The 72,089-nt window shown below is 34.4% G+C and overlaps 2 protein-coding genes across 3 annotated transcripts; both read right to left on the reverse strand.

The window, feature by feature from the left end:
• Positions 1–8,586: 8,586 nt before the first annotated feature.
• LOC138704514 (serine-rich adhesin for platelets) lies at positions 8,587–30,855 on the reverse strand. Of its 2 annotated transcripts, none has more exons than XM_069832472.1 (6): positions 30,703–30,855; positions 30,192–30,616; positions 28,614–28,777; positions 22,827–23,125; positions 11,986–12,225; positions 8,587–10,633 (listed from the first exon to the last, which is right to left on the reverse strand). In XM_069832472.1, exons 3-6 carry the CDS (start codon positions 28,753–28,755, stop codon positions 8,858–8,860), a joined length of 2,457 nt encoding a protein of 818 aa, XP_069688573.1. In that variant the 5' UTR covers positions 28,756–28,777; positions 30,192–30,616; positions 30,703–30,855; the 3' UTR covers positions 8,587–8,857. The 2 variants fall into 2 exon arrangements, with proteins under 2 accessions (XP_069688573.1, XP_069688572.1); XM_069832471.1 differs by having other exon boundaries at positions 28,614–28,780.
• A 3,535-nt stretch (positions 30,856–34,390) lies between these two features.
• On the reverse strand, positions 34,391–43,068 carry LOC138704275 (uncharacterized). Its single transcript, XM_069832144.1, has 2 exons — positions 42,720–43,068; positions 34,391–35,235 (listed from the first exon to the last, which is right to left on the reverse strand). The coding sequence occupies exons 1-2, from the start codon at positions 42,895–42,897 to the stop codon at positions 34,634–34,636; spliced, it is 780 nt and encodes a 259-aa protein (XP_069688245.1). The 5' UTR covers positions 42,898–43,068; the 3' UTR covers positions 34,391–34,633.
• Between the last annotated feature and the right edge of the window lie 29,021 nt (positions 43,069–72,089).

Genomic DNA, 72,089 nt, shown 5'->3' on the forward strand with positions numbered 1-72,089 from the left:
GTCTTCAGGGAATTCCTTGAAAAATATACTCAACATACAATCCCGGATGAGTCAACACTTAGGAAGACGTATGCTCCATCCATCTACGATGAGACAATACAGAAGATAAGAGATGAAATTAAAGATAGTTCAATTTGGGTTTCCATTGATGAGACTCCCGACAAAGAAGGTAGACTTGTTGGTAATGTAGTTATCGGTTTGTTAAGTGAACAATATTCTGAACGAATTCTTTTACATTGTGATGTTCTAGAAAAGTGCAATAACAAAACTATAGTTAAACTGTTCAACGAAGCTATGGGTATCCTGTGGCCAAAGGGTATTATGTACGATAATGTGTTATTCTTTATTAGCGATGCTGCCCCTTATATGGTCAAAGCTGGACAAGCATTATCTGTTGTATATCCTAAATTGACTCATTTTACTTGTGTGGCGCATGCATTTCATCGTGTGGCAGAAGTGGTCAGAGACAATTTCCCTAAAGTAGATTTGTTGATTTCATCAGTGAAAAAAGTATTTCTCAAAGCTCCCAGTAGAGTTAACGTGTTGAAAGAAATGTACCCTGAAATTCCATTGCCACCAAAGCCAATTTTAACTAGATGGGGTACATGGCTAGAAGCAGTTGAATATTATGCCGAACATATAGACTCTATTAACAATGTTCTCCTTGCATTGGACTCTGAAGATGCAGTCTCAATTGATACTGCGAAAACAGTTACCTGTGACATAAGTGTGAAGAATGACTTAGCTCACATTCAGCATACATTTTCATGCATCATAAAAACGCTCAAAAGTCTCCAAAATAGGCACCTTTCACTATCTGAAAGTTTTGAAATTATAAATAGTACTGTGGAACAACTGAATCGTGGTAGAGGTAAAGTTGCAGATGCAGTAAGAGCTAAGGTGGACACTGTACTTTCAAAAAACCCTGGATATGAAGAACTACAAAAGGTTGTTGCTGTGATGAGTGGTGAATCAACAGTGAAGATTAACTTGGACTTATCCCCAGCAGACATTGTGAAATTGAATTATGTACCAGTTACTTCTTGTGACGTCGAACGCTCTTTTAGTCAGTATAAATCTATCCTCAGAGACAATAGAAGAAGATTCACTTTTCAGCACTTGAAAGAAATGTTTGTAACCTATTGTTATGGTAACAGACAATAAAAATTGTGTTTTGTTGAAACTACATTGGAAGATAAGGTACGTCCATTATATTTTTTGTTTAGTTTGATTAAAATGTACCAATATTTAACGTACATAGTCATTTTTTTATAATTTTAAGTCCATATTTAATTCCATATTTTGGTAAAAATCCATATTTAATTCCATATTTTGGTAAAAATAACTACATATATATTTACATATTTCATATATTTTTAGTCCATATAAATCCGTTCCCTGGTGATGACTATATATACTAGACTGTGATAGTACTACACATGTATCAGTAATAAATGAAATATGATAATAGTACATTATGCAACGAGCCTATAATGATAGTAATTAAGACACGAGTATGTTTGTTTATGAAACGAGTGCAAGCAAGTTTCATAATTTTCATACGAGCATTTTAATTACCATTATAGGCAAGTTTCATACGACTTTTTATGCTCGACCATATTTCTAACTTTAAATTATTCAGAAGTATACATTTTATTTGTATCTGACAGAAGATCGGAAGTGACCTTGTTCAAAGCTCTTGAATTGTGAGATGTGCGCAGACGCGAAAGTATTGACTTTTTTCCGAGGAACAATAATGTCATTGGCCTTGATGTAATGAAGAGAATGTATAACCTGGAAATTGATTTAGAATTGAAAAACGAGATGACAAATTGAATTTATTTGAATATTATTTACAATTAACACTAATTATTATAGTAACAGAACATAACCTTCTGCAACAGTATTGGATTTCCAGCCTCCATGATGTTTCCCTTCTTTCGATTGCATATCCGAGAATAATCGAAAACCTGAACTTCAATGAATAGGTGTACTTTAATGACATGCGTTAAAGGACTACTACCAGGTGTATAATTACATTTCGGCATGGTCGAGCATAAAATTACACTCGACTACTGTTGCTTGCTGCAATAGCAATACTTCAGTGATGAGTGAATCTTTTCTACAAATTTGCTGTCTTTGGAGATTAACTCAAATAATTCTGAGCATGAAACATTTCTGTAATGTCTTTAGGGTAAGTATTAACTTTGCAGTGCGCATTTCAAGACTATTCTTCTCCACAGTTCAAAGAGGGTTCATACACGAGAAAACCATCTCCATTGGAGCATTAAAAACTGACAATGCAAGACAAAAACCAGTAATTTCGATTTTTTTAATTCAGATAGTTTCTTCCTTAAATGAGGGATCATTTCGGTCCATATCTCAGTTATGATTTTGGTATAAATATTCCATTCATTCAGTTTTTTTTCACTTACATACATTTTAACATAGTTAAATACGGTAATTGAAAGTCATCTTTACAGATGTTAACTTTAAGATTTTTCTTCACCTCAGCAGTCCAACTGTGTGACGGAGACTTTAATTCGCTGAAATCCATTCCATTTCTGTAAATACATTGTCCGTTGCATCCATTCATCAATGTAGTCTCCTACTGTACAACATTTTGTCCCAAAGAGCTTACAAAATATACTTCAATCGTCTCTAAACACACACCTTCATCTCAAACAGCAGAAATAACTAAAATGCTTTCTCAATTAATATCACTCAATAAAAGAATAATTGTATTCCAATGGATACCATCCCATTGTGGAATCCTGGGAAACGAGAATGTGGATGCTTTAGCAAAGAAGGGCAGCACTGCTACTTACAGACCTGTTACTAAATCTACGTATTACTCTGTGAAGAGATTTATTAAATCTACATACTTAGACTTCAACAAACAAAATTTGATAACTCAATCCCAAGGGAAAAAATAGAACTCTCTGCATCAAAATCCACAGTTAATTCCCGATTTACCACGAAAATCGTCTGTAGCTGCATTTAGATTGGCAACAGGCCATGATTGTTTGGTAAACACCTGCATAGAATTGGAATATATCAGTCCCCTAACTGCCCATTGTGCAACTCAAACCAAGAAATGGATTCGGAACACCTCAAAATCTGTGCTTCATTGGCTGGTCATGATCATATCTTCGAAAAATATTGGAGTGCAAGAGGTCAAATGACTTTATTGTCAAACGCCTGGCATTAGAAAACAACATACTTGTGCTAGTCATGCTCGTGGAGAAAATCCACAAACTATTAAGGGAAAACACGGGAATTTTACTTGAAGCAAGTAATGGGATAAATTTGAAAATAAATCACGAAAAAAAAAAAAGTATATGATTATGTCTCGTTACCAGAACATAGTACGAAATGAAAATATAAAAATCGAAAATTTATCCTTTGTGAAGGTGGAAAAATGCAAATATTTTGAAACAACAGTAACAAATATAAATGACACTCGAGAGGATATTAAACACAGAATAAATTTGAGAAATGCCTGTTATTATTCGGTTGAGAAGCTTTTGTCATCCAGTCTGTTAAAAAAAAAAAAAAACTGAAAATCAAAATTTATAACACAGTTATATTACTGGAGCTAAATGACAGCTGTGAGCAGTATGGGATGAAGATAAATGCAAATAAGACGAAGAGCATGATCATAAGAAAAAAAAAATACAGAAAATAAACTTGAGAATTCTAAATGACGCAGTAGAGCAAGTGGACAGCTTTAAATACTTGGGGTGTACTATAAGCAGTAACATGAGCTGCTGCCAGGAAGTCAAAAGGAGGATAGCAATGGCCAAGGAGGTGTTTAATAAAAAAAAGGAGCATCTTCTGCGGACCTCTGGAAAAAGAACTAAGGAAGAGACTGGCGATTACTACTCAACATTACCAAGACAGAAGCTAAAATCTTCTCTTTAAGGCCTATTCATACTCCACCTCCTTTGGTTCTTCTAAATGAACAAGTTACATGGCTCTCTAGTCAAGAAGCTGTCAAATATTTGGGAATATTATTAGATACGAAACTTACATGGAATGCCCATATAACTCACATTGTTACACTAGCCTCTTCTAGAATTCGAAAATTATACCCCTCGGTTAATAGACGTTCACAAATTGGATTGGACTGTTCAATGCTACTCTACACCTCGCTTGTACGACCTCTTTTAACTTATGCAGCGCCAGTGTGGGGGACTGCAAATAAGACTAGCACACATCGCCGAAAAGTTCTTCAGACCAAGTTCCTGCGAACAGCAACAAATGCCCCCTGGTTTGTAAGAAATCAACAACTGCATCAAGAATTGGGAATGATTCCACTAGAATAATACAACCATACAATGTCAAAATCCTTCAACAAACTTCTTGGTGTTCCTGGAGCTGTAACATATAACATTGGAGCAACATCTTGTCAGCCATCTAGACTTAAAAGGAAACTACTTCAGGACATCTTTCTTAGCGATACTGATGACTCTTCATAAATTTAACACAGAAAATCATCATCATATTTTTATTCTCATAGTTCACAAAAATGATTAATTTAAAATAAATTTAATTAGAGGAGCCTTTACAGCCAACCTCAGCATGATATTCTTTATGGGATATTCCATAATTTAACAGTGGTCTGTATAGCAAGTTTGCTTGTCGACCAAAAATAAAATAAAAAAAAAAGGAAGAGACTAGTGAAGTGCTTTGTATGGAGTGTGGCATTGTATGGGGCAGAGACACGGACATTACGAAGCGAATAGAAGCATTTGAAATGTGGATATGGAGAAGAATGGAACATGTGAATTGGACAGACAGAATAAGAAATGAAGCTGTGTTGGAAAGCTGCTCTCTCTGTCTCACACTGCACTTTTTGTGAGCGTAAAAAAAATGTATAAAAAAAACTTCGCCACAGCAAGCTAGTGCCTTTCCTTAACTAGACAATGTTGCAGCAATCTCACAAGCAAACATTCTCATGGGGGCAGATGAAAAAGTTAATCTTTTCTCTTCCACCATGTTAATAATGTCTAAACAAATGCTTATACAAATTTTGGCCACTTTAGCGCAATTATGAGGGCTGTAAAAAAATAAGTTTCCCTAGGGCCGTTTACAGAAAGAGAACACAATTTAATGGAAAGAATGATTGGAACAGATACACCAATTGTTGAGCTACTTTTCAACACATTCCCCACTGGAATTGAGACATTTGTCATACCATGGGATCAACTTTTATATCCCTGTATCGTAGAAGTCAGCCACCTGGGATCGGAATTCAGACATTTGTCATACCATGGGATCAACTTATATCCCTGTATTGTAGAAGTCAGCTGCCTGGGATCGGAATTCAGACATTTGTCATACCATGGGATCAACTTTTATATCCCTGTATCGTAGAAGTCAGCCACCTGGGATCGGAATCGATTTTCTTGGGAATTTCTGCTGTGAGTCACCATGCATTCTGACTATGAGATCACTCACTACTGGTCTGTCACCTCGCACCACAGTTCAGCTGTCTTGTGTCTCCTGACGCACGCGATGTCATTAAAATTCGTTATCAGAGATCGGAAACAACCCTGTAGACACAGCCACTGACAAGCAAACATTCTCATGGGGGCAAATAAAAAAGTTATTATTATTTTTTCTTCCACCATGTTAATAATGTCATAACAAGTGCTTATACAAATGTTGGCCACTCGAACGCAATTACGAGGGCCGTAAAAAAAGTTTTTCTTGGGCCTTTTACCGTCTGCACCTCTCTGTTGATCCCATTGTATGACAAATGTCTCAATTATGGTGGGGAACAGGCGCGATTTCTCAGGGCATGCTATGCTTGCTGCACAAGGCCAATATTTTCGTAGAATGTGTATTTCTCAAAATGGGATTACGTACATTAAAATTTATTTTGATTTTTGGAATAATGTATAGGCGTAATACCATCCGCAGGTTGCACACCGCAAGTATCGCAACGCTTGCTTGTTTCTCAGAGCTACAGGAAAGATGTAGAAATAGCGAGAATATGATGCGCGCGCAAGTGTCTTCCTCCTTGGTCCGTCCTAGGCGCACATGCTTCTGTTATGTGTTGTTTGAAGCTCTGGTCCGAGAGCTACACCAACGACTATTTAACGTTACACAGAGCAGTATTGACAGCGGGAATGTGCTGTGATTTGCGAGTGCAATGTAATTGTATGAGCGGAATGCATATGTTAGCTGCTGCATGTATTATTAATTCTTAAACATTAATTTGAAGTATTGCAATGAGTTCGGAATTGTGTGTTATTGAAACATTATTATTAATTCCATTTTCCCAAAGGACTATTCAAGAAAAGACAGATATTATAGCAAATATGTGCGCTCGTTCAGTGCAGCTCAATACAACAATGTGCATTGGTTGGCAGGTTCGAAAAAAACTAATTAAACTGTTTTGTTGGCCATGTTTGTTATATCATATCGAACTTCTACATCTGATAAGCGAATATGATCCATGACTCATAATGATTTCATAATTATAAAATAAATTATTTATGTGGGTCTGATTATTTTTATTAATTATGAATTATTATATCTTCCGATCTTCCTCTATGAATAAAAGAGCAAGCCTAACTTTCGTGACTAGCATTCGCCCCTGGTGGGGAATATGTTTAAAAATAGCTCAACAATTGCTGTGTTTGTTTCAATAAATTTTTCCAATGTTTCTTTTTGTAAAAGGCCCAAGAAAAACGTTTTTTACGGCCCTCATAATTGCGTTCGAGTGGCCAACATTTGTATAAGCACTTCTTTTGACATTATTAACATGGTGGAAGAAAAAAATAATAATAACTTTTTTATTTGCCCCCATGAGAATGTTTGCTTGTCAGTGGCTGTGTCTACAGGGTTGTTTCTGATCTCTGATAACGAATTTTAATGACATCGTGTGCGTCAGGAGAGACACGACAGCTGAACTGGTCGTATTGAATGATCTCATAGTCAGAATGCATGGCGACTTACAGCAGAAATTCCAAAAAAATCGAGTTTTTTGGGAAGGGTTCATTATGACCCTTTCCAATAACAAGTACATTTAAGTGTAAATAAAAGAAGCCTACAATAAACGAAGTTTCGTTATTTTCAAGAAAAGCATCTTCAGTGTTCTTAATAAGATTGGTAAAACTCGAATGGTTTTATATCATCTCATGGGGTGCAGCGACTTGTGATGGGGAGTGGATTTGCTTGCTTTTTCCACTCTGGAATTAATCCCATCCGAGCTTTGCCAGTCTTATTACATACACACAAGATGCCTTTCTTGGAAATAACGGAACCACGTTTTTTGCAGGATCCTATGATTTTCACCTAACTGTACTTGGCATCGGAGTTATGTATCCCTCCCAAAAAGGTTCGAATTTCTTGGGCATTGCTACCGTGATACACCGTGCATTCTGATTATGAAATCACTCACTACTGGTCTGTCACCTCTCACAGCAATTCAACTGTTGGTGTGATCCCTGACTCACCTGACATCATTCAAATTCGGTATCAGAGATTGGAAACAACCCTCAGTAGTTACGCTTCACATTCATAATTGTTCAGTGTTCACCTTTACTTTTTAACTTCGCTCTAGAATAAAAGGAAGAGACTAGTCAGCCATCTAGACTTAAAAGGAAACTACCTCAGGACATCTTTCTTTAGCGATACTGATGACTCTTCATAAATTTAACACAGGCAGGGTTTGGAATTGAACAGGTTACATCAGCACTTCTTGTCTATGCAGATGACGTGAATATGTTAGGAGAAAATACACAAACGGTTACGGAAAACACGGAAATTTTACTTGAAGCAAGTAAAGCGATCGGTTTGGAAGTAAATCCCAAAAAGACAAAGTATATGATTATGTCTCGTAACCAGAATATTGTACGAAATGGAAATATAAAAATTGGAGATTTATCCTTCGAAGAGGTGGAAAAATTCAATATCTTGGAGCAACAGTAACAAATATAAATGACACTCGGGAGGAAATTAAACGCAGAATAAATATGGGAAATGCGTGTTATTATTCAGTTGAAAAGCTCTTATCATCCAGGCTGCTGTCCAAAAATCTGAAAGTTAGAATTTATAAAACAGTTATATTACCGGTTGTTCTGTATGGTTGTGAAACTTGGACTCTCACTCTGAGAGAGGAACATAGGTTAAGGGTGTTTGAGAATAAGGTGCTTAGGAAAATATTTGGGGCTAAGCGGGATGAAGTTACAGGAGAATGGAGAAAATTACACAACACAGAACTGCATGCATTGTATTCTTCACCTGACATAATTAGGAACTTAAAATCCAGACGTTTGAGATGGGCAGGGCATGTAGCACGTATGGGCGAATCCAGAAATGCATATAGAGTGTTAGTTGGGAGACCGGAGGGAAAAAGACCTTTAGGGAGGCCGAGACGTAGATGGGAGGATAATATTAAAATGGATTTAAGGGAGGTGGGGTATGATGATAGAGAATGGATTAATCTTGCACAGGATAGGGACCGATGGCGGGCTTATGTGAGGGCGGCAATGAACCTTCGGGTTCCTTAAAAGCCATTTGTAAGCAAGTAAGTTCACTTTAGTAAGGCATGCATAAACCTTAGTATCAATATTTTAAAATACAACGAATTTTTATTTATACTAAAAAGCAAGTTATACTGAGGAAAATTTTGGATAAGCATATGGAATCTATCTGAAGACAATTATAAAATTAAATACGTTCTGAACACACAACATCCAACTCAGAGTTGAAAGAATGGTTCAGTCCAACTTTTATTTGACTAAGCAAGAATTAAAAACACAGCAATATGTTATGTTCTGTAATTATTAAAGGCTATATTAACAAATTGGTTTAAAAACGTACATTGTAGCAAAAGATATACCTAATCAGTCTGTGATGTCAATGATTCATCACATGGAACAGATGGACTATCAATCTCCATGGCATCCATCTGAACTGCAGTGTTGTTGACCGCTACAGAATCAGGCTTTGTACATAAGGTGATTTCTTCAGTATCATCGACAAGCATTGGAGAAGAGTTATCTACTTTAACTGTAGATGATTTGGGGGATGATACATTTGTAACAGCCTCAGCAATTTCAGGAACATTACCAACCATATTAGTATCCTCAAATTTTGAGGTACCAGTAAAACCAGACACTGCAGTTTCAGTCATCTTTGTTTTGTTGGCTTTTACCAATTCTGACTGAAAAGCTGTTCTATCAGAAACACCCAATATAATATGAATATTTTCTGACTGGTTTGCAACGCTGATCATGTTCTGTTCAGCGCTCGAATTTGTCTGTTTCAGTGTTTGGATTCTACTATCTTTGGTATCCGAATCTGATTGAACTAAAGCAGTGGCACTATCAGAACTGTTCGTCACAGAGGGAAGAATGGTGCCATTTAAGAAGCGTTCTTTCCCTTTCATTGTTTGACTGCTATCATTGGCATTAGAATGTGACGTAGTTGAGGAAGTGATATTTTTTACATCATTATTGGTTTTTCTCGGTGTTGGAACAGTAATGTCTTTGGAATTACAATCAGATTCAGCTGAAGCAGTGGCACCATGCGAAATGTTTGTCACGGAGGTAAGACTGGTATTATCTAAGGATTGTTTCTTTTCAGTGTCTATTTCTTTTATTGTTTGCTTGCTATCAATAGCACCAGAATGTGACTTAGATGACGTGGTGACATCTGTTACAGAAATGAGATGAGTATGATCTAAGGGTTCTTTTTCAGCACCCATTTCTTTCCGTGTTTGGATACTGTTTTCTTTGGCATTAGAATCTGATTGAACTGAAGCAGTGACATCTTGAGAAATGTTTGTCTCGGGTGCCAAGCTGGTACCACATAAGGAGTGTTCTTTTCCAATATCCATCTCTTCCAAAGTTTGGCCATTCTCATAGGAATCAAAATGTGGTTCAGCTGATGTGGTGACATTTGATCCAGAAGTAAGATTGGTATCATCTGAGGATTGTTCTTTTTCAATGTCTATCTTTTTTAATGTTTCACTGCTTGACCCAGATGATGTGCTGACGTCTGTTACAGAAATGAGATGGGTATGATCTAAGGCTACTTTTTCAGCACCCATTTCTTTCAGTGTTTGGATACTACTTTCTTTGGCATTAGAATCTGGTTGAACTGAAGCAGTGACATCTTGAGAAATGTTTGTTTCGGAGGCCAAACTGGTACCACAAAAGGAGTGTTCTTTTCCAATATCCATTTCTCCCAATGTTTGGCCATTCTCACAGTAATCAGAATGTGGTTCAGCTGGGGTGGTGACATTTATTCCAGAAGTAAGATTGATATCATCTGAAGGTTGTTCTTTTTCAACATCCATTTCCTCCAGTATTTCCATATTACTGCAACTGGCATTAGAATGTGATTCATCAGCCACTACAGGATCATGAGACATATTTGTTATTGAACTTGGACTAGTTTGGACATTACCACTGTTGGCATTAGAATGTGACTCATTAGGCATTACAGGATCATGAGAGACATTTGGTACTGAGGTCAGGCTAGTATCACCTGAGGGTTGCTGTTCTTTCTTAGCATTTTCCATATCATGTTTTGCTTTCATTCTTGCCAGTCGCCTCTCTTCTGCCAATAATCGATTCTTCAGCATTCGCTCTCTCTGCTCTGCTGTTAGTTCCTGTATAATAAAGAAATAATATATTACAGCACAATGTCAGTTCTTTACGAAAAAAAAAAAAAGCTGAATTATTAGTGAATAAAACAAACAAAATGGATCGTATGCAGAGACTAAGAGGAAAGCAGAAAATAGGGAAGATTGGAGAATGTTGGGTTTGTAGTGAAAGACTGCTCTTGGGCTGAAAACTATGAATAAATGAATTAATAAATATAAACAAAGAAGTAAACAGATAAATAAGCAATAAAGTGAATAACAAATAAAAACAAATAAGCATGCAAATAAATTAATTAACGGACAGATAAATCAATATAATAAAATAACCAAAATTTTAATATAAAAAATAAACAAATAGGCCTAAATATTATAAGTGAATAAATCAATATAATAAACAAATCTGACTTTCAGAAATAGCTCCCTGTAAAGCTGACTTGAATAATTTCAAGGGGAAAATTGTTCCAGGGTCACGTATCGAAACCAGGACCTTTGGGTGAGCACACCAATGCTCTACCAACTGAGCTACCCTGGAACTCTACTAGATCTCGGCTCAATTATTTTCTTTTTTTTTCCTGGGTTCGATACCCGGCCCCGTAACAATTTTTCTCTTGAAATCATTCAATATAATAAAATAAACATTTTAATACGACACTTTTCATCTACTAGTATACCTGCATTTGCAATAACCTGCTCAATTGTGTACCATTTTCTAGCTGTGTACCTTAAAGTTACACAGACTTAATTGTATTGGCTGAGCACTGAATACCAAACAATGAAATAAATAAAATAAATAAATCAGACATTAATAAAATTGTACAGTTCCAAAATTGTCTGAACATTTCTTCACTATTTACTCAGTAATATCTGTATATTTTTATATAGTGGCACTACCGGTACTGAATTTTCATTTCAGCTAATTGAAAATACAAAATGGTAAAACTAAGATCGAGAAATTTCTCTGGCTAATGATAAAAAATTGTAATTTTGTAAGTTAGCAAGCAGCATCTAAGAAGAATTAAATTAAATTATAAGACCTTACAGAAATATTTCCGGAGTTTGCAATGAAATTCAACTCTAATTTTGTCCGATGTCAATTCTTTTTTTGGAGAGAACAATTATCAAATTTTTTACTTTCGATGATATCTCTATATTTCACAACTAGTTCTCTTAACTCACTTCTTTCTTCTTCTGTAAAATGCTTTCTCGAGATTTTGTATACATTTAGTTCCATAATACTGTACTTACTTCTGTATTTGTGTACGATAATATTATCGATTTAACAATTTGAACGAGCTGGAAAACAATTGAATGTACGAAAGCATTCACGTCTAGCCATGTTGCCATATCTCTGTACTTACAAATGACTGAATTGCTGCTGATGCCTGCTGTGGAAGTGGCGTGGTTGGCACTGGCAGTGTTGTTTGCATCTGGTTCTCTGTTCTGGTCTGAGACAACTGCTGACTCAGCAACTCATCAAAAGCATCTATCGGTGCTTCATCCTGAACCTCGTGTAAATTTTCAGGTTCATCCGCATCTTCATTCAGTATCATTGGTTCATCTATTGTTTCCATACCCATGCGGATCTTTTTCACATATACCTAAAATAAATGCCAATGAAATCGTTAAAAATTCTAATGGTATTAGTCAAAAGAAAAAGTGTGATTGTTTGAAATTGTATGCATGTAATTAAAATTCTCACATTACCAAAAACTCGCATTAGAATGGAGAAAAGAAAGATGGGCTAAATCACTGTATTTTAGGAACAGTAGATTTTCTGCCTCATCACCTGATAAAAACATTAACATAAATGTAATACAGTTTATCTGCTGTTATCCTCAGCGATCACTAGAGATGGTACATTTTAGCAAGTTAAAATTAAAAATATAGCACTTTAAAAATAAAATTTAGCATTTTATAGCATTGTTAATGTTACAATTCAGCACTTTGGGATGGAAGTTTTGTTTTATAACTTCAATGCCATCAATGTGTTAACAGAGAATTTTCTATATTTTCCCCAGAAAATTCTTGAAAGTAATAAATAAGTAAGAGAATACATAAAATTACAGTAATATTATGAACATTAAGTACCATGCCAAAAGACATGGGACTGCTAATCCAGAGATGTATTTAAAATCGGTATTCAAGACAATAAATCATTTCATTTCTTTCAAAGACACTCACTGAGAATTGCATTCAACATGATTCTACTTTAATTGAAGATCTGGAACACATTCTTCTATACTGTCCATCCACAAACCACAAAAGAAGTAAATTAAAATCATCAGTACCAGATGCAGAAGACACAGCCCTGCAGTATATATTGACTACACCCCACCTCTGGCTACTAGCAACAGGCATCTATAATGAACACCGATCAAAATACCCCTCATTTCTCGTGAAAAACAACAACTGAATAGACTACAGTGGACTTTATGTTGTCAGCAAACAGCTGGATACATTAAGAAGATTGATTGATGATTCTACTTTAATCTGTTTCGTCCATCTGTGAAAATTATATTGTTTCTCTAATACATTTTTTCTCACAAGTCAACATAATATTATTCAATTTGTACATCAAAATGTAAGAATCACTAACACAAAATGCTCACTTTTATAATCATTCGCTGGTTGCTTAACAGTGATTTTATTCCAATCTATCTTGTTAATCACAAACACGCACTATCACATAAAACTTATTTGAGAATGAACACTGGACCAAAAGAGATTTTATAATTGGTCACATTCCTGTGTTAAGGGGACACTCAACTTAAAAATTGGACAAAAAGTGTCATAGAAATGAAAAATTAAATTTCTACACTAATTTACGTGACAGAACTAAATCAATATGCAGAATTCTTCCCCTATTCATTGAGAAGCCACAGTCAAATGCACAAAGCCAAAAAATAAAAAATGATAATTAAAAGTGATATTTCAATTAATGATTGATTAAAAATTGAAATATTTTTTATTTTGAAAAGTATTGGATCTAATGAGCTGAGATTTTGCATGTTACTTTCCATGTGTTTATTAAACTTTTTCTCCAAATTTGAAAAAGATTGGTCAAATAGGAAAAAAGTTCCAAAATATAGTTGAGTGTCCCCTTAATTATACTGTAAAAACTAACATGAAGAGGTCACCAAACTATTCGAAAAAAATAAGGATCTCTGTGTGGAGGGACCATTAGATAGATCCTATTATTTTACAAAAAGAGAAAAATATCTCATAAAATGCAATTTCACTCTTATTTCGCAGAAACACATACATTTCGCATTTTGTACCCAATTTGGAATTTTATCGCGAATTTAAAAACCAAAATAATATACTTAGCATGCTATTAAATATGTTGTTGTGTTTTCTAATACCAGGCATTTAACAATAAAGTCATTTGACCTCTTGCATTCCAATATTTTTCAAAGATATTGTCATGGTTAGCCATTGAAGCACAGATTTTGAGATGTTCTGAATCCATTTCTTGGTTTGAGTTGCACAATGGACAGTTAGGAGACTGATATATTCCAATCCTATGCAGATGCTTGGCCAAACAGTCATGGCTTGTTGCCAATCTAAATGCAGCTACAGACGATTTGTATGGTAAATCGGGAATCAACTGTGGATTATGATACAGAGAGCTCCATTTTTTCCCTTGAGATTGTGTTATCATGCTTTTAAATATAAAATTACTTATTTTCACAGCATTTGGGCATATTTCGCATTTATCGTAATTGCGAAAATCTAAATCTCTAGCGATCACTAATCTGATATATATTGAAATCTATACTGCAATGAAATTTCTATTCCACTATAGGCCAAGTCATCATCTCACAAAATGTTTTCAATGTGTTGTCCACTGACTACAGTCTAAAAAGGTTTCTCTACTTTTTCATGACATGACAAATGATGTCTGAAGTCATATCACATCTACTTTCAGATGAGCTGGCTTTTGAATTTTCACTGCATAATATTCAGAGTCCTCAGTATCAGTCATTGATGGTCTACCCAATATTTATAAAATTAGATACCCAACCGCTTGTGGACCTGTTGATTGTAACATGATGGACACTATCCTGCTGAAATTAGGATTCAAAATGGCAGAGCATCACTAGATATCTCTCTCCAGTTACAGTTTGGTCAAAGAAGAATGGACCATACGCCAGCATTCTACTGTATATGCCATTCCAGATTGTAACACACTTAATACACTGTTCTTTGACACCTAAATCCAAAGAGAGTTCTCCGATAACCAGTAAAATTTGTTGTGCTTATTACATTCCAGTTGACAAAAATTGACTCCGCAACTGCTAGCAACAACAAACAGGAAATTGTGATCAATATCACGCTGTAGTAAGCTCATTCAAAAACTTCCGCTCTAACGAAACGATATTTCATGACCTGTCTGTGGTTCTTGACTTATGGGACACACTATGTGTGTGTTCATTCATGTGTTAAGGTCTGCTCACACCAACGTGGTACATGGGAGCGACTGTGAAACTTGTAATCCTGCAATCGCTGCGAAATTCATCCTTGTCTTCACACCAAAGTGGAATGCAGTCGTGAATATGGGTTTTTCTGATGAAGTGTTTCTTCATGAAGCAGGGACCAACAACGACCAGTTCTGAAGATGACCCAAAATAGGTCGAAACATGTTAACAAGGTACGTTAAAATTTAACACAAGAAAGTTCTTATCATACATATTCCGAAGTGATACAGTGTTAAAAGTTGTGTAATCAAGATGTACAAAAAATAAGCATTGAAGAAACTGCTTATAGTAATTTTAGCTAAATTAAGAAATCATGAAAGGTCATACACAAGTGAACAACCCACAACATAATTAAGAAGCTAGGTCTTCACAACACACAATGACATAGACCCCGTATCTGAAGATGACACACACCGAGTGTCGAAAACGTTCATATAAATCCAAATATTAAGATAAGCACAGGTGGAAAACAAAAATTGATATTATAATACAGTGAGCTTATCGGCATCTCCAAAATGAAACTAATTGAAGAAACTGTCATTACTTTATCTTAAATGACTGTGTATAATGAGTTCTTGAAAATGAGTTTATTTGTAATGAAAAAAAAAAACTTCTTGCAATGTAATATTGCACCAAATTAATTAGTTGAGCTTTATAGCACTCTTAAAATGAGCATAATAATAATAATAATAATAATAATAATAATAATAATAATAATAATAATAATAATAATGGTTTATTTTAACTGGCAGAGTTAAGGCCATTCGGCCTTCTCTTCCACTCAACCAGCATGATAGAAAATTACTACATTGCTATGAATGTAACATAATAATACAATACAATTCAAAATACTACAATACAAGGTTAGAAAAGCCAACATACTATGGTAGAAACGATCATGATTTTAAAATCAAACGTAGGAAACAGAAAACGGATGTAGGTAAATTCTCATTTTTAAATAGAACTATAAATGATTGGAATGACCTACCTGCAGCGGTCTTTGAGGGCTGTCCTTCCTTAAGGAGATTCAAGAATAATTAAAAAAGTTGTGTATAAGGTGCAAATTAAAATTAAGGCGACATTTAACATTTAATTTTTTAGGGTGACATGTATTTAATTAGCCTGACGAGTTACTTCCTTGGTTTGAATTGTAAATTATTTAAAAATAGCGTGTAAGTGGGTCTTAGACTAGAAATGTTTAGTTTAAATGTAGTTCTGTTTATATTTTTTTATTTTATTGGGTTATTTTACGACGCTGTATCAACATCTAGGTTATTTAGTGTCTGAATGATATGAAGGTGATAATGCCGGTGAAATGAGTCCGGGGTCCAGCACCGAAAGTTACCCAGCATTTGCTCGTATTGGGTTGAGGGAAAACCCCGGAAAAAACCTCAACCAGGTAACTTGCCCCGACCGGGATTCGAACCCGGGCCACCTGGTTTCGCAGCCAGACGTGCTGACCGTTACTCCACAGGTGTGGACTTCTGTTTATAAGTACAGTATGCATAAGGGTGTAATTATTTGACTTATTTGAACTGTTGTATCAGTGAAGCGAGGTGAGTCAGTGAAGTTATGGTTTTACAGTGCAGTGAATAGTTCCGATCAGTGATAATTTATAGCGTCAATGAAATGTGTTCTATAGTGTCAGTGAAATGTGTGCTAAAGTGTCAGTGAAATGCGTCATAGTGCCACTACAGTGAGTGAGATGAGAATAAAGTGAAAGACTATTGAAACTTATGTAGGGCCTGTACATAATAATGTAGGTTGTAATGTAAAATTAGGTATTTTATTTATGTTTTATTATTATTGTGTTAAATTATATTGTGTATTCTTATTGTATTGTGTATAAAATTGTAGGCCTATTGTGTATTGTATAATTGTATTGTGTATTGTAAATATTGTTTACCGTTTCTTTATTGTATATATTATTTTCATCAGAAGACAGAGAAGGAAATAAAACGAAGGATTTCTCTGTGGAAGGCATTCTGGAGTCTCAAGTTCATCATACTGGAGGGAACACTCAGCAAGAAACTCAGAGTAGAAATATTGGAGACCTGCGTAACTCCTGTACTGTTATATGGGTGCCAGACGTGGTCTCTTACTGCCAAACTTCGTAACAGTCTCCAAATATGCCAAAGAAAGATGCTGAGAAAGATACTAGGCTTATCACTGAGGGACAGAGTTCCAAACGAAGTGCTACAAAAGATGGCAGCAATTAAAGATCCAGCACTGCAAGCCACCAACACCAAATGGAAGTGGGGAGGCCATGTTGCACGACTTAGAGACGAAAGATGGACGCAGAAAGTCACACTATGGGATCCCCGCATTGGCAAGAGATCACCCGGAAGACCAAGACGAAGATAGGCCGACCTCTTCAGTGAACGAGTAGGAAGGCATTGGTTAAGCAGAGCAAGACATAGGGAAGACTGGAAAAACATAAGAAGACAAGTGAACAGCAACTAAAACCAGTGCGACAGAAACAAGCGAACAATACCAAAGTGTGCAGAATGTGAACCAAGTGAACAATTCCACTCTTACGCGGAGTAGCTCACCGCGTGAGACAAATAGAGCTCTCCCTCTATAGGAGGAGGCCTTTGTCCTTAACGGGACATTTTTTAGGCTAATCATTTCATATTGTTTATATTGTGTATACCACTGCCACCGGGTGCATGCCCACTTGCAGTGTAAATAAATACATACATAATACATAATTAATATAATACAATGACAATTCTTTTCATCTTCACAACACCAATAAAATAATTATATAATAATAATAATAATAATAATATGCTGTTTTAACGTAATTTTTGGTATCTATTTATTTGAATTTCTAAGTAAATATATGATCTACTATAATTCTATAAAAATTCAACATATACATTATTATTATTATTATTATTATTATTATTATTATTATTCAGTCAGTTTACAATGCATATTAACATCTCCTGACAGTCAAATCAGTAAATTTCTCGTACTGCAAGAAACCACTCTCCTGTATCCAACAATTTATTGTCCTTTTCTTAACAGTCTTCTCTCCATCACTTCCAGAATATCCCTTTTCCATGTTGTCATTGCTAGGTTCTAATCTGGTAAAATTATATAACATCACAATATACGATGTTACATGATGTATCCAATTGTTATGTTATATACTGCTGGACCCACCAAAATACGAACGCAATTTTGAGATTCAACTTCTGTACACACATGTCAAAACATAAACAGTTATAAAGCACTGATAAGCAGTTCTTTCCTAGTTCATCCTACAACTAATCTTTCTTCCTTACAGTCCTGTAATTGACACACCCTATTACCCATTCAGTCGCCATTGCCAAAATGAAGCGGGACGCGGGAAAACACTGCTTGCAGCGAACTGCGAGTAGTAAAGCTGCAGTTCCGCCATCTAGGCAGAATTCTGTCGCTGCAGTGTGAATGGATTCACATCCCGCTGTACTCATAATAATTCGCATAAGTTTCGCTTTTGCTCCCGCTCCCACATTTCGCATTAATGTAAGCAGACCTTTAATCAACTATATCCCGTGGCAAATGTCCTACATATGACATTCAGTGGTTTCAAGGTTCCCGTAAATCAGAGGAATACAGCACTGCCTTGACAAGAAGTATCGCTATCAGTAGCGGCTCGTGGGTATTGAATTAAGGGGGCTGCATACAAAAATAAACCAAGCAACTTACTTTATTTAAAGATTAGTTCCATGCGCCTTATCTTGTAAGTTGTGTTTAAATGAGACAGGCTCATGTTAGTAGATTTACTGGTATTTAAAAGAACCCTGCGGGACAAAATTCCGGCACACCGGTGACGCTGATATAACTCCTGCAGTTGGGAGTGTCGTCAAATAAACCATAATTTAATTTTTTATATGCAGATTTGAACCTTAGAAATATCTAACTGGCGATGTTGTAGTTGGTTGTATAATATATATATATACATGATACATCAATAAATGAAAAAAATAACTGAGCCAGAAATTGAATTCAGGATATTCAAGAGTACGCACCAGGGTGCTTACCTCATTTATTGTGATGTTATTAGATGTCTCAGATTCCATTATGGTTTGAAAACATTCTGGCAATGGCTCCTTTCTTCTCATGAACAACATTTACTGTTCTTATTTTAAATCCATCTTGTTGCCCCAGCTGATGGAACTGTCTTTCAAACACATTAATCTAATACAGATTGTGTGGAGATCGAGAGAAGAAAGCAGGGATACTGGATAAATTATCAAAAAATATGCGAGCCTTTGTATTTTATTTAGCGGCACTTTCCATTATGAGATTCAACTGATCGGCACTTAATTTCACATTTCTCCTGAATTGTTAAGGTACTGAACTGAATAGACTGTAAATATTGTACAGAATTAAACATTGTTGCACTTGTTATACTCACAACATTAAAGAAAATGTATTTAAAACTGCGCGCTACTAACAAACTGCTGCAAATTTTGCAGCGCCTGGAAACTCTGGATTCACGGCAAGGGGCAGCAGGGAGGAGGGGTAAAACTAACGCGCAAAGCATCCGAGACGAGACTGGCAGCTCCAAGGGAGGAAGTGGCTTCACCTTATAGTCCTTGTCTCTGACTTGCTCTGGCAGCACCAGGGGAGGAAGTGACTTCACTAACGATTGCGTGCATGTCATTGAGAGCGAAATTTTTTTAAAAATTCGAGCCGCTAAATAGAGACTGTATAATAAATGTTTTTCACAACATAAAACGAGACAAGAGCCACAAATGTCTGGGGGTGCTGCAGCTCTGTTTATCCTTGTGGTTATTGCACCTGATATGTGTCATTTTTGAAGTCTATAAACATTTGAAATAGTATCAATTGTATCCTTAACTCAGTTTCATTAAAAATGACTAGGGCTGTTTTTGTAATAACGTCTTCAATTATAGTATTATGGGATGGGGTTTTGCTTTTAGTACCTCCCTAATGCCAATAACACTGCTACAGAGAAGAATAGTAAAAATGTCTTAATAACTCTCTTGATTATCCCTCACAACTGTTGTATTCTGAATTCAAAGTATTTGATATCCATCAAATTTATAACAATGTCTTATTGAATTTCGTACATAAAAACCAAAATGCATTTAATTTGTATTCACATAAATATAAAACTAAAAGATCAGACAACATATGCTTGACAGAACCTAAATGTACCAAACTGTAGTAGGCTATATAATTACAGTAGCAACTTGGGACCAAGGCTCTATAATAAGATAACAGTTAAATTACCGAAATTCAATTTGCTAATACTACTTATTTTCAAAAAAATCAATTAAAAATTACTGTTTATGGAGAAAATATAAAATAGTTTCAATTACTGTAATTAATATCTGTGTTTATCTTTTTCTCTTTTTATTTTTTACTAGCTGTACCCGTGCGCTCCGCTGCACTTATTAGAAATAAATATAAAGTAATTACATAATTAAAATAGGACATTGGGTCCAGGGAACATTCGTGTTTGATTGAAGAATAAATCGTTTAATATGCTACTTAATTTAAATTGTATTTAAATAATTCAAATTCTATCATTTTGTTCCAGAGACCACTCATTTGGTGCAAATATAATTAGTTTAACATTTTTCTAAACTAGTCTTGAATGCATCCTTTAATAAATCACTCCAAATTAATAGAGTTGATTGAGTACGAAGATCATTTTTATGTTCATCTTACTGTGCATCTTTTTTTTTTTGTTACGTTTATTTTATTCACGCCTTAACATCTGTGGTCATGTTGCCGTTTTTACTCTTGTTGAGTTCCTGTTTCTATTGTGTGTTGTAGATGGCTTGTGTTCATGTAACCGATTATAGATTTTGATTAATGTTTTTGGTATTGGTAATTGAGGCGATGATGAATAATGGCATGTATCTTCCCAATCCGGCATTTGCCTTTATGACTAAGGGAAATCATGAAAAACCTCAGTCAGATTGATCGGCCATGGGGTTTGAACCCGGGATCTCCAAATGCGTGTCTCAAATGCTACCGCCTGAGCCAACTAGCTCGGTTGTATATCATTGTTTATGCAAATAAAAAAATGAGGTACCCTACATAAATATGATTTTAAGAAATACAGGAAACGAATATGGGTAAATTATGAACGCAAGAACGCAATTTCATGACACTTTTTAAAATACCTCAGCTCCAGTGATCTCTATGGTAAAATGAGTGTACAAAATTAGAGTATTTTATGTGGACCAAATAAAGTTGCAATAATCAAGTTATACAATATTTCGCAGAATATCAAGTTTTCTGTGCGTACAGATTTCTTTTCATCTTACCACAGTCCTCATTTGTAGCTTTACACCCATCTAGAGAAACTACAAATTTCGAATAGTGAAGGTTAATTAGCTTCTGAGATTACTTCATACAAACACACAAACTATTCCCTGTATATTAATATTGATAAACGTCAAGGCCGCCTTAAATAGACGAAGTCATTTGTTTTGATTTCATTGTAGCCATCGTTGTCGTTCCTGTAATAACTCCTATGTCACATACCGATTTTCAGATTTTTGCTCTATTAAATAACTTAAATAGTGATGCAGCAAATAATACAATCTACTACATATAACTTAATTATATTTCTTTCGAAAATGTAAGAATTCACGATCTCCTATGCACTACTGCCATAGAATGAATGAATTTGTTATTCTTCCTACTAAAAAATTCAATATTTTGCACATAGAAGTTACGGAACAACACTATAATCTGAGGCGGCGGTGAAATTGTATTGTATTGTTATTTTAAAACTCTTGTATATCCTTAAATATCAGTCCTATCAAAATTTTGCCTGGAATAAAACTTATCGGAAATCATTTTTAAAGAAACTTTTGTTATGTACCATTTTTCACAAAATCAATAATAAGCGAGATATTTCGGTTTATTTAATTCAGGCCCCCTTATAACCCCCCTTTTAAATAAAGTATTTTGAATGCTATATAGCCTAAAATATAAGTTACAAAGAACTTAATTTATATTCCAATTTTCATCGAAATCCGTTCAGCCATTATCGCGTGAAAAGGTACAAACATCCAGACAGACTTAAATATCAGTCCTATAAAAATTTTTCCCGGGACAAAACTTATCGGAAATCATTTTTAAAGAAACTTTTGTTATGTAACATTTTTCACAAAAATCAATAATAAGCGAGATATTTCGGTTTATTTAATTCAGGCCCTCTTATAACCCCCCTTTTAAATAATGTATTTTGAATGCCACATAGCCTAAAATCTAAGTTACAACGAACTTAATTTATGTTCCAATTTTCATCGGAATCCGTTCTGCCATTATCGCGTGAAAAGGTAACAAACATACAGACAAACAGACAGACAGACAGACAGACATACAAACAAAAATTTCAAAAAAGCGATTTTCGGTTTCAGGGTGGTTAATTATATATGTTAGGACCAATTATTTTTGGAAAATCGAAAATTACCAGAAAAATTTCGGCTACAGATTTATTATTAGTATAGATTGTGTTAATTAATAAAATGTCTTAAAATTTTGTGAAATGCCCTCTGAGCACGAGAATGTACTCATTCTGGGGGTGCTAGAGTGATTTTTATATGTGAAGAAAATACGTAACTTGTGCTAGAATGATTTTTATATGTAAAAAAAAATATGCAACTTATCTTTGTTCTAGCAATAAATTATTATTATTTAAAAAACTTAGCTACCTCTGACAAAGAGTGTTTACTCACCTGCATTGGTTTCTTCTGTCCCAATTTCTCGATTTTCTCCAGGCAGTCGTCAAATTGAAAGCGAGGAAACAGTCGATGTGCCCAATGTTCAAGTTGTTTCATAACTCTATTCAGATCTCCTTTTTCGTGACCTTTTCCGTGGAATTTAAAGTCTTCAAATGTTTTTTCTAACACAGCAATTCCACGAGGACCTTTCAAACGTTCTGGATTCAATTTTGGCTGAGGATTTCGGACAATTCGTTTCTTCTTAGGATCAACTCTGGTACCACTCGTTTCATTTTCGTTTTCAGCAGCATTTTCTTGAATAAAAAAATACAATGGCATGAAAGACGTTATGGCATTGGAAACTAACAGCAGCATAATATAATTTATGAAAAGAAAATCCACAAGTTATTATCAATTATCATTGCTAAAACTCCAACTGTAAACGAAATTCCTCCATGGAAATGGGTGATTCCAGAACATAGCATACAAATTCCAGGAAATCATTCCAAAAATGATCCTCCACACATTCTTAAGTTAGATTCCATGGAACTACTCTGCAGTACATATAAGGATCACCTTCAAATTTATACAGATGGATCTCTAAATCCTAATAATGGGACGTCAGGAGCAAGGTATTATATTCCAAAATATCAAGCAAGTTATTTCATACCATGTTCATCCTCCTCCAGTCTTGACACTGAATTGCTAGCTATTGATGCTGCTCTTCAGTGTGTTACTCAAATTTCTGAAAAATCTATTTGCATACTTACCGACTCCAAGGGGGCTATATTTAATATAATTAAATATGTACCAAACCTATACGCACATAGAATTATTCCACTTCAGAAACAACTAAGTAAACTAAAAGAACTCCAAAAGGAAATAACATTTCAATGGATACCTAGTCATTGTGGTATACCTGGAAACGAGAAAGTCGATAATATTGCAAAACAGACAACATATTTGCAACCAAGACCTCTTCAAGTGATATCTCTATCCAGTGCTTTTGCTTCAGTAAGTCTCATTTTACAAACCTATGGATCAACAATTGGCTCTCTTCTGACAAAGGAAAAATTTTACAGTCTGTACAAAAGAAACCAAATGACCTGGACATGTACAAAAATTTGCCCAGACATGTTCAAACATTTTTAACAAGAGCCAGAACAGGTCACAGTGTCACTCAATTGTACCTACACCGATTTCACATTTCTGATAACCCTACTTGTCTGTGGTGTAATAATATGATGAAGATCTGGAACACATTCTTCTATACTGTCCATCCATAAACCACAAAAGAAGTAAATTAAAATCATCAGTACCAGTTGCAGAAGACACAGCCCTGCAGTATATATTGACTACACCCCACCTCTGGCTACTAGCAACAGGCATCTATAATGAACACCGATCAAAATACCCCTCATTTCTCGTGAAAAACAACAACTGAATAGACTACAGTGGACTTTATGTTGTAAGCAAACAGCTGGATACATTAAGAAGATTGATTATCAATTAGTCTTGCCAACCCTCCTGGATCTCCTGTACTTGATCCCAATTTTAACAGTCTCCCAGTTCCGGTATTTTTCTTCTCTTCGATCATTATTCTTCTTAATTTTGCAAAATACAAAATCATTTACTTCAAACATATAAATTTTCTGCAAATGAAGATAATTTATATCATGGTATTTGTTCCAAAGATACATTAAGATGTGCACTTTTTGTAGAAGGTAATACATGCCAGAAATGGGTTTCAGTGCTTACCAGTTTAAAATCAAACAATGTTAAGGTTACAAACTTGGAAAAACTGGAGAGATTTGCTCTACATATATCACGTATATAGTAATGCCTATACAGTGTGAGTGTTTTCTCTCATGAACAGTAAGTGGCCAGACATTTGAAACAAGAGAGTGACGCATCTAAACAAATGAGAACTGCAAACTGCAGTCCGCTTCAACTAGGCCTACTCATGCACAGAATCTTTACAATATTTGATGAAAAACTATTATGCGAGACAAAATCTGCCTCAAAATAACCTTTATTTAAGTCTCCCCACTAAATAATTTGTCAATTTTCTTTAGTCTTCAGGATTTCCTAAAAAAAAAAAAATAAAAATAATAATAATAATAATAATAATAATAATAATAATAATAATAATAATAATAATAATAAAAATAAAAAAGAGTAGGCCCTACTGGTAATAAATATTTCTTTCATATAAACGTAATTTTTTACATAATACAATAGAACCTCGATTATCCATCATAATGAAGGGGATGGGAGGAACGGTTAACCGAAAAAGACAGATAATATATTCTGTTTGTTCTTATCTTATTTTTATGCTTTCTTAAAGAAGTGTGTGATATTTTCTGAATTTTCATTCCAACAATTTTCTTTCTTGATCTCCATTCAAACTTCTCCGAAGTAAAACAATGTCTGGGAATGAAGTGTTATTTTTGCACCAAAAACCTGATAAGGGTTTCTGCTTATTCAAGTGCAGTTTGCAGTGAAACATGCAATTAAGGCACCATCGGATAATCCAATGATTGGTTAATCGAGAGATGGATAATCGAAGTTCTACTGTACCAGCATATTCATAATGAAAAATCTATCAATATTTCAGGGGCAAATGCTAGTCCCGAAAGTTAGGCTTGCTGTTTTATTCATAGGGGAAGATGGGAGGATATAATAATTCATAATTAATAAAGATAATCAGACCCACATAAATAATTTACTTTATAATTATGAAATCATTATGAGTCATGAATCATATTCGCTTATCAGATGTAGAAGTTCGATATGATATAACAAACATGGCCAACAAAACAGTTTATTTAGTTTTTTCGACCCTGCCAACCAATGCACATTGTTGTATTGAGCTGCACTGAACAAGCGCACGTATTCTCTATAATGTCTGTCTTCTCTTGAATAGTCCTTCGGGAAAATGGATTTAATAATAAGGTTTCAATAAACACAATTCCGAACTCATTGCAATACTTCAAATTAATGTTTAAGAATTAATAATACATGCAGCAGCTAACACATGCATTCCGCTCATACAATTACATTGCACTCGCAAATCACAGCACATTCCCGCTGTCAATACTGCTCTGTGTAACGTTAAATAGTCGTTGGTGTAGCTCTCGGACCAGAGCTTCAAACAACACATAACAGAAGCATGTGCGCCTAGGACGGACTAAGGAGGAAGGCACTTGCGCGCACATCATATTCTCGCTATTTCTACATCTTTCCATTGCGATACTTGTGGTGTGCAACCTGCGGATGGTATTACGCCTATACAGTATTCCAAAAATCGAAATACATTTTAATGTACGTAATCCCATTTTGAGAAATACACATTCTACGAAAATATTGGGCTTGCGCAGCAAGCATAGCTTACCCTGAGAAATCGCCCCTGCAATGTTTGAAAAGCACATATGCAGAGTGAAAGGAAATAATTTTGCAGACTGAAGGGGATGATAGGGTACACTTAAATGAATAGAAAACCTATATTACGTTTTGTGATTAAATGCACGGTTAATTAGACAACTGAGTTTGAAGTTTCAACAGTCTGGCAACATCGCTGCTAACACACTGCTCTTTCTTCTAACACAGAAGTAAGAGGTCAAAGAACTCAGGACTCTCTCCCTAGGTGAACTACCTCCCACCTCCCTCTCTGACTACAATGTTGCAATCTGTTCACCTTGTTCAGTGGCTTCAATTTAGTTGTTTTTTAAATTAAATTTACACGAAAACTGTCAATGCGGTATTGAAATACAGGTTAGATTTTCAATCGATATGAACAAAAATCACGATCTTACTCGCAATAGTTACTGAATAAAAGGGTTTAAACATTTGGGAAAAATATATATATATATTTTTTTCCACCAATATGGTATAAAACACTTTATTGTTAGGGGAGACTGTTGTACCTTTAAACATTTTTCACATTTTATTTTATTTTTTTTTTAATTTTGGGAAATGAAATTTTTTAAATGAAAAAATGCTTGAAATAATTATTGAAGATTCCTTTACAACTTCCTGTATTATTTTCCTGTTTTACAGACCTATTAAGGATGGAAAAAATAAAATGAGGGGATATGTAATGTGTTCAAAGGTACAACAGGTTCATGTACCTTGGAACATAACCTGTTGTAAGTTGGAACACATGGAATATAGGTGGGAATATAGCTGTAAGAACTGACATTTATATTTGAAATATATTTGCCATCATAAACCAGAGCAGGCTTCTCTGATTGAGATTTTATTTCCTGGAGGAGCCATAACTGCTTCAACAGCTTTCTTCAAGGCATCTGGATCAACTGGGGGCCTCTGAACTCCAGACTTACTTTGTGACATGATCTTAAAATAAAAGAAAAACAAAAACTGATAGTATCATGTACTTTGGAACATGTTCCATGGTACAAGATGTTTTGTGTTCAAAGGTACAAGAGGGTGCACGTTTAAACAAATATGGCTCCCAAAATGTAAAATGTGCTATAAGAAAATTACGTCCCAAAAAATCTGCAGGACCAGACTAATCATCCCACAAAAATTCCCCAGTTTTCCAAATGTTACAGTTATACAATAAATTACATCCTCATCCGAATGTTGATATTTTCAATATGAATTTCTCTAGATACAGAATTATTTGTTATATTTTACAGAATATTGTTGTTAGTTAATTTGAAGCTACTTTCACAACTTATTTCAATTTCTCTTTTTTTCTTTCTCTTATTTCTAATTTTGTTTCAGTTTTTAATAAGTGTATATTTCCTTTTCCTTGTTTATGTTTTATAAATTAATTTGTTAGTCGTGAACATTGTAATTGGGCTTTGCCTGTTATGTTCAACAACAAATAAATAAATAAATAAAAATAAATAAATAAAACTAGAGATTCGAATAAATCATGGAAATTAAAATATGTTATTACTCATCAGATGATAGGGAACACACCGTACTTGAAAGATATTAACAAATACAATCTGGTTTTGTGTTAGAAAACATATAGCAATGAACGAAATGTTTACTTTTGGTACTAAAAAAACTGAAACTACGACCAGAGCTAGTTAGCGGCTTTCTCTACAATCTACTTCATTTTGAGTCCTCTAGGTGGCAGCAAAAATTTAAAAACAAAAAATGTTCAAAGGTACACTATGTTGAAGGTACAACAGTCTCCCCTACATACAACAAGAGTTATTCGCTCTGAAAATCTGCAGTGTTAGTCCACTGTTACCCTGTATACACCTATCATTAAAACTGTACAAGCTATTTTATATGTGGACATGAACCCAGACCAACCCATCTATATACTTTCGTATTTTTGTGCTGTTGTCGTACATACTATGTTTGGCAGCTACATATTGACTTCATTATCAGGGAGGGCAGGGAAAAGGTATTCTAATTAGGCTACTGTTGAATCTGTGCCAATACCAAGAACTATTTCTAAGGATTCCAAGCTCTTGGTAACAGAACCAACAGATAGCAGGGGCGTATACTGGTTAAAGGGTTTGGGCTACCGCTGACCCTATTATTACACAAAATATATCTAACAATTACTTTAATTTTAATTACTATGGTAAAACTAATAATACAAAATTATTACATTATGTTACATTATAAACTTTTTCTTTTGTAATTTCCTTGGGCTACCGCCGGTAGCCCCGGTAGCCCGCAAAATACGCCCCTGACAGATAGGTTTCTCTTTGAGTATTTCTGAACCTGTAACATAGTCTTTAATCATGCATGTACTGTATATTTTGAGTACTTCATAAAAACGAAACTACCAGTAACAGTTTTGAGAAGTACCATTGTTAGCATTATTTTCAGTTTCCTCTTCCTCTGCTTCTGCTAGTCCTCCTTCATACTGCTCTTCAGCTTGATTTTCTATAATCTCTTCCAAATCGTTTGGATCTCCAATGAGGTTGTCTTCGTACAGCTCTTCCAACATCTCCAAAAAATTTGATGTTTAACTACTGGTAACAAAAATTAAAAAATAAAAAGAAGCAGCTATCCTTGCTATGACATTGAATGTAACAGTAAAAAGCTCAGTATTCTAGACTGTCGTAAAATTTTAAGACAAATTGGTAAGGGACTGGTAATTCAGTTGATCCCTGCACATTGCAAAATAAGAGGGGTATTTCTACAGAAGAACTACACCAAAGGAGGCACCAATTTTCTTTAAAAATTGAGTATTTCGAATAGTGTAGAGTACTAAGCAAGTGATTTTACTTTCTGGCATTCAATATTTTCCACAGAATAACATGGAGCTATTCGCCTGTTGTACATAGTAAAGAATGGATGTATTGCCACCATAATGTCACGTTCTGATGAGACATGTAATTTAAAGTTTGCTCGAGAGTCCAGGTGCAAATTTCTGAGCAGAGCGTGTTTTGGGGCCTGGAAACCACCAGGAAGGAAGCATTTTTAGTGCCATGGAGATAGAGATTATTGTCGAAGTAGGTCGTATTTAGACATCATTAACAATGGTGTTTAAATAGTGATCCATTCGCTCGTGATGTGTGATGTGGACAATACGGCGGCAATACATCCATTCATAGTGATCTAACATGGAATGAGCCCGAAAATTTTCTCTTCAAGAGTAAAGAATAATTAGTTTGGTTTGTTAAAATAAGTTGCTAACTGCTTCGATTCATAAATAAGTTATTATTATTATTATTATTATTATTATTATTGCTACTATGTACTTACAAGAGAAAGACAGAATCTGCTATCTTGAAAACAAAAGTTTGGAAATAATAACATACCTTCCAAGTTCAATACAGAATGAAGAGAATACGATATCTAATAAGAGTAATTAAAATTAAAAGCCATTTTTAATTGGAGGCCTATCAACAAGTAAAGCCTGTTTTTCTATGTAGGTAGACTATTTTTTTTTAATTATCTCTTTATTAATTATATAATTTAGACTTGAGAGAATAAAGGAAGCAGAAGAAAAGAATTCGTAGGCCTATATCCATAATTAATTCAAAAAGAGTAGGAGTAAAGAGGAGTACAATTTTCATGGTACAAAATTAACAACCAAGCCCCTAAATATTGTTAATACTGATGTGAATTCACTATACATTTTGACACCCAAACAAACTAGCAGTTAGCGGTCAGCTTTTCGTTTCCAAGTGTCATCTTTGAAGTGCATAGTTTCGTTTAAAAGTAGGCCTAGTATTCTCTCTCAAATAAATGTCTCCCGTCAATTTGCAAGTTATAGTCTTAACTACTTGGTAAACTGTGCAGTTTTCTTTCAATTACTATATCTTTCGCGGATTCTAAAATGTGTTGGCCTGACCATATTTTAAACAACGGAAACTAGTTATTACACCAGGATGTGAATTAAATAAGAATAATAAGCACATAACAACTGCCACTCACCTGAAGTGCTGGTTTATTATACAAGTTTGCAACAAATACAGAGTATAAATTTCTACATTTCTTTTAACAAGACACCATGATATTAGGAAAAGACCGCCAAATGGATCTTCCACCAGATGTCAGGACGTAAGATCATAGATGATATCAATGTCACAAATGATTATAACCTCAAATGTTTATTTCTATTCGATGAAACAATTCTAAGGTGAAAAGTCATCTTCGGTAGTTTGATTCTCTGCTTCGTTTGTAGTTAAAAAGCGATCGAACTGCGATCCAGAATTCATCCTCTCCAGCAAGGAAGACAGAAGTTTCTTGTTTAAGCGGTCAGTCAATGTCAATTCACAGTCTTTACTTTCAACGTTTAGTGACCCTTCCGAAGACATCTCAGATGTCTCCTCATTTGGTTTTCCAGGCATCACTACTAACTGAAATAAAGAAAATAAACTCAAAACCACTCTATAATCTCAATAACTACGTCTAAAATACAATATTATTTATGTCAAACACGTACCACTTCCACACCGTTTCACTCGATCCAACTCTTCTACTACAATCTTTGGTTATCGCGAAGATTACAGTACATCGAAGTTCATTACATTGGGTTGAATCAGGTGGCGATGATGAATTACCGAACAAATATTTTCTTTCCACGGTTTCAAAAAGTGATACAACCAAAGACGTTTTATGGTTTATACAGATAAAAACTCTTATAATGCCTTTCTCCGTAAATCTATGAATAAAGTATCGCAGATTTACGCAAAGTAAAAGAATATTTTCTTGACAGTGGGTACAGTACCAGCAAAATTCTGCCGGCTAATTTCCGCCCTTTAGAAATTTGGAGGTAGGCCTATAAACAGTGACTGACTCCATAAACGGTACCAGATTATTTCAATCCGATTCTAAATATGTCTGGAAGACTACTTGGTGCAGATAATGAGTCTCGTCGAGTTCATAGGCTACTTCGTGTACCCTTCGTGGGCAGTGACGTCGCCAGGATCAGAGCAAGGGGGGGGGGTGCGGATAGGGTGCGAGATTTAAAAATGGGGTGCGAGCTGTAAAAATGTGGTACATAAAATACCCAAAATGTTCTCTCATGCACTTGCGCTCATACTATACATCTGTTTATTAATATTGCTATGTATTGTTATTACTATGTATTATTATTATTATTATTATTATTATTATTATTATTGTTCATCACATCCATAACGATACACTAAGGGACGTAATTTTTTCACATCCAAGAAATTGTTTGTTTGTTTTTGTTCTTCAAAATAACTTATGCCCAGTAATTTTTTTAATAAATTGTCCTTTAGGGCGCGGAAAGGGGTGCTCCGATTTTTTTTATGGGGTGCTTGCGCACCCTTTCGCTAGCGACGTCCCTGTTCGTGGGTACTGTTTCAGTATATCCCCCCCCCCTCCACCATCTTGTTAGAACGGTAATATAGATAACACTTCAGTGTACCACCAGCTCTTCTGGCACTACTATATAGCACGGCACATATAGCAAATACCTTGTATCTGATTTTAGTTGTAATCTGTCTTATCACTTCTCACACAAAAGTCATGGTGTGGTTATTCATCTACATTCGGCATCACTAGAATTCATTTAGATCTAAGCAGACTATATAGGCAGCTATCTAGAGCGGCAGATTTGAGGGGGCGGGTTTTAAGCTATTACTACTGTTAATTTTTTTATATATATTTTTTAAATTTTATTCATAACTCTCTAAGGGAGTACATGAACTTATGTAAACACATACTGAAAAGGATATGAATAACATTGGCAACAATTAGTTCAAATTTAATCAACGGTCTGTCAACGAAAAAAGGGCAGTTTCTCAATAATAGTGTCACAATGCGATCATAGTACTTTTTTCAATGTTATGCCCTCTCACCGTGCGAGTTTCACGTGATAACATTAAAGAACTTACTGGTATTATATTACGATACATTAGGAAGGCAAATCTCGTTGCTCGCAGTCATAAACTTTGTGATGAGAGACGCCGCTAACTCTGTAGTAGCCAGTATCAACACTCAATAATGTCCATTCAGACTTAAATTTAAAGAAAATACTGCCAGCAATTGAGAAAAAGTGCAAAAATAGATGTGCCATTTAAAAAAACAAACAGCCAGTTTGTTCCAGTTCGAGTCCAGATATATCAAAGTGTAATAATGCGGCGAACAGTAGGTACCGAAAATATGGAATGTGTGATTTATCTGAGTCAGGCGTTTCCGATATTAGAAACAGTAATAAAGACGCGGAATCAATTATTTCAGTTGTTCCAAATGACGTATATAGGTCGAAATAAAGGGCGGAAATATTTTTCTCTGCCTAGAGGCGCCAAGTAACTAGATTCGTCCCTGGAATTCATACGTCATGTTTTATTTCATAATGTATCTAATTTCTCTTTAATTAGTCATCTCATTATGTTACTGATAAGATTCAGTGATGATAGATACCATAACTATTTTATTCAGTGATTTGTGAGTTTTAATAAATAACAAATTGGTTATTGTGTTTTAACTAGAGAGAAATGTGGCTTGCCACAAGAGGTCAGTGCTATAAATTCATATTGTAAAACTCGCCTATAACTTAAAGCGCAAAGACGAGCGTCCATCGACTACAATGCATTGTATAAGCATTGTTAATTGTTGTCGTTGCTGGGAAATGGATGCCACATTTGCGATGTTACATTTCGGAAGTCTACTTGATTAGAAGTGAAAAGGATGCGCTTGGAAGTAAGTCGAAGTATAGCTTTTTATTTATTTATAGCCTCTTTAAAATGTAGATGATAATCATCTTCTTCATTCTGTAGGTCTAAGCCCTTTCAGTCTAGCCTCAGCTTTTCCCGGTCTTAAGCAATTGCTACCACTGAGCTTTTTATTTTTTACGAGTTTTTTTTTTCTTTATGAGTTCGATACATGTTTTCTCAAACCCTCGGTAAACAATTCAACAAAAGCGAATGCTTCAATTTTCTCTCTCCTCGTCATCCGTTTCCTCTCATTTTTTAACCATCTTGCTATCACTGAGATTGGATCCTGAGGGCGCCCTTGCTGATACATAATCAATCCATATACGAGTATGCCTGGATCTGCCTCTCCTCCTACCACTTTCTAATTTTCCTTCCATAATAATTTTAACAATTTTTTCTACATTCTTTGTACATGATCAATCCATTTTAACCTTCCTAATCTTATAAATGCTACAATATCTGGTACATTCCTAATTATTCCTGGAACAGATGCATTATAGGGGCCACTCATCACGCATTATACGCAAAAAAATAAGGTCAGCGGAAGTAATGTTTCGATTAGCGTTTCTAGTATTCGATATTCGATAAGCATTAAATGCTACCAAATTAAAAAAAAATAAATAAAAATAATTTAAAAAGTTTGTTACTACCGATGTGATTTTAGTCAGTTTGTGTTATATTTTTGGCCCAGACTATTACTGCCGTTATTTCCATTTTGAAGTAGGCTACAAGCCAACAATATAAAACTGACTGTTAATTTAGAAGTTGGCAACATATTTTATGTCGATTATAATCAACGAGCTAGATACAATACATATCGATAGTAACATTCATACTATTTTATTCAACCAATAAGGATATTGGCCCCTATAATGCACCTGTTCGTTATTCCTCATTTCATTATTTGTTTTGGTTCTCCAGGAATCCTTTTCGTATATTGGTCCATACATTCTTCTAAATATGGCAACATATTTTATGTCGATTATAATATAACAACAATACATATCGATAGTAACATTCATACTATTCTATTCAACTAATAAGGATATTGGCCCCTATAATGCATCTGTTCGTTATTCCTCATTTCATTATTTGTTTTGGCTCTCAGGGAATCATTTTCGTATATTGGTCCATACATTCTTCTAAATATTTTACTCTCGTAAATCGTAAGTAGTTTTTCTGCAGAGTAACGGCTAGTTGTAAATCTAAGGTGATTCATAAACACTGATGATTTAAACATAACACTTGTTTCCTATACATTTTATAAATTACACATTAAAATATGAAGACAGAAAACACTGAATTATTAAAAAAAAACACTGCACAATTTTTATTTTTTATTTTCAATATAATTAAAATAAAAATTCAGATTTGTGACAATTATAGTTTACAAACTGTTTACTTCACTTTCACAAACATGAGTTCTTGAATGAATATTCTCTTCAGAATACTAACAAAAAAACAAACAACTTATGCGCAAATGAAGGCATAAAATAAATGGAATAAAATAAAACATTGGATTGAGATTGTCAGAAAAACTGTTCTTACACCAGTTATGTGACATGGAACTAAGCAGGACTCCAAATTCGTTTTAAGGGTTCAAATGTGGTGACAGAGGATGCAAATACCCCGGTATTGTATTGGGATGATGTTGACCATGGGATTGTTTGGAATTATAAAAACTTCTTATTGAGAAAAAATGTTGAGGTTATGTTGATGTGGGGCACTGCGATGTTTTTTATTTACGTGTTTCCTGTAGCTTTCAGTTACACACATTTGAACTTTAGACCGCAATTCTAGTTTTTCCAAAGGATCAAGTTCTTCAATATATGGTAAAAGACTCATGAGGAAGTGATAATCGGCTCCAGTCTCCTGTTTATCTCGTTGAATTGACAAAGTGGGCTCAGTCCTTCTCTCCTCTAACTGGAGGTACTCATTTTCCGTTGTGTCACATGTGTCCTTCCTCTTCGTTCCACGAGAAGAAGAGTTCTCAAGTGAATCGCAATGTTGCAGCTCCTCAAAGAACTCCTTTGTATCGTTATCATTATTAAACTCAATGTCACTTTCTTCACGTAGCATATCTTTATCTTCATTGCTTGTTAGATTTCCGTTTGTCTGACTATGCTGAAGCACATCTTTGATAAACAACATGAACTCATAGTGTTTCCATTTTGGTTTATCTCTGTCTGGAAAACTTTCTCCTGTGCCCGATGGTACTTGTGGGGGTTTTGTCAGCAACTTCCTAAACGTATCTTTCAAGTTCTTCCATTTAGTTTTTGCCTCGTCTCCTGAAACACAAAGTAATGCTTTAAACTTAATAAAATCGTATCTCAACGACAGAATTCAAATAACGGAAATTAGCAATTATTCAAGTGAACCTTCAATTATTAATATAGATGTTCCCCAAGGTACAGTTCTAGGCCCTATTTTATTTTTAATGACTTATTAACAATTGACTTACAACAATACAAGGTGTTCATTATTCTTATGCAGATGACACAGTTTCACTTTTTGATGGAAAAACCTGGTATGTTGCATGTAATAATTCAAATAATGGACTTAAATTAATAAAAAAATGGTTTGACATAAATTCTCTTTCTATCAACGAAAATAAAACCATAATTATTCCATTCTCATTGTCTGAAAAATGTAACAAACCTCCTACATCTATATTAAGTATTAAATTACATAACTCTAATTGAGGGGCTTAGAACAAAAAGCAGGTAAGTGACATTATTTAAAAAAAATTGGTAAGTGCGTGTTGTGATAGCCCAAAAGGATGTTTCTTTGGGATAAAATCAGGTAAGTGATCACACTGTGCAGTAGTGCTATATGGACACCATTTCACCGAAACTAGTGTATAATATTCCATTGCATGTAGAACTTTAACTGTAATTTCCTCAAAACTAGGTTTCCGTCACTTACCTGCTTTTTGTTCTAAGTCTCTCAATTGTTGCTTTATACAATGTAAATGTCCGATTATTAAGGAGTCCTCTGAAGTTTATTTAGGCATAATTTTCGACAGTCATCTAAAATGGAACTAACACATTGATTACCTTTGTAATAAATTACGTAACATAATATATTATTTTGTTTTATTGAGGAATTACTTGTCAATAAGTTTATTACGCACAATATACTTAACTTTATTTCAATCGGTAATAAAATTATGTACCGTATGGAATTATAGGATGGGGTAGCTTATTTAAATCCAATTTTAATCCACTTTATTTATTACAGAAGAAAATTATTAAACTATGTTCATAAACCTATTGATTTTCCACTTCAAAAACTGTTTTTAGACATTAATGTTTTTAAAATAAGACAAATTTATTATAGTGTATTAATAAAATTCATACATAAAAATCGAAAAAAATTTGAATTATATTCTCATTGTTATGAAACAAAAGGTATGAATTCTTTAAGATTGTTTGAATTAAACACTGCTACAGTATTTAATCATAGTAATAATTTAGGCCCAAGAATATATAACAAATTTATATTGAAATATCCTAATCTTATCAATTCTAATAGTTCTAGTATTAAATTTAAAAAGTTGTGTATGGATTTTATAAAAATTGAAAAAGTGTAAATTTAAATTTATATATTCTTATTGAATAATAGACATAAGACAAATTGTATTATATACTTCTTAATTTGAATTCAGGAATCCGCCCCTGAGCACGAGGTCTACTCTTTCAGGGGCGAGCTAAAGTTTTTGTGTTTATATTATATTTTATGTTACAATTATTAGGAAATAAATAAATAAATAAATAAATAAATAAATAAATAAATAAATAAATAAATAAATAAATAAATAAATAAATAAATAAATAAATAAATAAATAAATAAATAAGCCAACAAAGCTCTACTTATTAAACAAATTTAAACTTTTCTCTCTTATTTACATGTTTATTCATTGTACTTTACATGTATTTTGTTTCTTGTTTAAAAGGTTCCTGGACGGGAGCATCATTCAGAAACCTCGTATTTGAATTCAGATTGGGACAAGTGCTAGCTATTAAATAAAAATAACTACTTCTAGTAAGAAACTGCTAGCTACAGTTTAATTTTGAAAGAGGGGAAAAATTAATACAATCATGTGCAACTTCGACAGCAAGCTATGTTAGCTTAGATTATATTCAGTACTTATAGGAGTCTCCGAAGTTTACGCCTGCAGTAAACTCTCGATTAATTGGGATGTTTATTATCCGGACGATCCATAGTGAAATCCATTTCGTGAACAATGTTTTTAACGTGTTGTAGAATAATTATTAAAACCATGTTTTTACTTCAAATTTTCAAAACCATCCTAGTTAGTATTCAAAACTGCATGTCCTTAACCTACGAAACACACGAATAATCGTGATACTACTACGATCATATTATATCATCTTATCAAACATTGCATTTGATCTTTCTGCAACTAGAAAAAAATACGAGGAATTCAATCTCGATAGTCCCTTCCCTATAAAAAGAAAAACACATTGGTGGCTGCATATCCTGTTTTTAGCGTATGGTACTTACAATACTAATGATTAAAGAGGTAAAAGTTTCTATTTTTATTTATTTATTTTATTCGTACACCTCGTTCTCAAAGTTCTCGTTTAAGTTCATGAACATTCAATTTACTCGTATCTATATTCTGCATACTGCAGATTTCCTCATCCATCTCTTAAGGGGAATCGCTCAGTATTATAAAAGTTTACGCTATTATTTATGGTAAATTAAATTAAATTAAATTTTGAAGTAAGAAAATACTGAATTATATTAAGGCTATACAAAATAATTATAAATATAATTTTGACGCGCACAGAAAACCAACAAGCGGGAGAACGTAATCAATTGTAGCATATGACATAATATAGCCCTACAACATGTTGATGTTGTTGATGTTTATTGACTTTACTGGCTTTGAGCCAGAGGCCGTTTTAGGGTCTTATACGCGCAGGACGCCCTCTCCAGCCATTGTACATAAATAACAATAAATATATATTTACATACTGTGTATGACACTATTTCTGGCATAAGTGCCAGTAGGTGTGTGAGTGCGGTGATTGTTTTTTATTTATTTATTTATTTTATTTTATTTTTTATTATATTTATTTTTTTTGTTTTAATTATTTTGGTGTAGGCCTAATTTGTTAATTTGCGATGCTTAAGGAATGGTGAACGGGACAAGAGTTCGGGGTAAAAGATATCAGTTGATAGACAGCATTAAGGTATTATTTGGGGAGATTAAGAGGAAAGCAAGAAATTGGGAAGAATGGGAAATGCTGGGTTTGCAGTTAAAGACCTGCTCTTGGGCAGAACACTGTACATACATGCATACATATATATATATAATTTATTTATTTTTTTGAGATTTTAAAGTTTCCCCTTCCGGTGGCAGAAGCATCTGAATGGTTATGGAGACTTTCATGGCGTAGTGTTATTTTATTGATCTGCCTCTCTGTTGCTGTCGTGTGTCCTCTCAGACAGTATTCAAATTTCCAACACGTGTTTGCGGTTTTGTTTGTGTTTTAGTTTGATGGTTGGGGCTGGTGGTAATTGTAGAGGAGTTTCTCCAGTGTTGTTCTGTTGTTTGTGTTCGGGGGATTTGCGAAGATGTGTTGTGTATATACGCGATTTACTGCCGAATGTGTGTATTTCCTGTTTATGTTGTTTAGGTGTGTGAAGAGTGGCTTCGTTTTTGTCGTAGTGTAAACTGTGTTGTTTCTGGTGCGTCTGTGCAGATTTGGCGGAGAATTCTTCTTTCGCGGGCTTCAAATTTCGATTGGGTCGTTGGAGGGGCTTGTGTGAGGAAAATGGAGGGATGTATGCATAGGGATCTAACCAATGCTTTGTATAGGTGGAGGAGTGTTTCGGTTATACAGCCGAGTCGATTGATGCCACTTAGGTAGCTTATTGCTCTGGTGGCTGCGTTATATTTCCTCCAGGTTTCTTTAGCTACTTCGGTCCAGGAGAGTTTGGAGGTCATGTTGCGCCACATTGGAACGCTCCTGCCATCTAACGGTAAAACTTCGCATAAGATATCCCTATTAAGATCATAGTTACTATTTTGTAATTCTATGGTTTATATGATCTGCAGTTACACGCAGGTCTGTTTTTTTTCCTTAGTGATAAAGCGAAATGAGACAGAGCTAAGCCCCAAGAAGTATATAATGATTTTATGATATATGTAAATGATTTATGGCAGCAAATTTGTCTTGAATTTTCGCGACACGGGTTGTTTCTGCGAAAAATATTCATTTCTGCGATAGAAACGAAAATGGGCATTTTTTTAAATTATATAGTTATATATATATATATATATATATATATATATATATATAATTTGAACTGATAATGGAAATTACGGGACAACGGCTGAACGGATTTTAATAAATGACCGCTCATTTTGAAGCTTGGAACCCAAAGTTAAAAAAAAAATAGCAGTTTACAGTGAAATATCAGTTTTCCTACATAATTTACCTATTTTCCAAAATCCATGTTTCGTCAGTTTTGAGAACTAATTGCATTTCAAAATAAAACAAAACACACACTACAATAAACAATAGGCTATTACACGAAGGCCATGGCCTGCAGGATTGCTGACATATTTAGAGTTCAAATTCAATTGGTTATGAAATGCTTCAAGACTTACTAAAAATTATTTACAGGTCTGATTCTGCGGCGTGTAATTTTCTGAGTACAGCTGGTATTGGATATTAAAATCTACAAAACTAGAGGTGGTTTGATGACATTATTTCCATTAAAAATGAAATATTATTATAGTTAATGCCATGATGTGACTATTTTTCAATAATTATACATATTAATGCTATATTGATGATATGAAAGTCAAACGTTTTGGGGTTATATAAGTAGATGTAGAGAATATCTTAAATTAGATGTTCATTTCTATAATTTACTGAGTGGCTGCTATATATAACTACAAAACTTGCGTAAGATAATAATATTGTTATTAAAAATAAAATATTTTTATAGTTATTAATCAAGTGGGGTTGGGTCTTTTTCATATACTAAATGGCGGTGTGGTGTAGATACTTACATGCGTCATTCTCTTCAGTAGACTATTGGCTCGAGAGAGCGCAAAAATTACAGTTCCAACCAAAAGGTTTTTACTCCCTACATTTCAAGCTCTACATGCAGCAGCTGTACCAAGATGCTATGTCTATTGTTCGGAAGCATAGCAAAATTGATTTTTTTTTTTTAACTTTCACCTACAACCCAGAATGACCTGAAATAGCTATTGCTTTACTCCCACATGAAAAATCCACTGATCGTCCTGACATTGTTACTTGAGTTTTCGCGTTGAAACTAAAAAACTGAAGGTTCAAGAAAAAGTATTTGGCAGAAAAACCCATTCAGAGGGAGTATGGTTCATTATTATGGAAGCAAATAACTTTCAAAATGTCTGGTATTCTTCATTGAAAATAAATCTGAACAATTTTTACTTGAACTTCTTATGGACTTTGTTTGCAGCATTTGCTGCACAAGCCACTAGTATAGTATATTAGTCTGTAAGTGTAATAATTATGTAGCTAATCGGTTACGTATGCAATGGAGCGGGAAAGGAACTGGCCACCCTGCCCCATTATATTCTCATATGTGGTGCCATGTTGATATGAAGATGTTAGTTACAAAATAATAAGAACACAAATTATTACTTATGAATTCTATTATTGTCTTTAATGGTTTATGGTTACAGGATTATTGATGACTGGGATTTTGTATAACATTGAGTTAAAAACAATAAGGGTGATTTACAAAGAGTGCTATTATTATTATTATTATTATTATTATTATTATTATTATTATTATTATTATTATTATTGTGATTGTGTGTATTTCCGGTATTCTGTTCCCCAAAAAGTATTCATTTATGCTTCATACGTCCGTACAGAATTTGTGAGTGCCGTAAGGAGATTATTTCAAGAGCGATTTCCTGATGTTCAAGGTCCAGGTCGAACTACGATTCATAGATTAGTAAATAAATTACGTGAAACAGAAAGTCTTCTTGGTAAGAACCGCGTTAGCCAATGATATTTCTTATATCATGAAAATTGAAATTTCCTATTTTGTCGTCCTCCATCCACCATTTATTTTAATATGTAAATATAATGTCGATCTTCTATCTTTGTAAGCAGTTTTGTTTCATACGCTCAACTTGAAAACGGTTTATTTTTTTTTTAATTCTGCAAATACTGACCTCAATGTTCTCTCAGTATGAGCAATTTTACACAAAATTACTATGTAAAATACACCACGTGCATTTTTTATTAAACTAACACTCAACAATGCAGCGCAGTCACAGAAAACCAACATAGCGCGGCGTATTATATTGCGGTTGAGGCTAGCCCCACATCCTGCTACTGAGTCGTAGCTAATCAATACGCTCTCCTCCCCTGCCTCCCTCAAACTTGCGAGTGCCGCTGCCTGTGAGCGAGGCCATCGCGCCTCTACAAAGCCTTCGCAGTATAAAGATTATTAACAGTGAATTTAATACATATGGAAGGATCGGAGTGAAACCAAGTGTTGCGATACATCGTTTTTACGAACGTATACTGTTAAGGTAAGCGTTTACTACATCGTATCGCACTCCTCGTACGAATCGCACGCAACGGATATTTTAGGTGCAGTGCGTTCACTGTAATGGATCTACCTCATCGCCTCATCGGATTACCTATCAGCTGTTTAAAACATGACGTCGTACGATATTGACATTGCTGAAAAGAGAGGAGTTTGAGGTTAGGGGTATTATTTATGAGTGTTAGCGAATAAGAATTTGTAATTCCTTCATGCGTCTTAATTGAAGAGGAAGAAACGAAAGAAATATTGTTACATAATATATATGTAAGAAACGACTTAATTACTATAATAGAAACGTGTCAAATTATATACCTAATTCTTTGCAATTTTCTACAAGCGAAATAAGTTTTCCGTCTGCCATTTTGGCGCGACACTGAACGTGACACAACATAATAGTAACAGCTGACCAATTAAAATTGATTTATTAAAGAAGGCCATGATCGCACGCATCGGAAAAGTTGCTCATCCGAGAAACGTGGACGGATTTGCCGAGACCCGTGCATTCGATATGACCATACGATGTAGTGAACGTGGTTACGTAACAATTACAGCGAAGATTGTCTTTTTCCGATTCGTCCGACGAGTGCGATACGATGTAGTGAACGCTTACCTTTACTAGATACAACTCAAATTTTTTTTGGGTTGACTAAGCCTCAAAAGTCTCTTAATAGCTTCGCCACTGGTAATTTAAAACATTCTCTTTCAGTTACGGACAACCCAGGTATCATTGTAATGGGCCTACTTTTACAAAACTGTTGTAAATGTATGGTTATAGCCACCGGCGTGGCTCAGTCGGTTAAGGCGCTTGCCTGCCGGTCTGAAGTTGCGTTCGGGCGCGGGTTCGATCCCCGCTTGGGCTGATTACCTGGTTGGGTTTTTTACGAGGTTTTCCCCAACCGTAATGTGATCCATGGCGAATCCTCGGCCTCATCTCGCCAAATATCATCTCGCTATCACCAATCTCATCGACGCTAAATAACCTAGTAGTTGATACAGCGTCGTTAAATAACCAATTGAAAAAAAAATGAATGGTTATATATAAAATTTACACGAATTGCATGAAAGTTAATTGTACTCAACATCAAATTACCAGTACTCAATGTATAAATAACATGTTATAATTGTAGCAAAATGTAATCTGAGATGAAAATCATAATACAAGAGATTTTACTTTACCTGAAACATTTACTTGTGAACCAACTTCGCTCCATTCTCTCCTAGTCACAGCGATGTTTTTAAAGTTTTTGTCGTTGTCATTCCATAAAGAAGGTCTGGCCTGCACTTCTGAGATCAATATTTCAGTTTGATAATCAGTTAATTTCCTTTTATCTGCACGCTTTCGAACTACATTCATGGCGTCCCCTGCATTAGCTTCCCCTTGGCTTGTGGTACGTTCGTCTGCTTCTGACTGTCGCGAATGCCACTGAGTACTGACGCTTGAGCGGTAAGGGGAGAGCGGTTTCTTAGCGGCACCGCCCAATCGCTCAAGTCTACCATAGCGTCATAGCCACATACACAAATAAACATATGGAACCATGTGACGCAGAGTCCGTGATGTGACGCTCATTGCCCTGCCACCTGTCGGCCACCGCTTGTATCGTAACCGACCGGTGGCTATATTCAACGTAGTTAACAGAGCGCTCACAAGATGGCTGGTGCTGTACACATTGCGCGTACTGAATTACTGACAGCTGTACTCTGATTTTCAGGAAGATGATATGTGCAACATGAATACGACTGTTTCAACCATGAAATGTCAGTCAGATCGTCTCCTACAGCTGACTTTTATGTTACACCGAAAGTAATAGAATAAAAATGTGCACTGATTTATACATTTATATGATTATGTCTCGTGACGAGAATATTGTACGAAATGGAAATAGGTATACAAATTGGAAATTTATCCTTTGAAGAGTTGGAAAAATTCAAATACCTGGGAGCAACAGTAACAAATATAAATGACACACGGGAGGAAATTAAACGCAGAATAAATATAGGAAATGCCTGTTATTATTCGGTTGAAAACCTTTATCATCCAGTCTGCTGTCAAAAAATATGAAAGTTAGAATTTATAAAACAGTTATATTACCGGTTGTTCTTTATGGTTGTGAAACTTAGACTCTCACTTTGAGAGGGGAACTTAGGTTAAGGGTGTTTGAGAATAAGGTGCTTAGGAAAATATTTGGGGCTAAAAGGGGTGGAGTTACAGGAGAATGGAGAAAGTTACACAACACAGAACTGTATTCTTCACCTGCCATAATTAGGAACATTAAATCCAGACGTTTGAGATGGGCAGGACATGTAGCACGTATGGGAGAATCCAGAAATGCATATAGATTGTTAGTTGGGTAGCCTGAGGAAAAAAAGACCTTTGGGGAGGCCGAGACGTAGATGGGAAGATAATATTAAAATGGATTTGAGGGAGGTGGGATATGATGATAGAGACTGGATTGATCTTGCTCAGGATAGGGACCAATGGCAGGCTTATGTGAAGGCGGCAATGAACCTTCGGGTTTCTTAAAAGTAAGTAAGTAAGTAAGTAAGTAAGTAAGTAAGTAAGTAAGTAAGCAAGCAAGTAATGATTTATACATTAGCGTTGCGTTACGAACAGTAGTTTCACAAGCGCTGATAGTTTCCCGGTTATTTTATCGAATTTAACGAATTAATTTAAACCTGGCCTATATAATAATAAGAAACTTGAATTAAAAAGCGGCCGTTTCCGATTTCAAACATGGTTTTTATCGTCCATCCAGTGAGTTTTAGACAACAACTCTTCTTCCTTTGGCACATTATTTATGTTTTCGCTTCTTTGGTAGATCAACAATGTATGCCTAGCTACATTCCCAAGGAATTTAATTTCACTGTTTTCTAGTTTTCGTCTGGTAGTTATATTTAGGGACCAGTTCTCGCATTCATAAGACATTTTTTTATTTTATTGGGTTATTTTACGACGCTGTATCAATATCTAGATTATTTAGCGTCTGAATGATATGAAGGTGATAATGCCGGTGAAATGAGTCCGGGGTCCAGCACCGAAAGTTACTCAGCATTCGCTCGTATTGGGTTGAGGGAAAACCCCGGAAAAACCTCAACCAGGTAACTTGCCCCAACCGGGATTCGAACCCGGGCCACCTGGTTTCGCAGCCAGACGCGCTGACCGTTACTCCACAGGTGTGGACTTCATAAGACAAAAATTGGAGAGCTAAACTTCTGTAAAATTTTTATTTGAATAAGTTTTAGTGTTTTGTTTTTAAGTATGGGACAGAATATATGAGTTTTTAGCCTTTTACGGTGACTGTGATTAGAATTAGGCTTCTGGGTTTTGAACTTCTTCACTAAATAGAAGACCATTATTGTTATTATTATTATTATTATTATTATTATTATTATTATTATTATGTATCAAAAAATCTGAAAGTTAGAATTTATAAAACAATTATATTACCGGTTCTTGTGTATGGTTGTGAAACTTGGACTCTCACTTTGAGAGAGGAACAGAGGTTAAAGATGTTTGAGAATAAGGTTCTTAGGAAAATATTTGGGGCTAGGAGGGATGAAGTTACAGGAGAATGGAGAAAGTTACACAACACAGAACTGCACGCATTGTATTCTTCACCTGACATAATTAGGAACATTAAATCCAGACGTTTGAGATGGGCAGGGCATGTAGCACGTATGGGCGAATCCAGAAATGCATATAGAGTGTTAGTTGGGAGACCGGAGGGAAAAAGACCTTTAGGGAGGCCGAGACGTAGATGGGAGGATAATATTAAAATGGATTTGAGGGAGGTGGGGTATGATGATAGAGACTGGATTAATCTTGCTCAGGATAGGGACCGCTGGCGGGCTTATGTGAGGGCGGCAATGAACCTTCGGGTTCCTTAAAAGCCATTTGTAAGTAAGTATATATATATATACATATATACATACATATATATACATATATAATAAATAAATAAATAATAAATAAACAAACAAATAAATAGGCCTAAATAAATAAATATTACCTTAAACTCTCCAGCGGTATGCTTAATATTTGTGCCGTTTCCAAGGCGTTGAATAATATTTACTTTGTCAGAAATGCGCTTACTTTTTTTAATTTAGACCGCCTAGAGGCCGTTTACCAAAGTTATCTCTGTTTTCTGTTTTCGTTTTCACTTGTTTCCTTTGTTTTACTTACACAAACACAACACCCATGCCCGTGGCGGGACTCGAACCCACAACCCTTCGGACCAAGAGATAGAGACATGCTGTGCCCCTACCGCTTGAGCCATGCGGGCCGGCTGATTCTCAGACGTGAACGTGTTTGCGACATGATGTCTTACCGGTATGCGGGGGCTTAAATCCTTGTTACAACAGACGTTATACTATTTTACTGCTTTCTTTAGACTCAATCGCATTCTACTAAATAGGCGGAGCAATGGAACACAACACGTCTGATCCGTATTATCTACAAGCAGATCTATTTCTTAAGTTGTCCTCCATATATTTTTAGTGACATAGTTAACAGATAATAAAACCTACATTATTATATTCTGTAGTTAAAGGGATTTCATTAAAGGATTACACTATTTTGAGCCGAATTAATGCAAAGTCGCGTTAGTACTTTTTTCAGATTACTTGAATAAAACTTGATAATTATCCCACATCGAAATGTTTACCCAGTCGGATCAACAAGGCAGAAAGACGTGTTAGTAAGTGTTAGCCTTCTTCTTAAAGACGCCGCAACTTTCAGCTCTTCTAACAGTATTTACCTTTCAGACAGCAAACCTAAATATTATTCCACGGAAAGAAAGTAAGACGGCTGAAGGGTATTCGAGTTGGATGAAGATTCTGGGCTGTGGGGGCTAAAGAAAAGTGGCAGTATAGAAGTTTCGAGGTGAGGTGGATGGAGATTGGGAGGGTTTGGTTACAGAAATAATATTAAAAAAAGACCACACCCCCTGAGAAATTAATTAAAACTGCTGTTCCTTTGATGTGGTTAACCGTATGAAGCGAGGGATGGTGGGGGTGCGTTGGAGAGTGAGGAGAAGGGTTAAAAATTTTCCACTTTACGAATTATCATACCAACTAAGCGTTTCAATTTTAAAGTTAGTTGTCTTATGTTCATTTACTTCTTTCGTTTCTTATAAAAATGTGTAAAGTTATACAAAAAGATTTAAAGTTTAGAAACTGTAATATTGTTTACATTATTATATCATCTGTCAGTATTATTCTCCAGATGTAAATTTAATTTTAGAAACCTCGATGAAAACACTGCTTCATACTCTTTTTTAATTCCAATAACAAAGTTTTTAGTAAACTATTTGATACGGAAACGCAGAAACAAGGCTTGGATGCTCCTACTTTACTAATAACTACAGAAAGCTGATATGCTTACAGACCTATTGAGATCGGAAGGGAATAAAAATATTGCGATGTTTGTAATATTGTCTGTTGTCAATTTTTAATTTCGAATACCTATCGACTATTAAACCCTTGATTATATCTCAATTTTTTATTTTATTGAATTCGCCGTCATATTTTCCTGTCAAAAGCCTCGGGACTTTCTTGAAATTTTGTTCTTTAGAAAAGGCTATGGCGAAACTAGGGAAACCAAGATCCGTCTATGCTGTTCGACAGCGACATGTAGCGACCTTGAGCGAAACTGATGCGCAGAGACATCTGTCCACAAAGTAGGGAACTGGTAAACGAGATATGACTGGGAATAATAACATCTTCTGTCTTAACTTTTAATTTTGAAGACCTACTGTTTACTGAACCTCTGAGTACACTGCAGTCTTTTGTTTTATTGAATACCAGGAGGTTCCTGGTATTTTTTTATGTAGGAAATAACTGAAAACTACGATCAGATTCGCTGACAGGATTCGCTCCAGATACGAGTCTAATATCTTAACATGAACCATCTTGATCATTCTTCGAATAAAATACATTTGTTAGATTTCGAGATGGTTTCGAAAAAAAATTGAAATAAGATAATTTATTTTACATTTAAGATATTTTTAATTTGATGCAACTTTGAAATGTTTCCATTGCTTATTTACATATTGTAAATATAAAATTACTTACTTACTTACTGGCTTTTAAGGAACCCGGAGGTTCATTGCCGCCCTCACATAAGCCCGCCATTTGTCCCTATCCTGAACAAGATTAATCCAGTCTCTATCATCATATCCCATCTCCCTCAAATCCATTTTAATATTATTTTCCCATCTACGTCTCGGCCTCCTTAAAGAGCTTTTTCCCTCCGGCCTCCCAACGAACACTCTATATGCATTTATGGATTCGCCCATACGTGCTACATGCCCAGCCCATCTCAAACGTCTGGATTTAATGTTCCTAATTATGTCAGGTGAAGAATACAATGCGTGCAGTTCTGTGTTGTGTAACTTTCTCCATTCTCCTGTAACTTCATCCCTCTTAGCCCCAAATATTTTCCTAAGCACCTATTCTCAAACACCCTTAACCTATATTCCTCTCTCAAAGTGAGAGTCCAAGTTTCACAACCATAAATAACAACCTGTAATATAACTGTTCTATAAATTCTAACTTTCAGATTAATATAAAATTACATATTGAAAATAAATACAAAAATACATATAAATACAAAATACAGAATATACAGGATGATCCACGAGATTTACTGTCCCTTACGGAGTTTATTTCCGAAGACATTTCGAGCAAATAAGTCATGTAAACAATTGTCCTAATCTCGATATTTTCAGAATTACACTAATTTGAAGTGGTTTGTAAAATACCTTTTCTTCTTTTGTTTTAAGGGTAAAAGAATATTACAGATAAAGAATGAAATATTCAGGAGTATAATTTCTTTAATTAGCTAATATTGTGAAGCTAGAAATCTGTTGTGAATTCCATAGTTGCTTCGTACAGAATTTTTTAATTTTCGATTTCTAACAACAAAATTACATTTTGTTACGCATTTATCACAACAATTGTTACAAATCACGCCACTATTGTAAATTCTTTAAGACTGTACATTAGGATGTATAATTAAACTGTAAAGAATCAAGTTACTAAAGTCGTATGATTTGTAACAATTTTTGTGATAACTGCGTAAGAATGATGCAATTTTTAGTTAAAAATTGAAAAACGAAATCTGTACAAAGCAATTAAAAAGACAATTTTTATCTTTAGAACACTAGCTAATTAAAGAAATGACACTTCTTAATAGTTCATTCTCTATTTGTAATATTTTTTACCGATAAAAGTAAAGAAAAAAGGTATTTTACTAACAAATTCAAATTAGTGTAACTCTGAAAATATTGAGATTAGGATAAATGAGGCGCTGACATGGGAAAGGTAGTAACTGCCAGAAACAAAATTTTTCAGGGGAAGCAAAAAACAGATTTGTGAACACTTTCTCACTTACATTATTACGAAAACTGCTTTAAAAGAAAGGTATACACTCATGTTAGTGTTACATATGAAGTTTGAAAAGTCTGGCACAGATTTATCTGTGAAATCCTATTTTATGAAAATACAACATTGAAATCACTCTTTAGCCAAACTGAGAATTAATGTTATTTATACATTATACAGAATTTTTTCGGTAAAATGCATGGTACTTTTCATCGAGGAAGTCTAACATAGATAACAAGTCTCTCTTTTTTGGCATCAGGGACGACTGGTCTTCTTCCAAGGCGTTGCAAGCACTGCAAGTTAGTGACTGACGTTAATGACTGTCCTTTCTTAAAAGTCCTGTGCTCTGTCCACATTTCAAGGTCATTAAATGAATGTCTTGTTTTTATGAGAGTAAAATCAGCTCTTGAGAGTCTAATCCAGTTGAGGGTGCTGATTTTGATAGGAGTTGTATTCAAAAACTTTTCACATTCTGCAGAAAAGTCGAAGAAATCCTCATCCTTCATCATTATTACATTATTAGGCCTTACCTCTTCTGGAACCATGGTCTTGAATCTTTTTTTTTCTTTTCTCTATGATGCCAAATTCCCTATCACATGACATGTAGGAATGTTCTGAAACCAGGAATTTCAAGTCCATCGAATCAAAATGTTTCTTGGCAATAATGTAAATCAGGACCATTAGAATCATCCGATTCTTATTCTGCCCTGCACAGTTATCAGCCCACATTTGTCTAGACGCACTCTGATGTTGTAAAAGGAGTTACTACCTTCTCCGCGCCAACAGCTGTGCACATACAACTTACAATATCTAGTGACTACGTTTCCAACTTCGTTACATTACATACGGACATACTACCTTCTCTGTGCCATTGGCATGGCCATTTACTACCTTCTCAATGAAAAACTTAAAAATTTGAATTTTTGGCAGTTACGACCTTTCCCATGTCAATGCCTCAAATGTTTATATGACTTTTTTTGCTCAAAATGTCTTCGGAAATAAGCTTCGTAAGGGACGTTAAATCCTCATGAATCACCCTGTATATCAATAAAATAATATGTAAACATAAAAAAATGATACGAGAATAGTAATAAATTTGAGGACCGAATGAACAACGCTCGTGTTTATGGCATTAAACTCCATTTCTTATGAACAATTAATTTATTTTTATCAAATATTTAGAGATATAAAAATGGTCTGAGTTTCGGAGAAATCTACAAATCGTATTACTAACGTGTTATGACGCTTATGTTTTCTGTCAGAATGTAATCACTTCTACTGGATTTTCAACTTTAAATAATATGGAGCACGTTTAAATTCCGTTCATTCGTATTGAACATGTTTCAAATTTGTTCGAAATCTGTTCACAAGTTTAAAAGCTTCAGGTATTTACAAGGGACCCACAGAAGCATGCAGACTGTGATTTTGTTAACATGTTTCCTTTGTAGGAAAGCAACTTAAAATAGTTTTACGGAAGTGATCAGGACCGATCTTTCTCATTTCGCTTTTACGAGTTTCGTCAGGTCCTTTCATAATGCAGAAAATTGGATGTTCAAATGAATATTTTATTCTGACATCAACTTCTGCAATCCAACTTGACCATGTCATTTGGGCTGCCTAATATTTAAGGGGTACCTATTCCCGCGGGAAATAAGACCGCAAAGCCACTCTGCTCTGCTTTTACTCTGGTCATCAATGGTCCTCTCTTGCTTCCATCAATCAGTACGTCTGTAAGAATTCAAGAGTGACACATGGCGCAGAGGGAGCGTGAGTGTAAAATGGAATTACAACTACAGCATATGAGTTGTACTGAATACGTTAGTGCAGTGATAAGCGTGTGCATTAAGATGGAGTGAAAATATGAAGTTTAAGGAATCAAAATGTAATACCAGGGAAAAGTTGTGGGGTGATATCATAAAGAACAATGCAAAATATATGTTCTCTATTAATATTATAGGTGCCCCAAGAGGATCATATTTTGAAATTTTCACAAAATTTTGAGGTTCAGATTTTTTAGCGAGAGAACATTCTCCAGTGATTTAATGTGAACAGGATACCAGGAAAATGTAAAAAAAATACATGTTAAAAGACTCTGCATATTTTTGGTCCCTTGTTGTTTCATTTTGGAGTGTCACAGAAACCTCAATTTATAAGAAAATTGGGAATAATCACAAAACTCTTAGGAATGATATAATTTTATTAATACAATAAAATTAATGGACCACAGACCATGTTCCACAACAACTTATAGCACGCACACACACACACGCACACGCACACACAGGTATATTTTCACTAATCTAAAAAAAAAAAATTGCAGCTATGTACTTGTAAGAATTTCATTGTTAAAACAAAATTAATGGTTTTTCATGAACTTGTAAAAATTTCTATGGTTAAGTACTCTTTGTCCCTTGTGGCAGCTCACGAATGGTGAGAAGATATATAAATTTAAATTTTTTTATCTATAAAACAAATCTAATTGCAGTGAAGTGTAACAATAAATTATCGCATTGGACAGAAATTCATACAGGAGTAAGACAAGGCTGCGGCCTTTCACCGTTGCTATTTATTATATATGTGAATCAAATAATTAGAGAATGGAAACAATTGCCTCATAGATATATACAACTCAATAGATATTTACAACTAGATTCATTACTTTTTGCAGACGATTTAGCTCTGGTGGCATCCTCAGAAGATGAATTAAAACATTCAATTTTTAATTTTAACAAAATTGGAATTGAATATGATATGAAAATCAATAAAGAAAAAACTAAAATCATGGCCTTCTGCGGAAAATACCCTGTGCCTAGCAAAATATGTTTAGATTAAAAATATTAGAAAGAATAAATTATTTTACATATCTCGGATACACATTATTTTTTTTCGATGAAGTAGACATTTCACAGAAAATTTCTAAATACACCAAAACAATGGGGATAATTAACACCATTATGAAACCTTCCCTAGTACAAAGGCATACTAGAATTCGCCTATACAAGACCTTGGCGAGACCTGTACTTTGTTACGGCAGTGAGGCATGGACATTGAGGAAGAAAGACGAAAGTAGAATAACGGTTAATGAAATGAAATTTATGAGATATACAGCGGGATATACGAAATGGGATCACAAACGCAATGAAGATGTAATGGAAGAATTACAACTAGAATCTGTAATTAATTACGTAAAACACTATCAGAACAACTGGATAAATCATTTGCATCGCATGCATAGAGATAGAATCCCAAAAGCCATGCTCCACTATCGTCCAAACGGGAAGAGATCTCTCGGTCGTCCAAAGAAGTGCTGGATTGAAAATTCAACTGTGAGATCGTAACAGGCCATTTGGCCTAATACTTGAAGGGAAGAAGAAGAAGAAGAAGAAATTAATGGAAATTCGTTCTTCTTATGTTGTAGGGTATTTAAATCAGAATATATATATATATATATATATATATATATATATATATAATATTAATACAAGAAATCTGACCTTCTACTCTGTATTCGCAATGCAGTGGGGGTTGAACCCATCACAATTACGTATATATCATGACGTAATGAAATATCATCTATGGGTCAAAAATGAATTAAAACCTGACTTCAAATCAAAAGAATCTACTGTTGGAGAGATTTCAGAAAGAGTTGCTATCAGAACTAAGGAAATCCAGGTAAAGGCATAAATTCCGAAAGTCAATCATACAGGAATATTAAACTGATTCGTGCTTACCATCATCAATACACAAACTTAATGAAGTCTTGTAAGAAACGACATAGTGAAGACAACTAAAATGACAACATTGCAAAATTCAAAGAAGAAGCAAACAAATTATTTGATATGCAGTCGCAAATGCAATAGTAATATGCGTTACAACAGCGGTATGTTGAAGTTTTCATGTTCGAGGACAAGTTTGAAAAAGCGAAACGTAGTTGAGCTTTTTTAATTTCCGAGAATTGAAAGAAAACATACCGCTCGTGTATCGTACATTATTTTGTGCGAAGGACGTTTATTACGTACCTGAAAGAGGAATTTCTAATTAGATGCAATGAAATCTCCATCTTGGTTTCTGTTCAATGACGGCAAATTAGCAAAACAAAAATATCTATCTTCAACATTGTTGCTTTAAAATGTTTTCTGTGTTTACTATACTCCAGCAGGCCGTGATATACGTCTGTCTTTTTTCCCCCCCCAGTCTATAAATGCGAACTTAAAACAAACGGTAAGGTTATGTAATGATTTATTTTTCATTTTAATATTTTAACAATATTATTTATATAACATATTGCAGTAATAACATCGGCATCTGGAATCTTGTTGATTGTTTCACGGCTTCCTTAATGTTACTTGCATCACGAATGCAATAACTTTAGTGGAGTTGTAGAGTTTACTTAATTTTTGCAAATATTTAAAAACAATAATTAACAGTGCAATTTAGGTGAAATTGCAGTGGTAAGTTTCCAATTTATAATTATTACTATGTTAAACGTCTCTAAAAATAATATGTTAAAAGCCTAAAGCAGTAAAATGAATGTCGCGCTTAAGCGGTAAGAGGAGGGAAATTGTTATGTGTGTTAGGTTGGGAATACTGAATGTGGGATTTTACACTTTCCGCGGATTGGTTTTGTGCGGAAACCAAGCAAATACGCACGATCTCGCACAAACAGATTTAATACTGTAGGCCTAATTGTGATAACTCAGTTTCAGTCTTGCACAATGCGAACATAATACCTTAAAAATATATATTTATTTAATTTTGGCAAAAAAAAAAAAATAGGACTTGAAGCAATGCTGGTAACGGATAATAAATACTTTTAAGTAAGCTATTAAGATATCCTTGCACAAACTTATACACATTGATTACATTAACTTGTGTGCAAAATTTCATGTCTTTAGTCGTAGTAGTTTTGGAGAAAAATATAGCTAAACATAGAAAATTTAACTATTTGGTAAAATTACTTTAAAGTTTACAAAATCTTATTTTTATCTATTGGTAATTAAAATTTAAACAACCCTTCTAGATGAATTTAGTTCCTAAAACTTTTGGGGTTATTAAACAGGCCCAAAACTATCTAGTAACTCCAAAATAAAAAGTTTCTTTTTTTTTTTTTTTTAATCTTTTGCCTACATCCCTCCTTAAGCGCACCTTTGAGTATCTCACTTTCCAGCTGTAAACCATCCCTTCGTCTAATTATTGTTCATTTATTTAATGTGGTGGAGTTAAGGTCATCAGGTCTTCTCTACCACACCACCAAAATAACAAATATATAAAAAAAAACAAATCAAATAACGTTATAACTTCTTTACTGTATACATATTTTGTATTTTCAGGAATCCGCCCCTGAGTACGAGTTCTACTCTTTCAGGGGGAAGCTAAAGTTTTTCTGTTTATATTATATTTAATGTTATAATTATTAGCAAAATAAATAAATAAATAAATAAATAAATAAATAAATAAATAAATAAATAAATAAATAAATAAATAAATAAACAAACAAATAAACAAATAAAAATAAATAAATACATAATTAATTAAATAAATAAATAAATAAATAAACAAATAAATAAATAAATAAATAAAATACTATAAACATTACTTGGCTGACTAGGTTCGACGTGGTGTCCGTCAATGTCAGAATCCTAAAGAAGTTATAACGTTAATCAGAGATTAATCAAATCACTAGACTTCGAACAATGACGGAAATCACGTCGAAACTACTCTGCCAAGTAATTTCCATAATATTAACACAGTAAAGAGGTTATAATTATTGTAGTCAGTGATTAATCAAGTGTTAAAGGAGTGTATCCAACAATGAGAAAACAAATGCAGAGAAAAGAAGTAAATAAGGAAAAAAACAAAAGTAGAGATAATACGAAAAATGAATTATTTATTATTATTATTATTATTATTATTATTATTATTATTATTATTATTATGTTAACACTTGTGCAGAAGCTTAGTGAGGCAGAGAAAATACATATTTGCTCTTTCGATGGTGTTGAACAGCAATAAAAAAAGAGACAAAATGAGATTTCACTTTACTGCTATAAAAAAGTCTTCCTGAATCTTCTCCAAACAAATCTTATATCAAGGTATGAATACAAACTTTAGAAGAAGATATTTAAATAAGTACTCTCTTATGTTAGATATTTTTTTGTTATCAAGGCATTAAAATGTTTTTTTCGCGCTCCTGCAAAATTAAATATTTTGAATACGAAGTTGCTGTTGAACACCATCGATATGTCTCTTAACAAGCAGCAAAATGTTTACTGTAGCAGAAATACAATCTGTGTAGTTAGGTGTTTGCAATATGGATATGATGAACTGTATGGAAAAACAGTTATTAATGAAACAACTTTTCTGTTTTCCATTCTCTTCCAATAACACTGATAACAGCAAAATTTGAGCAATGCAAATTAAATAACAAACAAGAAAACATGTACCCAGTTATGTTTCATTTTATGAATCTCAGCGTGGCTGTTGACGCGATGAAATGGACTCTAGTTGTTATCGACCCTGTAAAAAAAATAAACGAACTCTTTTTCTGGTGCAGGAGCGAAAGGCATCAATCTCCCAGCGCTATCCATCTCGCCTTGCCTTTGGCTATCTTTCTTAGTTTAGTTCCGAGGGTTTCATTTAATGCGACAGCGAACCGGCTTCCCTCTAGCGTCACAAAGGAAATGCACCGCTCTCGGCCAGGTAGATCGTACCTTTCTCAAGAACAATGCCTTCGGAATCTCCTCATCGTCTCTTTTGTATTAACGAATTGTGATGCAGAATTACCACACGTCTAGTACTAAAAAGATGGATGATAAGAGACAAAGACGTTATAGTAGTATACTAGACTCACACAGAGCGCTGGTGTGCTGTCCAAAATTGAAACCAGTCTGCGCATGTTTACGCCGCCATGCTACTGGTAGAAATAGAGCGGTAAACACGATTGTCATACTTGTCCTTTGTTTTGTCTCGGGTGTTTTTAGTGAATAGTGTGAAAGTAATGGCAATATAATTTTGAAAGATGATATATTATCGCCGCGGACTCATGCTTAACATGTCGGCATCATACAATAACGTGCGGTGTGGTTTAAAAAAATAATTTTGCCGACCGATTGTTGCTCTGTAGGTTTCACTCTAAGCGTGACGTTGTCACGTCTACTTTCTCGATAAGAATAAGCACTAGTTTGTTATATTGCTAAATGGCTATTATTATTACTATTATTATTATTATTATTATTATTATTATTATTATTATTATTATTATTATTATTATTATTATTTCATATACGAGTACGTTGGCTTTCTTAACTCTTAATAATAACTCTTTAATAATAATTTTTAATCACATACCTTAATGTTCGTCCTCAGCACAAGACATTGCAACCTCGGGTTTAGTCTACGTGGATTAGACAAGTAAGTGTCATTTAATAATAATTGAAGCAGCTTATTGGTTGCATTATTGAAATTGAGGCGAGTGATTGGAGCGGCGACACAAGAATTGAAAACAATAATACAATTAAATTTCAAAGACCTGCCGAACGCATGAGGCCGCTCAAAGACCTGCCGAATGTTAACCATGAGAGCGCGGCGATAATACCATCCCTGTTTAATTTTCCAAGCTATTTGCAAAAGGTACGATATAATATTATCTCTGTTGTTACAATATCAATATCATTAAAAATCAATCAGTAGTTTACGACAATAAAGAATACTTAATTGTTAGTACAGGTATATCAGACTGTAGAGAAATCCCACTGAGTGAATTATTTAGACTTACACATCAGATGTTAAAACATTAGTGGAAAGATAACTTTTTGTTTTTATTATGTAAATGAATTTATCTGCAAGATAATAAACTTTCATTCAAGATCCATATATGGATAAATAAATATACAGATAATAAATAAATAAATAAATAGCTATAATAGCTAAGCCTCCTTTGTGAATTTATGATTCAGAGTTCACCTATAAATAACTCTTTTACATTTTGCCGGATATATTTTATTAACAAAAGCAAGGAATGACATCTTATTGATATTGCATATGTGCATAAAAATTATGTACCATCACTCCGCAAGCAATGATAATATATCTATTTTATTTATTTAAAATAAAAATACAATATGTAAAAAATCCACACATAAAAAGTATGTGTTTTTTTTTATCTTGCATAAAGTGATTGTTTAGTTTTTAGGTCTTCATGTTACCTATTGTTTGCAATGTATTAGGTACCGATACTTTTTATAATTGATAGCATTCCCTTTATTAATTGAAGAATGAATTCAATGTAATTTGGCAACCTTCGCATATTATATTTTGCCAGATTACCTATGTCCTGTGGTCTAAAAGTACCGGTAATATAATTTATTTTAGATTATCTAAAACTTAACAAGTCTATACTGATTATCGCATATTTATTTCACTTGGGAATTTGATTATAACAAGAACTTGTGTAATCAAGGTTCATATATTTATGTCTTGTGATCTAAGAGTTAATATGTTAATATAATTTTAGATTCTCTGAAACCTAACAATTTGCTGATTATCGTAAAATTATACAATCTATAATGTGTATTGTGTAGGCCTATTTATGGATGTATCAGTATGTTTTCTATAAATTGCTGCATACGTATTTTCTTTTCTTTAATGTTCTAACACATATCAATGAAATGTTGAATATGTTTATTTCGTCCTAATTTTACGTTAAACGTCGAAAATGGCCATAATATGTCAATTTTAGATCATCACAGCGTTAAATTGCGTGATTTACGCACTGCTATTATTTGTCTGCTCTCCAACAATATGGCGGCAAGCGCAGCGTTCAATTTGCCCCGGTTTCCTCGTTTCGCGCAGCCGAGACTGTAGGGGCTTGATAAGAGATGACAATTTGTGTGTATGCATACAATTTTTAATTTAATGCTGAAGCTGTGGGAATCCATCCATGAATGTTTGTGACGCCACTGATTCTTAGAGTCACAGACAAGCTCTAATAACCACAGTCTAGTATATATAGTCACGAAGCTCAATACTTACTAAATATGCAAACATAGACAGTTGAAATATGCATCCATAGATAGTTGCTAACCACCAGGATCGCTACTATCGCCTCATCACCGCCGTTATTTAGTAAGTCTATGCTCATCACAGACCCTTTCCCCAGCAGACGATAAAATGTATTGTACTTTCGATATCGTATCCTTTTGAAAAAAATTAACACCTTCCTTCCACTATTGAAATGTGAAATACATAAAGTTCATATACTATTTTCATAATAGTACATTATGCAACGAGCCTATAATGATAGTCATTAAGAAGCGAGTATGGATATTTATGAAACGAGCGCAAGCGAGTTTCATAATTTTCGTACGAGCTTCTTAATTACCATTATAGGCGAGTTTCATACGACTTTTTATGCTCGACCATATTTCTAACTTGAAATTACCGGTATTCAGATGTATACATTTTATTTGTAACTGACAAGATCGGAAGTGACCTTGTTCTAGGTAGTGAATTGTGAGATGTGCGCAGACGCGAAAATATTGATTTTTTCCGAGGAACAATAATGTCATTGACCTTGACGTAGTCCCGTTAAACTTGATAATATTACAACCTTGATTATTGAATTCGACATTGAAAAACGAGATGACAAATTGAATTTATTTGAATATTATTTACAATTAACGCTAATTATTATAGTAACAGAACATAACCTTCTGCGACAGTATTGGATTTCCAGCCTCCGTGACTTTTCGCTAATTCTCTTTCGATTGCATATCCGAGAATAATCGATACTTGCGGTTTTATAACGGTACAAAGCTGACTTGTCATTGGCTGAACACATGTAAGCTGAGTTATCATTGGCTGAAGACCTGTATTTTAATGAGTAGGTGTACTTTAATGACATGCATTAAAGGACTGCTACCAGATGTATAATTAGTACATTTCGGCATGGTCGAGCATAAAGTATATTATAATTTATAAACTCACCTTCCTGGATTTTTCGGAAGAAGGATAAATCTGACCTCTTTTTCTTACAATATTTATAGTACCACAAACGTCTCCTTGTCCCATATTATTATTCAAATTATTGTATTTTAGCCATTTACAGTTATTGCAACCGATAACGAACATTTCACAGTTTACACAACTTTTGACAACAAAGCGAAATACGGCACAGTCAATGCCTTTTCGATTTAGACCAGCCCGTAATGTATGTTCGGGTTTTCTATTTCAGTGTATGTAGCTCAGTGAAATATTATATTATAACTTTATTGCGTATCATTGCTAAGTTTTATTTAGTGTAATGTGTCCACAAGTTCCGTTTACTTCTTGTTGCATAATATGTTGCAGAAATAATTACAAAATTGTGTTATTTTAATGTGAAGAGAATTTTACGCTTTAACATAATCTGTTCGCATCAATATTTTAAGTTTAGAATGGAAGCTATTTTGAGGTTCAATAAAAACGAATTTATATTGTGATTTTAATTTAGCACATCTACCTTCCTTAATTGTAGACAGAAAAAATAGCATACCACTCCTATGAAATTAATGTACGTACGATTGTGTTACTTCGTCTCTTAGATAGTAGATAAATACAATAATTCAATACTCAATTGTAGTATTAAAATACAGATAAATAGAATGTGACGGGTGTCATACATGACATTATGTGTAATTATAATCTATAATTGCGAATATAGGAATATAAGTTAAATATAGTAAACATAACCTATACTTTCCATATGACATAACATACATATGTAGTGGCAGGGCATTGGAGACCACTAAAATTAAACAGAAAGGGGCAACTGGTACAGTAAACATAACCTATAATTTCAGCATATCTAAATATTCGTGCGATGCAACTGAAAATTATGGAATCGTGCATAAATGAATGTACAAGAATTTCGCAATATTTAATCGAAATAAAGGCAGGTAGGTCTATTACACATACGAACAACGTAATTTTCACACAAAAAATAATATTACCGGTACACCTTAACTCGCAAGGAATTATGTCTGAAGTGTCTCCTAATCATTGTTTTAAATTTTATTAATGCAATTACACTGCATTTTAAAGAAATATATGTTACTCTTTATGCATTCCAATTAATTTATATGGTTGAAACGCCGCCCTTCGTGATCGGGTTAAGCGAGTCACATGGTCTGCCTTACGGCCTGTATTAGATCACGATGACAGTGACAAAGTCTATTGTTCCTAGTACACACAGCGCTCCAAGCGGCTAGCAACTATCGCGAGAAATGCAAAAAATCACCCCAAGCTTCGTGGCTGTATATAGTAGACTGTGTAATAACTATACACGGCCTATTCAACTTCGCAGCTTCTGGCGTTATCCTCTGTGGCGCTAGTGGATTCCGAGGAGGAATTTGAAATTTGAATAATTGGGAAAGACTTATGTGATCGTTGTGATAAGGAATATTATATCGTATTGTAACTTCATATTGAATCATACTTCTAAAAAAATATTTTCTATTATTCACTCATTAAAGCGACTGAAGCACTTTCTTCCTGATAAACTAAAATTAATCCTTGTACAAACACTCGTGATGCCACACTTCGACTACTGCGATATTATATTTAGTAACCTAAATGCAAATTTGAGCAGCAGGCTACAACGTGTGCATAATGCGTGCGTCCGTTATATTTGTAATATTCGTAAGTATGATCATGTTTCCCCGTCTTTCCAAACTCTGTCTTGGCTAAGGCTAAGCGATCGACGAGCCCTGCATTCTCTTGTTATCTTATTTAAAATTCTGCGCATCGCTACCCCAATCTATTTGGCTTCTCGTTTTCAAAATGTATCCGCATATCATCAACTAAGTACCAGGTCTCATCATATCAATTTACTCATTATACCCTACCACAAGACATCTATACAGTTTCAGTTGCTAGAAAATGGAACTCGCTTCCGAGTGATGTAAGGGGTTGTTAGACAATGACTTCATTTAGGTCAAAATTAATAAATACTTAACAGATTAATTACTGATTAATATTTGTTACTTATATTGAAACTAACATCTGTCCATTCTTATTATTACCATTAATTTCTCTACATAGAATACAAAACCTCTAATGGCAAAATTTCATTACATTGATATTCTCATTATATAAATATATTTTAGATTCATATTTTTTCTCCCTATAACATAGTTATAATAAACTTATATTACTTTAATTCTCATCATTTTAACCAACTAGCTACCTCAAATTAATTATAATTCTTTACATATTGCATATAGACTGAATTGAATTACATTAGCTCAAAAATTAAGTTATTACTTTTCCTTATAAATTTTATCTCAGTTTAAATAAACTTTTACTAGTCGTTAAAACTTAACTGAAGAACATTGCTGGAGAATCTTTTAAGTGTATTATAAATATTCATAATTTAAATATGTATGTAACTTGTATTGATTAAGGCTGGTTGAATAGAAGAGAAGGCTTTATGGCCTTAACTTTGCCAGCGAAAATAAAACATTCAATTCTATTCATTCTATTCATAAACAGTGACTAACGGCGTCATTTCATACAAGCCAACATGTGGTGGTATCCATTGAATGGATATTTTCTCGTCCATTGTATTAAATAATTTTCTCTTTCGGAAATTATCCTTGTCCGTATTGGTAAGAAACCATCATCTTTAAATATCAAGTCAATCATTCTCCTCGCAATTTAAATAATTTACCAAATATTGACCAATTAACCCAAGTTCTGTTTAATAAGAGCTTGAAGCCGAAGTTGTGTAAACTATTACACTTTTATTACGTCATACTACTTTTGACCAATAAAACGGTACGAAAGGACGTCTTTCAATCAATCATGGCTGATTATCGCACAATTTTATCGCTTCCCTAGCATTTGTTTAATTTTATCGCTTGCCTAGCATTTGTTTGTTTTTATCGCTACCCTAGCATTTGTTTCTTTGTTTGCCAACATATCAAATTGCAAATTCTTTACGGTAATATAAAACATGATTTGCCATCGTAATTTGTTTCCCGCATAGATAGTCTAGAAGAAGCTTCTGTCAAACACAATCTTTATAACTTGCATCAAAATTTACTTGTACAGCGTTACCTCGTACTTGAGTAACCTATTCAGAGAAAGTTTTCCCAAAAGCGACATCTGTACGGGCTATTCCACCTCAAATCGACCGAAATATAGAGAAAATTGACCTTGCAATTTTTAAATACAATGAAACTTTTTCTGTCCGTAGACAACTGTGATATAATGCTTTGTGCAAAGTTTGAGGCATCAGAACTTCTTAGTGTTTAAATTAATAATATTTAAATTTATCATATTTTCATAAAATTAGCAACTTTAAACTGTTGTGGCTCCGAAACCCTTTCACCCAATGATCAAAATCATGGTTTATTTTGATGCTGAGAAGTTAAACAGATTTTCTTACTTTTTATGGAAATGGAGAAATTTAGATTTTTCTTCATTAAGACGCCTTTGGCCACGAAAAAATATTTTTAAAATATATGGTTAGATTCCGCATTGAAAGTACAAATAAACACATATTTTTTCCTGGTGGTACGTTGATAAGAAAGTATTGAAAATATCAAATAAAGAAAATAAATAGTACGCGCGTGAAGTAACCAGCTGACTATGAGGCAGGAGCTAGCCGATGCAAGCAAGGCCAGGAGACAAACATGTGATGTTTCGTCTAGTAGCGCATAGCTGGGCTAGCTTTATCACAGGTTTTCATAAACACAGGAGTAAAATGACGCCCAACGCCCACTTATCTTCATCTCTCGGGCAGTGCGTGCCACTAAGCAAACAATGCCGAATCCCTCTTAATAATGCAAGGTTTTTTCTCAATATTTTTTTACATTTTTACAAATGGCCAAAAAGCCTAAAAGCAAGTAAAATCAGATTATCTGTCTCTCTGTGTACAATAAAAATAAGGATTACTTCTTAACATAACTTACCAAATGTCAGCTTCAAAATAACCTCTCGTTCAATGTTCTGCAGTAAATGGTTCCAGAGTTCTGAGCGCTGAAAGAGGCTTGTTTTTTTTTTAATAAAATAAGCTAAATTTGTCTCTCAATAATACGAAAACCGTTTGACTTTCGATGGTATATTTTTGAAAATGCACTCCCCTCAGCACCTCGTACAAATAGGGAAAAAATTAGAGTATAAAAAAATGCGAGGTTTTTTACTGATCGATTTCTTATGGAATAACCCGCATCTACAAATGTGCTTGGAATAAAACTTCGGTTCCTTGATGAAAATCGTCAGATGAGTAAAAACGTCGTTTAAAGAGAGTTTGCTGTGTAAGAAATTAATGCTATCAAGCGTTGAAGTGTTGACCTGCGACTCCATCAATTAGTTCGGTCGGTAGAGTCGGTCCACTTTGATGGATGGCGCTATCCCCCTTCGGTCGCGTTCTTTTCTTCACCGCGCCCCATTATCGGCTGAGGAAGTGGAAGAGATGTCAATGGGAATCGCCTGAAGGAGAAGTAACAGGGAGTGCGAAAACAATTTACCGGTCTGTTACCTGCAACCTACATCTCTGCGGGGATCATAAGTGTGCCAATTACCTGGAGCAATAGATTGATTTCCCTCCTTGCGGATTTTACATGTCGCCGAATAATTATACAGGGTCCGGCAAAGGAACGGGTGATTGTAAGTACTTGGTTATTGACTCAAGAATTTACATTTTTAAAATGAAACACGTAAGATCATAAAATACATAGTCTGCCATTTATTTCTTGAGAAGGACCACCACCAAGATGGAAATGTGCTTCGTCAGAAATCCACAAAGTGTCAATAAAGTATTTTTAGTAGATTATTTTACGACGTTGTATCAAAGAAATTAGCCCCAAACTAAATTCAGCATATATATTATTTTAATGTACCGAAGTACATATGATATTTCCATGCAGATATTCTGCGTCATCATACGATGAAAGAGTAATGGAACGGAGAAAAATTCTCTCCGGCGCCGGGATTTGAACCCGGGTTTTCAGCTCTACGTGCTGATGCTTTATCCACTAAGCCACACCGGATACAACCCCGACGCCGGTTAGAATCGTCTCAGATTAAGCTCCAACTCTTGGGTTCCCTCTAGTGGCCGCCCTCTGCACTACGTCATAGAGGGAACCCAAGAGTTGGAGCTTAATCTGAGACGATTCTAACCGGCGTCGGGGTTGTATCCGGTGTGGCTTAGTGGATAAAGCATCAGCACGTAGAGCTGAAAACCCGGGTTCAAATCCCGGCGCAGGAGAGAATTTTTCTCCGTTCCATTACTCTTTCATCGTATGATGACGCAGAATATCTGCATGGAAATATCATATGTACTTCGGTACATTAAAATAATATATATGATATGCGTAAATCACTTCGTGATTTAAGACGGCGCTTATTCCGTCGGATCCCGGCCAACTAGTCACTCATATCGAGTGCACCTCAGCACATGTTGGACTTCGGTCCTGCGTTCATAGACATCTATGACGTAGTGCAGAGGGCGGCCACTAGAGGGAACCCAAGAGTTGGAGCTTAATCTGAGACGATTCTAACCGGCGTCGGGGTTGTATCCGGTGTGGCTTAGTGGATAAAGCATCAGCACGTAGAGCTGAAAACCCGGGTTCAAATCCCGGCGCCGGAGAGAATTTTTCTCCGTTCCATTACTCTTTCATCGTAAATTCAGCATGTTTTGCTATTAGATCTATGCAAAAGATAGTACATATCAATACCTTAAATAGTAATATGCGTTACAAGAGCGGTATGTTGACGTTTTCATGTTCGAGGAAAAGATTGAAAAAGCTCAAGTACGTTTCGCTTTTTCAATCTTTTCCTCGAACATGAAAACAAACATACCGCTCGTGTATCGTACATTATTTTGTGCGAAGATCGTTTATTACATACCTGAAAGACGAATTTCTAATTAGTTGCAATGAAATCTCCATGTTGGTTTCTGTTTAATGACGGCAACTTCGGAAAACCAAAATATCTTTCTTCAACATTGTTGCTATAAAATGTTTTCTGTGTTTACTATACTCCAGCAGGCCGTGATATACGTCTTTATTTTTTTTCCCCCAGTCTATGATGCGTCTGGAATCTTGTTGATTTTTTCACGGCTTCCTTAATGTTACTTGCATTGCAAATGCAGTAACTTTTGTGGTGTTGTAGAGTTTACTTAATTTTTGCAAATATTTAAAAACAATAATTAACAGTGCAATTTGGGTGAAATTGCAGTGGTAAGTTTCCAATTTATAATTATTACTATATTGAACGTCTTTAAAAATAATATGTTAAAAGCCTAAAGCAGTAAAATGAATATGATGCTTAAGCGGTAAGAATAGGGAAATTGATATGTGTGTTACGTTGGGAATACTGAATGTGGTATTTCACACTTACCGCGTATTGGTTTTGTGCGGAAAGCAAGCAAATACGCACGATCTCGCACAAAAGTATTTTTAGTAGATTATTTTCAGTGGCGTATGCTGAACCTGGAGTTTGGGTGTTCTGTTAAAAAAATATATAGTTGGTCTATCTCGCACAATTATTATAGGTCTAGGCCTAAGTGAAATATCGGGTCAACGTTAACTGCCATTTTTAATATATAATTTAGTATTATTTATAAATAATAACTATGGAGCGGAAGTTGATGACCTAAAAATCTACTTAAAATGATCATTAAAATGCCCTTAAACTAATGGAAAAATGACGTAAAATTAAAAGAAAATGACATTTAAATATTATTCAAAGTACTCGCACCACAACTTCTTAAAAATTAATCATCTTGTTTCAATGACTTCCCTGCAAATGCCGGGGAAAGGAGGCAACTACAAATAACGTTATTAAAAATTGCATTATTTATGATGAAACAATAAGCATGGCCAGCAAAATAACCTGTTTGAAGTTCCACAACCCGCTAACTATTCTACATTTCCATATTGTGAAATAGAAAAATGTCTAGTGTATTGTTCGCTTTTTGTTTTATATTGTTGCACTAAATTTGAAAGTGGCGGGGTAGGTCTATCCTTATTCACTACTGGGTGTTCATTTCAAAGTGTGTCATGACGTCACTGTTGTTGGGTCACCGATTTGAAGCGAGTTTCAGCTTAAATGTTAGAGAAGTTGCCTATTATTTAAGGCGTTCTTCAATCTGAACTTGAGAACGTGTACGGTATAACTTGAACGTCGTAGCAACAGATGGCGGTCTGTACGGTCTGTGTGCTACCATAACCTCTTTCGAACTGTGTTTTGCGCCGGCAAGTCGTACGCAGGGTATTTGTTATCATCGGTTGCGTACGGTAACATTCCACAACACAAATCAAATGCTCCGTGTCCATGTTGACCGCCGAAGTTAATGTCAACAAATACGTAAGTAATCGTCTTAACCCTCTCCCCATATCCCGACAGTACGTATTTCCAAACAGTTCACATTCCTGCCACTACTGGCGTTACCGTACGTATCGGCACGTACTCTTCAGAATGAACGCCGTACTTGCTAGCCAACTTCTCTGCCTCTTAGATTATACACCTGAGCTGCGGAAGTGTAGGAAGATTGAATTCTCTAGGCTCATCAGCTAGCCACATGAAGGCATACAGCGAGCCAAGACACATTTTGAACTGAACACTCAGTATATGTATTTTCTCTTCTAGTGGGCGAGAAGAAAATAGCTTTTGCAAAAGATCTTTTACAGTGTACATTTCCAAGTGCTATTATCATTAAATAAGTACTTTAAATTGTTTATTATGTTTCTTAAAATTTCACGTTCCTCTGTCGAATCCTGTAATTTGACACCTTTGTTTCACAGTCCGTTAAATTTACTACAAAAACGAATAATTAAAATTTGTTTGTATAATAAATTTAGCTTCCCTTATGAAAAGATTGCCAGATTTGACAAAGCGTATTACATATAACTTGGAAACACACCTAAAAGGTAAAATGATATACATTTGAAACTGTTAGGGAATGGAACGTTCTGATTATCCAACTAAATTAATTTATTCTGAATTTAATGTATTTAATATCGAACAAATTTTTAAATATATTCTCTTAAAATTTTATCATAAAAATTGTAATAAGTTTATATTACAGGCACATAATCATGACACAAGACGAAATAATAATTCAACATTAGTAGAACCTAAATGTTTCACATCTGCTGGTCTAAAGCATAGCATTAATTTTGGCCCTCGGTTGTATAATTCTTTAGCTAAATTACACCCAGAACTTCTAACACGTAACCCACAACATATAACAAGAAAATTAGAAACGTGTTCATGTATTCAATTTGATTAAATAAATTTATAGCCTATGTGTATCAATTAATCAGCCTATATTATATTTGCATTCTATAATTTTGGAATATGTATTTTTTCATAAATTGTCCTATTTTATTCACGTACGATATTATTCTTCTCTATGTTAATATTATATTATATAATTTCACTGCCGCTGTAATTTTAATTTTAGTTCCTATTTTATTTTATTTTATTTTGTATATTCCCTTATTGACATAATTAGGAACATTAAATCCAGACGTTTGAGATGGGCAGGACATGCAGCACGTATGGGCGAATCCAGAAACGCATATAGAGTGTTAGTTGGAAGGCCAGAGGGGAAAAGACCTTTGGGGAGGCCGAGACGTAGATGGGAAGATAATATTAAAATGGATTTGAGGGAGGTGGGATATGATGGTAGAATCTGGATTAATCTTGCTCAGGATAGAGACCGACGGCGGGCTTATGTGAGGGCGGTAATGAACCTCCGGGTTCCTTAAAAGCCAATAAGTAAGTATATTCCCTTATAGGCCTATTAATAATATATCGGAACTGTGACCGAACACGAGCGCTGCTCATTCGATCAAATTTTGTTAATACTACTGTATCTCCTTTTTATATTGATTGTATTATTTTATTTCTATTTCTCTTGTTTGTAATTATATTCTGTATTCCGTATATTTAAATTTAAATAAATAAATAAATAAATAAATAAATAAATAAATAAATAAATAAATAAATAAATAAAAAGTGTTCGACTCCTATCCTGCCTAAAGAAGTTTCACTTCAGAAGATTAGAAGAAATCGCTATACACAGATACACTGAAAAACAACATTTCGGTATCAGTAAACCAACTAAGAAAAACGTATATTTACTCGAAAATCTCTCAATTTATATTTTGTGGAACCAAGTACTTTCTACTAACGTGATTCAATGAGAAAGTCAATCTGAAAAAATCTCTCTCTTTTTCAGGAAATAGAATTATCTAAAAGTTAACAAATCAGTTTATATCCTAGTCAATTATAAGATATCCGTTAAATTTTAAATGTAGGCCTATACCAATACATCGCTTTTACTGAAAACTTAAAATGTAGTTCAACTTTTTGTATGAAAATAATTTAGTGGGAAATTCTCTTTCAAGCGACGTAACGAATCATATTCAACAACTCTAAATAATGTTTTGTTCATTTTTCCCCCCTAGAAAGTGCAACTGACCAAAACAGTACACCACTCACAATCTATTCACATAAATTCATAATTTTAACTTCCCCTCTGATTGCTGAATTAAATTTAACGTACAATCTGCCCGATTGTTTCCACGGAGTGCGTAGCTGAAACAAATATTTCGAAGTACCGTTAATATGCACGAAGCATGCATGATAGGTATTTTAATTATTTAAGAGTATTGATTGCTGTGTAATTAAGCGCCTCGAAAAAAAATTGTTTCGAAGTCAAAAGTGAACTACAGTTTCAGCACAATTTGATGCCGGTTGAACAAAGTGAAAAATATCTGTAAAATTACTTTAAGATATTACTGCGTTTCAAAAGCCATCCTCAATGGTGAAATGGTTATGATTAAAGCCAGATGTTATTTCTGGGTAAAAATGTAACTTATAGAAAAAATTAAAACAACCTTACATTTAAGTACCAATAAGCCTAACTCAAAAACCCATGGAACTACAGCTGTAACATTTTGCATGACGTTTAAGAATAATAAAATCTTCATTTTATGCTAGTTTTATATATTCAAGAATTAATTTTTATCGATTAAATTTATTAATTAATAATTACACAATTTCATTAATTCATTTTTCAGGTAAAATGATCACAATAGTAGTAATTTTTAGGCACAATATAATTTTCTTCTCAACCTCGATACAAGGAAATGAGAAAATCTCCCATGTGATTAATATATCCAGAGATAGGCTATTAGTATTTTAAAGCAACGTTGATTTAAGTCAACTTAACATTTTATCTAGAATTAAGATCTCCATTGTGATCAAACTATTTAACCAATTTCAATGTACTTATCAACATTTATTCACTCTATAATGCTAAAATTACGTGGAGAATTGATGTAGATACATTTGATACTTTCAGAGAAAAAACGTAAATATTATTATAGATGTTGAAAATGTAGAAAACTCACGTCTGGGTCCCCTTAAGCGAGTTTTAACTGTTCAAGGGATTCTACCTGGAACTATATTTTAGACGCAAGAAATAACTTAACATCCTAAGAGTGTGTGTATTACCACCTTATTTCCAGGCAGACACTTCGCAGAAGAAAACGTGAAAAAGGAGACACATTCGAGTGTGCGGACGAACTAATCTGTCAGCCATTTAATGGATACTGTCACCTTGAAAAGTGCCTAGCAGGTGGCGCACTCTCAAATCCATCCCTTCTTTCTTCTGAGTGTCATGGTAAGCAGATCTCATTTCCTACTTGAAGCGTCTATTCAGAAGCGAAGACTAGCACTTCAGCTCAGGAAGAGCAGCATTACTACATCGCTAAAGACGAATGGTTAATATAAACAGATGAATAACGACAGGAAGGTCAACGTGAAGGCTCACTCCTCGTTTATACGGCGTGTCTGATTCCACTGAATAGGGTGGAACTCTTGTTATGTTCTAGAGTGACGTAAACCTCATAGTATTGCCTATGTAATTAACGGTTTAGCAGTGTTCAACAAGAGACTTGCAGGCTTTACATACTTTATGAGGCTGTATTTCTATAGAATTTTAATTGGGTTTAAGACATCCAGTGATAGCTTGCTATTTTGTATGCATAGCCTGTTATTATCCATTTATATGTACGGCGTGTGGCGTCATTAGTAGAATTAACGGGGCATCGGATTTCTATACCATAAACCAATGTTCGAACCCCAGAGGAGTCAAAGTAGGACCTTACAAGACAAGCAGTTTGTTTCATCAAACGGATGATGAGTATAGAATATTTCATTGTTAGCTTTCGATAGGCTCTGGTATTTAATTTCGTGACGCTATCAACTGCATACGCTATTCAGTTTCGCAATTAGACACGGGTGAGAAATGGTAGACAACTTTGACTAAAGACTTCTATCAGTGACAACGGTTTTTACGTGGCTTGAACCTGGAATACGGTTCTCCCTACTTTCCTCCCAGAGAAACCATGCTAAGTATTTTTCGTCTTTTAACTCAAGAAAAATTGGATTCAATATACATTGCAATTGCAATAATAATAATAATAATAATAATAATAATAATAATAATAATAATAATAAAATACTTTTCTCCCTACTTTCCTCCCAGAGAAACAATGCTAAGTATTTTTCGTCTTTTAACTCAAGAAAAATGGGTTCAATATACATTGCAATAATAATAATAATAATAATAATAATAATAATAATAATAATAATAATAATAATAATAATAATAATAAAATACGGTTCTCCCTAGATTCCTCCCAGAGAATCAATGCTAAGTATAACTACTGAAGCTTTCCTGGCGACGTGATAATTCGAAATTTTCGTCTTTTAACTTAAGAAAAATAGGATTCAATATACAATGTAATAATAATAATAATAATAATAATAATAATAATAATAATAATGGTAAAAATCCACGTCAATATATCTTCCAACCCATCCGCCCCAAAATCTATCAAGCTACATTTAAAAGGTCGAAATAAATAAATAAATAAATAAATAAATAAATAAATAAATAAATAAATAAATGAGTAAGTAAATAAATAAAAATAAATACAAAGAGATAGACAAACAGATATGGATGGATGGATGGATGGATGGATGGATCGACAGACAGATAGATATATAGATAGATCGTCCATCCGTCCGTCCGTCCGTCCATCGGATGGACAGACAGACAGATAAAGACTTAAATGAATAAAGAAATAAACAAAAACAATCGAACAAATAAATAAGTAAATAAATAATGATTGATATAAAACGCACGCACGCACACACACGTGTGTGCAGTTGTTTGTTCTGTTTTAATTATATTGATAAGAATGGAAAATGTAGACAGAGAGAATAAGAAATGAAGTTGTGTTGGAAAGAGTAGATGAAGAAAGAATGATACTGAAACTGATCAGGAAGAGGAAAAGGAATTGGTTGGATCACTGACTGAGAAGAAACTTCCTACTGGAGGATGCACTGGAAGAGATGGTGAACGGGAGAAGAGTTCGAGGTAGAAGAAGATATCAGATAACAGAGGATATTAAGACATATGGATCATATGCAAAGGCTAAGAGGAAGAAGGAAAATAGGAAATATCGAAGAAAACTGAGTAATAACTAAGTAAGTAAGTAAGTAAGTAAATAAATAAATAAATAAATAAATAAATAAATAAATAAATAAATAAATAAATAAATAAATAAATAAATAAATAAATAAATAAATAAATAAATAAATGACATTTAATGACAAGACAATGGAGGCTCTGACTGTAACGTTGAAATGCCGAATGTGTAAGAATGATTTTTACGTTGGTAATTTAACGACGATTTGTTAATTATTAGGTTATTTAGCGTCGATGATATTGGTGATAGCGAGATGGTATTTGGTGATACGAGTTCGAGAATTCACTATATTACCTGACATTCATATTACACTTTTACCCTCCGGCGTAGCTCATCGGTTAAGGCGTTTCCCTGCCGATCTGAAGTTGAGCTTGAGCGCGGGTTCGATCTCCGCTTGGACCGATTACTTGGTTGGGTTTTTTCAGAGGTTTTCCCCAACCGTAAGGTGAATGCCAGGTAATCTATGGCGAATCCTCGGCCTCATATCGCCAAGGACCACCTCACTCTCCCTTCAATATTATCGACGCTAAATAACCTAGTAGTTGATACAGCGTCGTTAAATAACCAACTAAAAACAATCTTACACTTTTGAGGAATCTCGGGATAAAAA

This window comes from Periplaneta americana, chromosome 8, assembly GCF_040183065.1.
Source record: "Periplaneta americana isolate PAMFEO1 chromosome 8, P.americana_PAMFEO1_priV1, whole genome shotgun sequence".
NCBI lineage: Eukaryota > Metazoa > Arthropoda > Insecta > Blattodea > Blattidae > Periplaneta > Periplaneta americana.

Coding starts and splice junctions, on each gene's coding strand:
- LOC138704514 (XM_069832472.1), bottom strand. CDS start 28,755: ATGTTGGAAGAGCTGTACGAAGACAACCTCATTGGAGATCCAAACGAT. Junction 23,126..28,613: donor TGAAAATAATGCTAACAATG/GTACTTCTCAAA, acceptor TTTTTATTCAAG/AAAATGCTGCTGAAAACGAA. Junction 12,226..22,826: donor GACAGAAGAAACCAATGCAG/GTGAGTAAACAC, acceptor CATTTATTTTAG/GTATATGTGAAAAAGATCCG.
- LOC138704275 (XM_069832144.1), bottom strand. CDS start 42,897: ATGAATGTAGTTCGAAAGCGTGCAGATAAAAGGAAATTAACTGATTAT. Junction 35,236..42,719: donor TTCACAAGTAAATGTTTCAG/GTAAAGTAAAAT, acceptor TTTGTGTTTCAG/GAGACGAGGCAAAAACTAAA.